This window comes from Chroicocephalus ridibundus, chromosome 3 (genome assembly GCF_963924245.1).
Source record: "Chroicocephalus ridibundus chromosome 3, bChrRid1.1, whole genome shotgun sequence".
In the NCBI taxonomy this organism is placed as follows: Eukaryota; Metazoa; Chordata; class Aves; order Charadriiformes; family Laridae; genus Chroicocephalus; species Chroicocephalus ridibundus.
In genome coordinates, this window is record NC_086286.1 from 70,807,972 (window position 1) to 70,878,803 (window position 70,832).

Here is a 70,832-nt window from a genome sequence, read left to right on the forward strand (position 1 = left end):
TCCAGCCACTGCAGGTATTGGTCTTTTTCAGCATCTGCACTGGGCACCTCTCCCGTTTCTAGCCAGGAATGCAAGGACCACAGGTGGGTCTGTGCTCCCTTGGCTGGGCATCGTGACCCACGGTGGGGGACTGAGAGCCTCACTGGGCCCTCAGCTGCCTGGGCAGCACTGCTCCCCTTGGCATGGAGCGACGTGGAGGGAGATGTGCTGTGCACACAGCCATCCCAGGCAAACCTGACCTTCAGAACGCTGTACTTCATTTTTTGTCAGTTGTAAACTTCTAGTGTCAGGCACAGCATCTTCCCTTGTCCATGGAAAGTGGCTTTACCCATTCTGTATGTTGCCACAATGTAATAATTAAAAATACACTGTGTTATTACACAGTTAGTGTGACCACAAAAGTCCATTTATAAAGCTCCATTTATTTATACTGGAGCTGTGTTTCCTTAGCTTAGAGATATACAAATACCGGTAGGCCATGATTAATATTACCCTAGCATTTTATTATTTTTTAATGAACCACTGTCATCACCTCCTCCAGTATTTTTTTTTCTTGTTCCTGTATTCATAGACAGTTGACCTAAATGGGTATAATGGGATAATTTCCACTGCAGCAATGGTTTGGCGCTTGCGTTGAACAGTGCCTGGTAGCTGGTGCATCCTTGAGACACAGAGTCTGCTGAAGTTTATGGTGAGACCCACACCGGAGTGATGCCACACTCTCCGTTTTCACCTCCAAAACCAGTGCATTTTTTTTGCTGGCATGGAGTGGGAGCAACTACATAGAAACATTTCTGAAGGGTTTCTGGTCTAACATTAGATAGGGAGGTTTAGCCAGCAAATTTCCTCCAAAGCAGCACCTAGCGTCCTGCTTTCTTGGCCAGAGGTCCTTCAGACCATGGGAATGTCATGTCGACATCTCTGTCGGAAAAACATCCAGCGAGAGGAGCATCAGCAGAGCTTGCCCTCATCGTATAAACCCAGCGCTGCATACGGACGCAAAGCTCTCAAAACAGAGCTGTGGATGAAAGGATCTCTCCCTGCTGGAAAGAGGAAAGCGGAATGAAGACCTGGGCTTGGCCAGAATCGCCGGGACGCCGGCAGAGCTTGGGCTAGTCCTAGCGGCAGCGGGAGGGGAGCGGGTCAGGGGGCACCACCCCGCCGCAGGGCAGCCCCCCTTGCCCGCCAGCGCTGGGAGCAGGGTCTGCCTGGCCTCTTTTTACAGGTGTGCAGGGAAATGGGGGAGCGACGGGCTGCCGGGGCTCTCCTCCCAAGCATGTGCGCTCCAGATGTGCCAGGAGTGAAAGCCAGCCAATAAGAAATATTATTTATAATAACAATAATAACAATATTAATAACATAAGAACATCTGGTAGCGTTTTTTTTCCATCTACCATTTGGCTGGAGGCAGAGCATCCGGGTGACATGACAATTGGTATTTCTGTTTCCAATTTAGCCCGAGCTCAGCTGCTGCGTAGACTCAGACACAGGCGCTTCCAGGGATGCGTCCCCAGCTCCTGGGCTCGGCCGGCCCCACAGGTGTCACTCCTGCCACCACCCATGGCAGAAGCACCTAAAAACTTCTGGGTTTGGGTTTCCTTTATCGGCTGTTTCATAGGAGATTGCAAGGGGGATTCTACAACTCCATGGCTGCTTTCCATCCCGCCCTGTGAGAAAGTTACCCAACTACAACGGTGTGCGGTTTCAAACAGAAAACAAAAGCAAGCTGTTTTGAAATCAAAACAGAAGTGGCTCGATTACACATTTCATGCTATTGAAAGTATATTTGACTGAATACATATTTAAACCATTTTGGTATTGTTTTGAATTCTAAGGCTTTCAAATGTGTCCAGTAAATATATCACTTCCACCTACTGAGATTTCAGTTTTGACATGCAACTAACATCCAGCCCAAAAAAATTAATGCTGTGTTTAAGAAACAGTCCTCTAGCTTTTCTTTCCTCTGCATACTGACAGAAAGCTAAAAGCAAAATCACCATGGCAGCTGCAGCTGCTGCTCCTAACGTCTGCACAGACAGCGGCAGCAGAAATCCTTTTACCCATCCCGCTCATCATTAGTTTCTCCCGGCAAGGTGTAGGCTGGGGAGTTGGTTTCTTCGGGACCTGGTGCACGGAGGATGGATTCCTCAGTCATGGAACAGGCTTTCGCTTCAGAGCAGATAATGCATTGCGCACAGACTCTCATCTGCTATAAATTTATACAGGTTGATGACAAACTTAAAATGTGCACTATTAAAACGTCACGTTCAAGAATAATGTTCATTTAAGTATTCGAACATTCTCCCTCGAGTCATTAGAGACTGAGATTTATGAAGAGCAAATGAAGAGGCCCCCTTACGCCTTTGGAGGCATGTATCCTGTTCCTGTCCTTGGGGTCAGCCAGCTCTGCACGTACGCTCAAGGACAAACTAGGCCCCAACACTCATTATATTATCAAATTTGCATACGAAGCAGCAAATGTTGCTGATAAACAGAAAATCTAGGCCTTTGGCTCAGCGCTTGTCGAATTATTAAAATAAGTTGCTTTAGATTGCATCTTCAATAAATCCATTTCTCTTAATGCACTTTACTCTGTGAATAATAGGTTAGATTAAATCTAATTAGGCAGACAGACCTCCTACTTTATGCAGCTGAATTTATCGGGCAATGCAAGACTGCTCCCATCACCTTTGGCTCTAGCATAGTCATTCTTAAAATAACGTAAGTTGGAAATTTCAATAGCTTCAATACACTATTTGTTACTAGCAAAAGCCAGGAATTTGGGTTAATTCTACCCCCAGCCTTATTTTAATCCCTACGTAGGCTCCCTGCTGTCACAAATATTATTAGCATAGGAAATCTGCTGACTGCTAAAGTTTGGGGAATTCCAATAATGAAGGAATTTCCACAGCCTTAAATCTGACACATTTTCTGAAGCAGATGCTCAGCTAATGTATATTACAAAGCTCCCCTGGTTGTTTCAATGCGAACTTACAGTAGCCAAGAGCCTGGAGCTCTGTCACGTGAAAAACGGCGCCAGGCTCTCATCTCTTGGCCTGGAGAGACAGTGGCTCCCCTTCTCCTTGGGGATGCTCACGATGCCACCCAAGTGGGGACCCAACGCCCGCTTTCCTCCGGGATGCTGAGGCTGGCCCCGGGTGCAGTGATTATGGGTCAGCACACAAACGGACTAGAAATTTGGCAGCTGAGCAGCCAGAAGAGAGGGGGGATGAAGCGGACCTGGGAAAAAGAAACTGGAAAGGAACAAAGAGAGAGATGTAATCAGAAATAATCTGAAGCCATGCTGTTAATATGTTACGCGTAACAACATCCTTGATGACAGTCCAGGATGCTCAGCTTGGGCCAGGGAACTGTCAGCTAGGAAGGAGTAAGTCGTTACATAGGTTCATACTATTAATAGTGACAGTGCTCAGTAAATCTTACCTCGTGCACCGTAAACAAGTTTTTATTCCTACAGCTCAGGGCAAGTCCTTCCGAATCCAGAATTCATTTGTCTCTCAGCTACACAGACCAGAGGTCCAGCTTCGCAGGCAGAACTGAAACACTGCAATAATGAGCCCTGCACTGCTTGCATACATTTTTTTAGCGTTAATAGGTACAATTCACCTTCCTCTTACAAGACATTGAGCCTCTTAGTTCGATTTCTCCTCCCCTTCCCACATCCCACCTCTCCAAAACAGGGTCTTCCCTCCATTCTGCGGGGCATTTCCTCGCGTACAAGCCCTTTTGCTTTATGTGAACCAAAGAAGTATCTGTGACAGTCACCTGGAAGGGTAAGAAGTGGGATCCTGCCTCTGTTGAAAGACTTGGTACAGTGGGAGAGTGGGATTCAGATCTCCACGGTCTCCAGAGAGGTCTCGCAGCCTGGCGAGACAGCCTTGCCTCTGCTGGTGCTTCCTCTGAACACGATAATTAAATCCTTGAACACAAAGATGATGGCTTCAATGGGGAGACTGAGGTCCCTCACCACAAAGCTTTCTAATCCTTTTCTCCTAGAAAATGGGTTAAACAGCCCTGGTTTTCCTTGGCAAAGGAAGGGTTTCAAACTGGGTGTCCCACAGACTGGGTAAGCAGGTAGAGGGAGAAGTGCCTAAATCCCTTCTCAGTCCTTCGGGGTCTATCTCACTTTACCACCAGAGATAAGCAGCGAGCCAGCCTGTCTTTGAACACCACGTCTCTGTGCAGCGGAGGGCTGAACACCTTCAGGCAGAGATGCCCTGCCCCCCACTCCAGGGTTTCAATTAGTCTGTTACCAGAAAATCCTGAATATCGACGGTGATTTTCTAGTAAGATTTTCATTGTTTTTTAAAATGCAAGTGTAGAAGGCTGATGAAAAGTTTTCAGAGCAATGTGTGTTAAGGTGTCAACATCAGAAATCTAGAGAGGATATCAGCGATTCACTCACATTTCTGCAGGCGTGTCATCTGAAAGAAAAGCTTATTTCATGTTGAGTATCATACTATGATGGAAGGACAGAGAACTCAATCAATAGGAAAGGACACAAACACTTCTGGGCACAGTAAAAGGCATCCCTAGGAATAAACACTGCAATTTATTTTTGTTGCTTTATGCCTTCTTCCAAAGGTTGCCTTTGAGCATCACCCAGAGGCAAGACACCTTCCTCTCCTTCTGGGTGAAAATCCAAAAATCTCTCTCCCAAGAAGGGAGTAGACGCAGTCTACTTGGGAGTCTCCAAGTGTTTCAGGATCTTCCAAGCACAAATGCCCACAAATTTGCTTGAACATTCAGAATTGTTCTTCAGTGGAGAAAAAACGTTGACTAGATTTACCCTTGATTTCTAAAAATAATTTATGGGCTGCCTGAGCACCCACGCACACACTGGACTACTTGGCATTGTCACCTACGTACTTCTGAGTGTTTCGGCCACGGGTCCATGGATTAGTCTGTCTTCTCAAAGAGGACACTGCCAGCAGCAAAGCTCCCTCTTGACATTAGGTTAGTGTTGCTGTTAGTGAGTTGTGGGCTCGTGCTATGGGGGAAGGAAGAGAAAGTAATACTTGGATTCATAAAGAGCGGACCCTGGAGCAATCAGTAAATGGGAGAAGTGAAGATGACTAGTGTCGTACTGATTGCTGTCAGCAAGCAACTCAGAGCACAGTCCCTTCCAACCTCTTTATAAGGAAAGACAAAGGACTAGAGCTGGGGAAGAGGAGAAGCCATCCAGCCCGGTGAATCAGGACGGACAGTCCATCTCTGCAATGGGTAAATGAGCTGGTCCAGCTCCTACCACAAAAGAGCAGAAGCTGGAGGGCTAAGCCCACTTAACTTTAACCGACTTTTACTAATGTGGGACCTAAAACCACACATTTTGGGGATCAAGAAACGAGAGTGCTACTGGCTGCATTACAATGAACAAAATGAGCGGCAAAGTGACTGCATATGGGTAATAAAAATAATAGCCGATGGGAAACATGAGGAATCATTTAAATGATGCAAGAGAAAGGATATACATCTGAGTATATTTTTCATAGGCAAACAGATGAAAACTGGTCCTCCAGCAAAGCTGGGGTACAGCCAGGGACTTAGATGTTGCAATGTTTTAATTTGCAGATTTCCTGTTGCCTAGCAGACTCCTCAGCCAGGAATTAGACAGTCAAGATACGATTCCCGGGGAGAATTAGGTGCCTTAGAATAGCATTCCTAGAAACCAGCACACTGAGCATGAAGTTATTTACACTGGCCTGGAGAAACCACAGAAGAACAGAATAGGACCACAGTCAGAGACAGCAAAAATACCTCTCTCTGCTCAGTCTCGAACCTCCTCCTGTTAGGTAGGTAGGTGTTCAAGCCCAGTTAACCCTTTGTCGCAAAAAGACACTTTGCTCTTTTCTTCTCCTCCCATCGCACTCTGTATCTCGGTAGGTAGATCACTCTCCACAAAGGAAAACCTGCTTTAAACCTCCATGCTGCCTGATCTGCGGCAATGATTTGGTCCCGACTGTTGCACATCACAGGCAAGCACCCACGTCAAATCAGGTTCACCTGCTCCCTCTCCCAACCCCAGTGACTATGCAAAGTGAAATGGTGTCAACAGGAGAAACTGGGAAAGGCTCACCCTAAAACACCAGGAGAAGCAGTAAGCTGAATGCCAACAGTGGATATCAGAGCATGGCATTCAAATTTTTGTTCCAAATTCGCTAAAGTGTGCGACTTTGCAAAAATACCCCACTTCCCAGTTCAGCCTTCCTCTGTCTCCTGGGTAACATCTGGCCAATGCATCCTGAAAAGCCTAATTTATGGCTGCTTGCAAAACCAAGACCCAGCTTGAGGAGAAGTATGAAGGCTGACCTACAGCTGCGATGGGGGAAGACGTGCTTCATTTGAGAAGTTGCTCTGCAAGAGCGTGGAGGTAAGTGGGGCTCCGAAGAGACCGGCCACACCAAGACTGATGCTGCGGCAGGGGTGACAACAGAGTGAGGTTTAGGAGGACAGCACGGCCTTTCAACTGCACCTAGAAATCAGGATTCAGGTGCCCTGAGAAATCTACCCCTCTGATACTAATGCAACAATGCCATAGCTGCCTATATCACTCACAGTAACATGAAGACGCAGATGAACTTTGTAAAAGTTTAATGTGGAAGAGTTTCATAGCCAGCTCTTCGTCAGCGTTCTCTCACCCCTCTATTAGGCATGGAAAACTGATGGATGGACTCTTGTTATCTCCTCTTGTGCATGCTGCCTTGTGAAAGAAGGCTCTGCTCTCCCTGAGGAAACGAAGCACAGCTGCGTATTTCTTTCATATTGGATGCAATATCTGTTGAACCCTGCCAGAAATTTACCTCCTCCTTAGGCTTCCTTAGTAAGTGTGCAAGAGTAATATTTATGTGAAATCAGCTGAGAGCTACATCCAAAAAACAACTATCCCAGAGAATATTTATGTGATTTTTATCTGGCTAACAGTAAAATGCTTCTGCATAAGCAGAATCTACTTATGTAATATTATAACACGGACAGCTGTATGTTGCTTGCAGGCAACGTCTCCACTAATTTTGGCTGGTATGCAGACCTTAAGGCACTGAAGAAACCTGCTTTAAAATAATTAAAAGTATACTTCTCATTGTCAAATTTAGAGTAATCTTGAAAGTGTAACCTTAGAAAATAATTCTGAAATTGGAGTGAATTATACATGCTCTAGACTTGTGCTATGGATTTTTTGAAATTTAAGACAAATGTGCACCAAGTCATTTTCATAATGATGTTTGCAGTGCAGCATCACTCTCAGTCTCAGATTCAGAGGATTTCTGTCTCCGCAGCTGCCAGTGAAACTCTATTTCCTTCTGTAGGCAGGTCATTTTCAGTAGCGTCTTATTGAGCTCCTTAAGACAGGCTTCCCTACTAGATAAACCACTGCGATTTGAAACCACAGAAAGCAAACTGCAAACCGCCTTGCCCAGAATGATTGTAAACATACAAGCAAACATGCTCTCAATAAGCCAAAGAACCTTTGAGTTAATGAAAATGCATGCCAATAGCCATCTTGATTTCTGCGAAGAGAATATTCTAGACTGAAAGAACTGAAGTAAGCCGGGCTGCAAGAGTGCTGTTGATGTAGATATTTGATTTGACCAGTAAATGAAATGTGCTTCAGAAAACCGTACTGGATCTGATTTGAGTAAGAAGAGTCAAAAACCAGATAATTTTTCTGACCATATGAGACCATCTTCCACCTCTCAACAATACCCCAGACTACTCCCTTGTTATAATTAAGGTTATGTGGGGTATTACTGGTGGCAAAACTCTGTCGAATAAACAGAACCTATTTAGCAATCGGCTGCACAAAACAATAGCAAATAGACCATGAAAGCAATAATCCCGTGCTGGCAGAGATGGACACTGGATGATCTAATTGACCTCCTGCGTTTGAACCTTGTCATCTATCACTGGCTACGGGCTGCAGAAGAATGAAAAACGTGTAAGATGAAGGTTTAACAATAGAAAAAGAAAAAACAAATGCAAATGCAGAATGCAATACGATTGCTCAAGATGCAAATTATAACCAGACCCAGGGACAGATTAAGAAATGATGAGTATACTCAGAGTGCCAAACTCCAAATAGTAGGTTACTGTAATGCCTCCTTTTTAACCCCACTCAGTCACTTAGCCACCAGTAAACATCCTTTGCAGGACTTGTATCTCCTCATATTCAGGACGTAGGTAGAAAAGCACATTCAAAGCTCCAATTTTACTTCTAGGTCTACAGCGCGTTAGAGACAACAACCGAGACTTCATTTTACAACGGGAAGAGGCACGGGAAGTAGCTCATCTCCTCCAAGGCTGCTAAGGCTGGATAAAACCTTTGTCTGTGGAAGATGGTCTAATTGCCACCTCACCTCTGAATACAACTCTATAAACTCTGATTTCCTAGAGTTTGTACTTGAGGCTATGCCAACGGTAGTGCTGTAATTAGCTGAAAAAAACCACCTTGAATTTCTACTATAATCAGCCTGAAAATCTTTGGTTTGTAGAACAAGTTAATCTGCATTACTTCCATTTCTGCCTGATTTGTTGTCACTTTGTGCACGCGCCGCAGCCAGCCCCATTAGGCTGGCCACGGCCTAAGGACAACAGCCTGCTCTAAGTGCTTCTCCACATTCTCCCTCTCCTTCAAGATGTAACCACAGAAGGATTCTCCATCCTTTGCCCCAGTTTCCTGCTCTAGAACTGCTCTCCTTCCTTCCTTTGGGAAACACTGGATTCGCTTCCCAATTCCTGGTAAAGAAGCAACTCTAATGCATCCCCACTTTGTCCAGCTGAAGCTCAAAAGCAGGCATTTTGTAAGAGAAAGAAAAGAAGAAAAAGTGGTTGTGAGGGGCCACAGCTCTGCTCTCTCCCATCTCTGCTACTCAGACAGAGGTCCACAAGGCGCTGGGGTTTCTACGACATCAGGAGGGGGCTGGTAAAGTGACTACACCTTGCTTCAAACATACCCACAGCTTCCAAGGGGGTTTGCTGGGAAGCATCACTGCCTGCTGGAGAAAAGAGTGGGAGCCAGTCACCCAGCCATCAGTTTTTATGGGCTGGCAGGACCTACAGGCAGGCATAAAGACATTTTCATTAGCAACACTTATAATCAAATTGTTTGATTACAAGATTAAGCTAGGATTTTGCAAAGCGATTAGCTCAATTGCCAAAGATTTTCTCACTTATTATTGACCCTTTTATCCAACAAAGAGTGGGATACAGAAAGGTTCATAGACTTTTATAAGACTACATCATTCTTCCATTAAGAAAGGTTGAGAAATAGTACCTTTATTCAAAATATTCAAAGACATTACAGATCCCCCTGCTCTCTGCGATATGACTTTCAAAGCCAGATTCAGACGGGAAAAATATAACCTTAAAACAGACAGATCAACCTTTCCCAAACTCTTAGCTGCAATAGAAATGGAGCTGGAACTATACGAGTGATCCTTTAGTTTGCAGTTTTCCAATTTCTTCCCTTGCAAGTAGAATTAATAACAAGTTTAGGTTCATTTTATTCCTTGGACTCTTTAACAAAAGCAATTTCTGCCCTCCATCTCTAACAAAAGGTCCCCAATCTCAGCGCTACCCCAATGGTTCTAATAAACAGTTACAGGTCTCCACTGAACAATTTCTTTGCAAATCAGATTGACACAGAACAATTTCCTTGGCCAAGAAAACCAAGAATTCAGCCAAAAAAAGACAAAAAAAAACCCCTTTCCCCTCGATTTTCAGGCAAACACACAACTGTAATAATATTTGAGCATATTTTATCATCAAAATCAACTACTTCACTCTTAAACAACTTATACTCTTTAGCCAACCATCCAACTAAACTGCTGGTCTGTCCAAACAATTAGTCATATTTTAAACCAATGATAACAGGCAAAATCGTCGTTTCCATAATAAATAAAGTGATCATTTTTAGTAGAAACCATACTTTGTATCTGTTTCTCCAATATATATGTTACTGTATGTATATCAATGTAGTTAATGCTCAGATGACAACTGATGGAGAACAGAAAAGATGCCGAGGCTGGCGTAGATCCTACCTCATCCTGAGTTTCTGCTTCTGGGACAGGAGTCAGGAAAATGAAAGGTCTCTGTAAACTTCATTCAGTCACAAGAAATGAGTAGGAAAGAAGAAGGTGAACCCACAAAGAAACCAGAACAAGACGAGACCTTGGGATTTCAAATTCTCTTCCAATTCATATAAACAGAGGCTATTTCCTTTCGGTTTAATTCCCTACCCCGCCTTATTGCTCTATTGCACATTATAAGCAGAGGTCCCAACCGTTTGCCTGACTGAATTACCACAATATGTTCCCAGAAGAACTGCAGTCACCAGAAGAACTCCGGTTGTCAGTGGCCATCCCATGAGACTGGCTGCTCTACCACCTGCAGATCAGTGCGTGGCTTTACTGGTGTGAAGGCCATTTGGCCACATTTGGTCCTCAGAGCACAACGTCCTGCTTCAACAGAAAAGGTACTGACAGCACAAAATGGAGCAAATCAACACATCAATTCTGGCTTTCCACCATGGCGTGGAGAAGGGGAGAATGGGTGTCTCTTGACCTGTGATGCCCAGGCACAGATGCCATTCTTCTCTAACCTCCCGTCTAAGGCAGGTGCTAAGAGGAGACCCATCACCCCTTCCAAGCTGCTGTTGCGTCTCCTCGAGGTTGGCTGCAGCAGCATCCCCTTTTTCACAAGGATCAGCTGAACCAAAGACTTGGGACCTTCAGAACACGAACCCAGGCTTTGGCGGGTTTTTTTTGGGCTGGGTTTTTTGTTTATGCTTTTTTTCAGGCAGACATTTGTGTAACAGGGAGCACCTGAACTAACTGAAATCTAAGTAACGATGTGGGGAAGGGAGAGAGGGAGGAATGGGAAAAGGAGTGGAAAAGCTTGGTCGTCAGTAATTCCTTACCTATAATAATTTCTAAAGCTGGCTAAGCACCTAAGCATGTGCAGAACTGCATACACTCAAGTCTTCCTCTGGATCACCTCCAAGACATTAATTAGAGCTTTCAGAATTAAAAAATACACATATACAATTATAATTAATGAGATTATAGATTTCGTGTGATCCCATCATTTCCAGTTCAATGTAAGAACAATAATTTTGGAGGGGTCAGTTGCCCTTTCTTATCGAAAGGACTTGCGCCAATGTGAAATTACTAAGTGGGAGGAGAATTAAAGCATGTCGCTGGAAACTGGACAATTTAAGTCTCTGGAGATATACATCTGGTTTTATAGTTCATTCTTTGATATTTTTCTTTAAAAGCCAGAAAAAGTGCAAGCAATTGAATACCAATTAAACCATTACAGTGTCTGCAGGGCTTTTTTTCCATTACAGGTTCAATAACCTAAATGAGGCCTTTTAGTTACTTCTACAGAGTCCAGATTCACAAAAAAACCCCAACCTCACACACATACGCACAGAGAGGCCTTCAAACGCTGAAGACCCTGGTTTATAAAATCACATAGTGAGATTAGTTTTGAGGAAATTCAGAAGCAACCGTGCAGTTACGTATCTGATAGTAGAGCCAGTAGATAGTGATCATTTCGGAGAAAGGCACTCCTTTTGTCCCACTCAGAACAGCAATATTTTTGACAGTGAGTCAAAGTGAAGCACGTGCAGCCATTGTAGCTACAAAGGCATCCTACAGTCACGGCAGGGACTACTGCAAAATTACAGCACTTGTGCTTTGCGTCATAAATAAAGCAACCCGTGGGAAGGGGTGCTCAATGTTTGCGATGCAACAGATAGATATCCTTTACCCCCTTTTTCAGAACTCAGGTATTAATACAACAGATTTAGTTGGACACTATGAAAACAGCCCTATCCAACTTTCCAGATGCTCCAAATCTACAAAGCAAAAGGCAACTGGTACCAAAATAGAGTCTTTGGGCACCAAGCTTACAGACTGGCAAAACCTTAAGCCAAAAAGTGGTTAGATTTCCTGCTCTCTGCCCAGATTATAGAGAGGATGTAATATTTCATGGTAAAAGATTGCCATGGAATATATTTGCCTGGGCTTTTTTCAATAAAGTTTATTTGGCAGCTACAAGGGAATGGACCATTAGGTATTTTTCCATCTCTAGCATCTATTATTCTAATTTCACCTAGGAATAGCAGTCCGGTATCCATCTGTAGCAGCGAAGCTAGAAAGGTAGAGTTAAGCACAGACATAAAAACACAGGCTGCAGGAAGAGCCAACGCGATCAGTTGTCCATATCTGGTACCCAGTAATCTGATAGTCCAGCCTCTTACCTTTAAGACTGAAAATATCCGTCATCATAGAGTGGGAATTCATTTCTAGAAGAACAAACAGAAAACTTTGAAAATAATCTTCTAGGCATGTGCTGGAGGTACCTCACCACCCTGCCCTCTCTCTCTTCACGCTGATGTGTTGCATCCTGTGAAGAAGGCTAAGACAGACTCTCTGAAATGTTGTGATGTTTTTCTCTTCACCTTGTCACAGCTCTGCTGAGTGATGGAGGAGGATCTGAATGGTCTATTCTCTCTGGAGCGAGAGAATAGTGTCAACACCGCTCTAGATTTCAGATCTGGCAAAACGTGCCTGAAGGTGACATGGAAGAACAGCAAGTTTTAAATGACATCTCCGTTCTCATATGACTCTTGTGAAGCTCTGCCATTAATAAGATAAAGCTTTCTTAAAAATTAAATGTTATTCTTGTGTCTCTTGTACTGAGTACCTCAACACAACACTGAGTTAAACAAAGCAGGCACTTATTTTAGATGTGGAGTGATAAGCACCAGTAATTTACCGGTTTTAATGAAATTCTGTGAGTGTGTTTTAGTCCCAGTACCATTGGTGCTCACAGACTAGCAATGCTCCGTAGATAAATTAGTCTTTCTTGACATCAGCAACCACAAATATCCATTTTATTTTTTTTTTGGAAAACCTAACACAGTTGTGTCTTTTGTGGAAAAAGTCCTTCAGACAAGCTTTGACGATAACCACTACAATAAAGGATTAATTCTCTTAGTTTCCTGGGTCTTAATCTGTTTGCTGTAGTTCAGTTTAAAACAAAAGACTACCTTCCTTACAAATGACAATTCAGAGTGAATGAAACCAATTGTGCAGATTAAAAACTTTAAAGTTTTACTTGAAGATCATACTAACTGTCCAGCAAAATTTAACAATCATTGACAGATCTGCTTGCATTTTTGCTTATGGTACCAAGCAGTTTACATAACCTGTATTTTGTTCACGAGAACGTGCAGTATATTGTGAACAATTATTTTCTAGTTCACTGTGAATTTCCCCACTAATTTAAAAATCAGTCGGTCTTTCATGTATTTTCACTACACTCTTATGGATCATTGGTTCTTCCCAGTTAGAAAGAAAATGAAGGAACATGGTGCCCACAAGCATTAAAATAGTACATACTGCAACAGAACCCTACAAAATGACTGGCTTCACAGCTGGGTCCAGATTTTGATTTACAGATTTACATTTTGCTTCCCCAATCTCCTAGCACGTAAAAAAATCACAGTGGAGGTACTGCGCTGTGAGCTGGTTGTGGTCAACTCTAGAGGAAAAGATGGTGGAGTGGTTTGAGAGCTAGCCTGAGACTTGGAAGGTCTTCAATTCCTGCTCTACCATGGGCGTCATGTATGACCTTGGGCAAGTCATGTTTGTAAATGGGAATACCTATTTCATAAGGATCTGGTGAGGACAAATGCATTCAAGAATGCAAGACGCTCAAGTATTACGGTCATATGGTTTATATAACTACATAAACTAATTACGTAAGTTCCGTATCTGGAAGCTTTGGAGGGTAAGGAGTCCTGAGTTCCAATGTATTTGTACAAAGAATGGCCACAGCCCTAGATAAAAGGGGTCTTCACCCTGAATTCCCAAAGACAGATGTTTCACATGGGAAGATGTCCTCAGCCTCAGAGATGAACACCTGCTTGCATTTCACACACAGAAAACCCCTTCAGGCTTCAGGCAGGTTATAAAATCTGGGCTACCCACTGCAGTCACAACTGCTGCTCTGTCACTCTAGTACCACTTCATCATCTCAGCATGCGGGGTACAAATACCCCCATGAGCACACACATACCACCTCGTTCCAAACACCCCCCAAAACTCCTGTTTGCTGTTTGCTGGGTAGCTGCCTTAACCGCCCCCCTGTACTATTCAGGGTGGGATTAACTAGTCGGTGATTTCACGCGTTGAATCTGGTTTATGTTCTGCTACTCAGACGTTAACCACAGAGAGAAGGACTATCTCACCAAACCACACTCAGAGAGCAAAGAAACCCAGCCCATCCTCACACCAACTACCCAGGCATGCTCTTTGAAATGCCTGGGTCAAAAAAAAGTTGCAGCATCTAAATTAAAGGAATCCCAGGCCACCCCTCAGTTGACAGACTGAGAAAAAAGAACTGATTTCTCAGTAAAAAATCCGTAGCCACTGAGATGCAAATCCAAATAGGACAAAGATCAAATCAGAAACACATTCTGCTCCAAAAAGGGACAGTTTCACGGTGTTGGAAACTATTATGAGCGAAATCAGCTTGGAGAGAGAATTTTTGAAAGGAAATCAGAAGTAATAATTAGGAGGTATTGAAAAAGAGAGCACTGAATCACTAAAGACACACAGTCACACACACAAAAAAGAACTTTTTGCTGCTGTGACACATACAGTGGCTGGACTTTTCTACACCTTAAAATCCTCCAGAACCTGAAGAGAGGCTGTAAATGCCCCTGGACTGCAAATCTCTTCACACCCCTCTGAGGTGCCAAAAGCCCAGTTGCAGCTCCACTACCGATCCTCATGGTTCCTCTGGGCTACATGGTTCCTTTGGCACTCCCTCTCCCTGGATCACAAGAAAAGAAAGCTTTCAGCAGCAAAAACATAGCTCTTCATTTAAAAGAAAAACACAATAAAGCGTAAGTTACAAATGTGTAAATAACCCCCAAAGGCAAACCTTCTCACTTTAGTTTGTATTTCCTTTTCTCAAAGACAGGGTCAATTTGTGTTTAGAAAGGCAGCTAATGATTCTTCTTATAGAATCATAGAATCACAGAATGGTTCAGGTTGGAAGGGACCTTAAAGATCATCTAGTTCCAACCCCGCTGCCATGGGCAGGGACACCTCCCACTAGACCAGGCTGCTCAAAGCCCCATCCTGCCTGGCCTTGAACACTCCCAGGGATGGGGCATCCACAACTTCCCTGGGCAACCTGCTCCAGTGTCTCACCACCCTCACAGTAAAGAATTTCTTCCTAATATCCAATCTAAATCTACTCTCCTTCAGTTTGAAACTGTTACCCCTCATCCTATTGCTGCACTCCCTGATAAAGAGTCCCTCCCCATCTTTCCTGTAGGCCCCCTTTAGGTACTGGAAGGCTGCTATAAGGTCTCCCCGGAGCCTTCTCTTCTCCAGGCTGAGCAACCCCAACTCTCTCAGCCTGTCCTCATAGCACAGGCGCTCCAGCCCGCTGATCATCTTCAACCTTCCACATTTTTACGTTTAACAAAGCCCACTGTGACACCAAAGAACATCAGCGGCTTTCCTTCTGCCAGGAGGCTCTTGGGTGATCCAGCGAGGAGCTGCACAGTCTCCACAGACAGCCTGAGGTCTAGGAGTAATGTGACAGAGACCACAGTTTCAGGACCACAGCGAGCTGATCCAACAGCTCACCTCCAATGGGAGAAAAGGCACTCCCTCGCAGTAATCTTTTTCAGCAAAAAGCAACAGTTTTCTGCTGGCTTAGTAAGTGGAACTGGCACAGGAAAGGCTCCAGTAAGAACCAGAGTCAGTGCAAGAGTGGGCAATTCCGCTGAGCACAGCGGGAGAAAAGCCAGGACCAAGGAATGGGGAAAAGGCAGCAAACCCCCCTCCTTTCAGCAGCACTGCACTGTCACATTAGCTTCCCTGCTTGTGAAACCGCAGGCTGGGGACTTGCTGCGGAGCAATAACTCATCTGCAGAACCTTTCATGAAATGTAATCCGCTACTCCCAGGCAGGATTCGTATCTCACCCATCAGCTCCCCAAAGCATCATACATATGAAGTAACGATGTAGTGAAAGGGGAAGTAAAGTTAGCCGTACAAATATTTAGATAACTCACGCAAAAAGGAGAAGTAGGCAGCAACTCCTAGAAATCATAAGCCAGAAAACTGATAAGGCAGCCAAAAGGACAAAGGGAAATAAATTCTGTGACTGCTAAGACACTAAGAAAGGAGAGATTTTTATTTTTTTGATGTAGGACAAGAGGAAATGGCCTCAAGTTGTGCCAGGGGAGGTTTAGATTAGACAATAGGAAAAATTTTTACGCGGAAAGGGTTATCAAACATTGGAACAGGCTGCCCAGGGAAGTGGTAGAATCGTCATCCCTGGAGGTACTTAAAAGACGGGCAGACGTGGTGCTGAGGGACATGGTTTAGTAATGCAATGATCTGAAAGGTCCCTTACAACCTAGACAATTCTGATGCTATTCTGTGTTTAGGTGTTTGCTCTCCTGTGTGTTTCTTGAATTCTTGTTTTTTGCTGGATATCAAAAACAAATTGGTCCATCTTGGGATGGACGAAGTAGATGAAAATGAAGAGGCAGAACTATTTCATAAATATTCTTATCCAGCATCACAGAAGCAGCAGCTGACATGCATATATAAAATGAAGGTGAATTAACCAGCCTCACTGCGCCCATTTGGTATGGAAATATGCAAGAAGATGGCTGAAAATATGCCCCAGTGCTGCCTCTCCTGACTGAAAGCCGGGCTGGACTTCAGCTGGGACATTTCACTTTCCCCTTCCTGCCTCCTCGAGACTACATTCATCCCTATCTCAAGGCGTCCTGAGAAGGAAAGAAGAGCTCGGTCACTGTGCCTTTCCCCTGCTCCTCCATGGCAGGTGGGACACAGCTCACGGAGCCTGTCAAGCAGCAGCTCACACTTGCTCAACAGCCAATGGAGAAAACCAGCAGCTAATGGTGACAAGGAGCGCACCTTTTAAAAACGAAGCCCTCAGCCAAGTGGAAATGAGTGGAAGGGGTAGTTCTTCCGCAAGAGATCAGAGGGACTGCACGGCTTTCAGCGCCAGCAGGCACCGCCTGGAGACGGGAGATGCTGCTGCCTACACCGTCCCCCATAAATCTTTAGCAGAGGCCACGTCCTTCATGATCTTCAGATTCACCAAACATTTTAAATGGTCCATCTGGGAAAGCTGCTGTTGCTGTTGTTCATAATAATTAACAGAATATGCCATAAATATAAGTAGTAGTACTCCTTCTCCATGCAGGTCAGCAAGGTGCTCAGACCACCTGCCGTGAGGAGCTCCTGCCATCCCCTCTGGCGAGCGCTGGCATCTGAGCTAACGTACTCACAGGTAGCTTTCCGACGTCCTTGTGAGCTGCAGCCTCACACATGGAGCGGGCAAGGCCACGGGAAGAGGCTGTCGGCATCCCAGGGCACTGCCCATGTTCGGAGCACTGCCTTTTCTCTGTCCCAGCATGGTCACCAGGAGAGGAACACGCTGAGCAAGATCATAGTAAGCTTACAAGCTTCCAGAAGACTCTCCTGGCGAGAGGGAGGAGGGAAAGGAACGTGGGCCGCTTGCCAGAGATCGATCTGTCCAATTTAAAGAAATTAATTTAATTGTTTGTGGCAGTAGGAGAGCTTGCAGCTGTTGGCTGCAGGAAGCCTGGAGAGTAAGAAAACACGGCGCCAACACTGCTAGAACTAAGCAAGCGAGGTGAGCACCCAGCAGCCAGAACTTAGGATGCTGGGTGGCTTCACGTCCCCGAGATGGCAAGACTGCACACCCGCCTTTGCCGTGTTGAACAGCCCCTTCCCAGCGTGGCGACTCTCCCTAAAACGCAGGCTGGCTGTGAACACGCAGAGCAGCTGGTATGAGACAGGGCTTACAAAAACTCCAACACCCTGCAATCAAAAGCTCGCCCTGCAAGAAAGCCAGAGGTCCGTCCCGCAAAGGGGAGCCCAGGGAGGCTGCTCGGGCGGGCGAGAGGCGATGGCCGTGTGCGTGGTCCATGCCCTGATGCCCTGCCCGGGCTGCGTGGTCCATGCCCTGCACGCAGACACCCGCTGCCCCTGCCCGGGTCGCGGAAAGGCAGGGAGAACGCTAACAACTGTGTAATTACAAAATTATGTTTGCTTATTTTCATTCTTTTTTATTTTTTTTTGTGACTCAGAAGATAAGAACAGTTGGAGAAGTATACGCTGTGGGGCCTCAGCAAATTGACTGCCAGGGTTTGCTGTTTGAGGCTTTTTCATCCATCCAGTTTTAATCCAAATTAGTAGGAGCTTCAGAAAGGGACTCTGGCAAAGTCACAGCTGGAAAGATTTTCATCATTAATTCTGCCAAGCATATAAAAAATACAATTAAAAAAAAAGGGGGGGGGGTTGGATGTAACAGTTCTTGGCGCAAACATGTTTTGACTTCCTTTTAGAGTAAAAAGAAAAACCAAAGGAAAATCTATATTTAATAAAGAAATAGTCCGTATCTTTGTCTTCCTTGACATCTTTACATAAGGCTACAAACGCTGTTTGATGATGATTACAAAATTCGTTTCTTACTGAAGGAGAATTTTTCTTTGCTTTATGCAGAGGCGAGGCGGCCGGGGGTGAGAGGGGAGGTCCCGCTTCCCTGGCCCCAGCGGCACGGGGCCCGTGCGGCTTTTTGGCAGGTCATTCCCGGTCGCAAAGAGCAGTAGTTTGTGGAGTTCGGCCCTGCAGCTCCTCATGTCGCTCCCAGGAGGGAACACCAGAACAGGGAGGCAGAACAAACGCAGGGGGTGCCTGGGCGCTTTGTGGTGAATATTGGGCAAATATTCACCACTGCCCGTATCGGCTGCTTTGCAATTCGCGGATGGAGCAGAGGCACCGCGCTACTGAAGAAGCTGCTTTCCAGCAGCCACTATCAAAGCACCCACCCATGGGTGCACACACACACCTGTGACAGCTCCTGTTGCAAGCCACGGAGACTAAAACACGACATTTTGCAAATGCCAACTTTGACAAATACATACCCATTAAGCAAAATCAGCCCCTTTTCTCACATAACTTCACTACTTTTTTTCCAGGGAGCAAAGGGGTGAGGTTCAAGCACGGCATCCAAGGGAGTACCCCTGCCACATACACATTTTGAAGAGAGTGTGGGAACTTCCCAAGACTTCCCTAAATTGCTAGGGCTTTGTTTTTTAGCGAGACAAAAGGTTCTCCCCACAACAGGAGCGTTGAGTCAGTTTTGGGCCCCTCACTACAAGAAGGACATTGAGGTGTTGGAGCGTGTCCAGAGAAGGGCTACAAAGCTGGTGAGAGGTCTGGAGGACAAACCTTACGAGGACTGGCTGAGGGAGCTGGGGTTGTTTAGCCTGGAGAAGAGGAGGCTGAGGGGAGACTTTATCACCCTCTACAGCTACCTGAAAGGAGGTTGTAGAGAGATGGGGGCTGACCTTTTCTCCCTGGTGACAAGTGACAGGACGAGAGGAAACGGGTTCAAGTTATGTCAGGGGAGGTTTAGATTGGATATTAGGAAACATTTTTTCACTGAAAGGGTTATTAAACATTGGAATAGGCTGCCCAGGGAGGTGGTGGATCCACCATCCCTGGAGGTGTTTAAAAAAAGGGTAGATGTGGTACTTAGGGACATGGTTTAGAAGTGGTTTTTGTCAGGGTAGGTTAACGGTTGGACTTGATGATCTTAAAGGTCCCTTCCAACCTCAGCAATTCTATGATTCTATGATTCTATGAGTCCTGCTCATGATTCGGGTTATCCTAGTCTCTGCCACAACTGCTACCGCAATAAACACATTGCAGTCTGCCTGGCGCTTCTAATTGCAGGATCCCACAGCTTTATGCAAACAGCCTCAAAAGAAACCTGTGGAGCAGAACAATTTATAAAGGCATGAAGTGTGGCCAGAGAAGCATCATTCCACCCATCGCACACGCTCACATGAAGAACAGTACCACAACTCGGTGGAGAAGACTGCCTGTAAGGACCTATCCTTCCAACTGAACACATCCAACCACTCACAGTCCACATAAACAAAAGCTACATTTCATTTCCATCCAAAAGGCACAGTATTTTTGAACCTTGACTATTACTTATTAAAAACTTTTATATCTAAATTTATCCTGTACTGAAATTACCTGCTTGCGTTTCTCCCAGTGCTGCATTCGACAGAAAAAAAAGACAGATGAAGGATTAGTCTTGTTCCAAAATGCAATCATTGGCATAATTCCTCATCTTCAGCGGAAATCTCTCCTAACAGTCTCAGGATAAAGCAAAGGCACCCTGGGCTGTCCGGTCGTGGCACTAAACATCCATCCTTGGTCATCACTCAGAGACATCCCATCTTTCGGGACAGACTCTTGTAGACGGAAGTATGACAATTAATTGCTACATGTCTATCGTGCCAATATTATCTCCTTATGGAGATGAGATTGTTTAGCTACGAGTTATGTATTTGATTAGAATTAATTACTTATCCCATCACATACAGTAACATGACCTGCTATTTTGCACTTTATTAGTGCAAAATTTATTAGAATGAATCCATGAAGAACAAGTTTTAGATCAGAATTTTAGACAGCAAGAGGCACTTTCATTGAAAAAAAAATTGAAAAGTATTTCTTAAATAAGATTAATAACATTTCGTTTGGGAGACAATTAAAACAGTGATAACACTATACTGTTTTGACGTCTTTAGAAGGTAAGATTTTTTTTAATTTAACCAACAGAAATTTTGGATTAGAATCTCAGATGGTCATTGGCAATCATCGTATCTTCGTACCACATAGTCTCTTTCCATCACCTGAAAACTGAATTTAAAAAAAATAACTTTGGGGGAATTTTAAATGAAGGAAAATGTCCTGTTCCTACCCAGTTGTACTCAAAATACTCCTTGTGAAACCTGACATGCAGCGTCTGCTCTGGGCTGTCAGCAATCTGCAACGTATCACCCCAGGAACCTCACTGAGCGCACAGATACCAAAGATCACAACAGTGGCAGTAAGACATTAAGATCTCCCCTCTTAATCAATGGATTTTACCTTTCAGCTACCCAGCTCGTTTTAAGCAACATACAAGAATTTGAAAAGATCTTACTTGGCAAACCTGCCTGGAGGTCCGATACCCTTAAGTGTAGCCAGAGAGATTGTCCTTTCTCTGCGATCTTGGGTTTGATGGGCCTTTTAGCTGAAAGAGAGCTGACATCTCTTTTGAGAGGTGTCCTCCACATCCACAGGCTCAGCAAAGCTGTAACTGATTAGAGGCACTGTACAAAATAACAGCCACAGTGATAGACAACTATAATGAAAACAGTTGTGAGAATACGTACATCAACAGATTTTTACAGTCCAATAAGCCAATAAGAGAACATCAAAGAAACATATTAAAAAGGGTAGCACGGAGGCAGGTAAGTTATATTTCACTGTTTTAAATGAGTGATCACCAAAATCGATGACATAAGAGAATAAGGTTTAAAATTTTTTTTTTTTTTTTCCAAATAGCAAACAGAAGAGAAAGGCAGAGGGATACCGGCCTCTTTGTTCTCCCGGGTACCCACAACTCTGTTCTTTTTAGGAGCAGGGAAGAAGTTTCCAGACTGAAAAGAGAGCCTTGTTCAACTCTGGGCCTCAGTTCAGACTGGAGACCAAGCTAAACAGCAAAGAAAGAACGCATTAATTTTTTCTTAGAGAGTCAGAAAAGAGAAACATGGTGGTGACGGGAGCTGAGCCAGCAGAGAACAACCTTTGTCTTCTGGAGACTTCATCGGCCTCCTGTCAGCTAACCCCAGAGCTGCTTGCTGTCCGACAGGGAAACTGGTAACCACTGCGTATCATCGGCTCCAGACTTGCCCTCTCCCACGGGACATGTTTGTCTCTGGAAAACCTGTGGCCAGAGGACAGTGCAAAGTCACAGGGTCACCTTCTCTGTGACACCCTTCCTGGATGGCGGCCCTAAGGCCGTGGAGCTGTCCTGGAGAGAGTTGAAATAATCATTAAGAAGAAATCTTAAAAAGCAGTGAGAGAAAGAAAGAGAAGATTCAGAATTATTAAGGTGCTTCCTCCCTGTAACATCTCTACAGTTCACTGTAATATCGAAACAGTGAGAGAAAGCCCATACTTTATCTTCTTAGCAGTGTTTTTCAGTATTTTTGGACAGATGACCCTTCACTGAGAACTCACAAAAATTTCACTGCCTACTGCCAACTTCCATATGTACCAATGGCCCTCTTACAAGTCACAACTCTGAACTAACATACTACTTTAATGGACAAAGAAGAGGTGGCAAACAGTTAAGGACTTCCACCACAGTCTTCCAGCACCACTGAACAGGTAGAGAGGAAGGAAAGATCCACCAAAACCAAACTTCAAGAGCTGCTGTTGAAGTGCCCACATCCAGCGAGTGGAAGTTGCTTTAGTGCATGGTACCAGCACAAAGCCCAGCACGGCTGGTATGGAAACAAAAATCCCGCTCTACTAGAGGAGATCCAGAGTCAGATGTTGTCCCAATAACAGACAACAGTTTCTTAGGTTGGTTTAAAGGGAGGACTGCATTCTCCTTGAGATGTTCAGCAAGCTGACACATCTGCTTAACTCCTCTCATTGGAGTGATGAGGAGAAACCACCGAGTCTAAGTTTTTGTGAGCTGGTCTCACAGCTTCAGTAGAAGTGGAAAGTTCAGCCAAGACCTTTACGTTCCTTCTAAAAAAGCTCTTCGTATGCTTTCATTTGGGTCTTTTTGTTTTAAAGAGAAGATCAAGAAGCAACAGGACCAGCACTGGTCGTAGCAGTGGCAACAAAAATCATGGTTAGAGTTTTTGTCCCCAGGTCTTGTTTCCATGTGGGTTCTCTGATAATTAGAGTTGAACTCGTATTACAACCTTTTCCCTGGAGGAGATTACCTGGGTCTTTTTCTTCAACACCTCTGCCTATTTCAAGAAAAGTTGCAGCTCCCTGTTATCTGTAGAACTTCATCAAACCTTGACCTTCTGTCAAACTGGCTTATCTGTAAAACTTCATCAAACCCTGACTTTCTATCAAACTTGTTCCAACTCGCCACTAATTAAAAAAAATATTAGAGATAAGCAGATAGGGCACATAATTAATGCAGAGAAAATCTATTTCTGCTACTTTTCCACTTCCTCTTCCTATAGATTCGTGGGAAGCTTGGCAGCCAGGAACACCACCACCAGGCAAAGGTGTTCTGTGAAAAGAGGGGGCTCCTTCCCTTTGTTGCCTCCACAAATCGCTCCCTGCAGCAGGAGACAGCCTCTGCCCATATGACCTCGCAGCCGTTTTCAGCTCCTCCCTCTATCCAATTTGCTGCAGCGCAACAAAGCGCTCCAAAAATAACGTTTATTTTTCAAAACTGGAAAATGGCACAAACCACCCCAAAGGAGAGAATGACAACGGCATGAGTTCAGCGCGGGCTCGTGAAATGACCCTCCCTGCCAGGGACAGGAAACTGGAACCTCACGGAAAGAGACTGAATGGAACCAGATCGAACAAAAGCGCCAGAAACCGCGGCCATCGATGGCCAAATCCTGCCGAAAGGATAACTCAGTCCTTCGCTAGAGCGAGCGCAAGGACTGTGACACGGCTCTGCAGCTATAAACACCTCCGCTTTGCGAGTCTGGGTGTACGAAAGCTGGAGGACGCACTTTAAGCGAGGAGAAAGTTAGAGATCAGGAATATTTCCAAATGATAGCTTTAAAGTTGGGGACCAAGCAGAGCTTGAACATCTGATCCCAATTCTAAACTATTCCTTATTAGCAGATGTTGAGGTAGTACCCCAAATACACTTAAGAGTTTCTGTTCAAAATGGTATTCTTCAGTAATGATAGAGCTGTTATGTATGAACTGCTAAACAGAGGCCACACCACCGCTGCTGAATGGACGAAAAGTTGGACCAGGCAGAGGAGAAATAAACTAAATCATTCTCTTTGAATAGACTGAGCCAGATTTGCCACTACCTTACATCTTGTATAACCATTTAGATCATGTCTATGTAAGGTAACTTTTATGAAAATGAAGTTATAAATACATAATAAATCCATCTAGAAAAATTCCTTGCCTATGAAGAACAGAAAGTAATTTTAATTTGTAAAGTAATAAAAGCTGAATGCCAAATTGCAATGCTAAAATTGAAGTCAGAAGTTACACGAAGACAGTTTTTCAGAAGCAGTAATTTTTTTGATGTAGTATTTGAAAGTGATCAATTCAAATTCTGCTTTTGAAAAAATTTTCAGAGCTTTGATCTCGCTCCAAGTTTAGCCCAGAACAACTATTATATGGCTGACATTAAAAGTCTCAAAACAAAGTGATTTATAATGGAAACACAGAAAATAAATCACTATTTCAGAACCTCCTAATACACCATAGATTAGATCCAGAAGGTCAGACAAAGTTGTCATTGAGTATGTGAGCTCTCCCTGTTGCAGCTGAGGACTACAACACACAGAAGAGCAAATTTAGTTAATGAACTTGATCAGATACCCACAAGACTCGTGCCTTCCTAGGCATCATTTGTTTTTTGGAGAGGCACTTAAAGATTATAATCTACAAAGACTGTAGCACAACCACAGCCAGTAACTCGCAGCAAGTTGAGAAGCAAGGCTTTCTCTGGCTGGAGCGAGTAGATACATTCACCAACGCCCTGCTGAAGAACATTTGACCATATTTGACCACCAAAATGAGAAGAGCCATTAACATCTTGAATTAATGGGCTTAGTGGTTTTCAAATGAGGTATTTTCATGATGGACATGGTGGGGATTCAGCAAAGTTCGCCCTTCAACAAATACAGCTTCAATTTCAAAGATTTGATTAGGCTTAATACCATTAGGGAACCATTACTGATTTTATGCTCTTGTTGTTACTGCTTTAACTATCAGTTTCTGAACCAAAAATTGCAGACAGTTGGCTTGACCAAGAGTCAAGGTTTAGGAATGCAAAAGCAAATCCAAGGTACAGATGAGCTTCAGATGTGGACAGGCTTCACAGGATTTAACAAGCTCTCCAGAGTTTCTCAGGTCACAGAGGCTTCTTCTTCTTGGGGAGGTGTGTGTGCGCGCACGAGTGCATTTGTTTCTTTGTGTTTTTTGTTTGTTTCAAACACTGGTTGCCTGAGCCAGAGCAAACAGAATTCATACAAGCAATTATTGCATGCAACAATTGAAAAAAAAAAAAAAACTCACATCAATCTTTTCTGTTTTATTGTATACCATTTACAAAAAAACAAAACAAATGAAAATGATCTTCTTAACAAGCAACCCTTTATCACCACCACGTGTTTCTAAAACAGCCAGATGTTCACAGTTTAAGAAGCCAAATAATACTACTACTCTTTTGTAAACGTTAATGGTGAAAGAGCAATAATAATGGTTTTAGTCAATCATCATTAGTACTTGAAAGTACAAATATAAATTAAATAAGACTCAAAAAACTTGTACAATAAAATTCGCTATAAACAAAGCTAATTAAAAAGAACTGCTCTCAACCTGTGTTGTGGGTTTCATCTTGTTTTAAAATTAAAAGCAGTATTTATTTTTCTGAAGCATCCAAATGAATGTTCACATCCAGATGTCCTTACAAAGAAACACGATCTTCATTCTTTCCTCATTTTTTAATCTGTTTATATTACATTTTACTTATGATTGTCCTTTTCTTCCTTGGCAATCCTCTTTGTCACACCACTGAAATACTTCTCACGGAATGAATTGTGTCCCCTGTATGGCGTATATTGACCGTCCAATAAGTAAGAATTCTGATCTTGATCCTGCATGGTATCAAAATGCAAGCATTAGGGTCAAAATGCAAGCATTAGGGTTTATGGTAGTATGTTGAGCGTGTCTTGCCATTGGTTTTCCTCCAGATTTTTTCAGACAATTACAAGCAAGAGTAAAGCTGGTTGATCGGTGGTTGTTTTGTTGTTTTTTGGTTGTTTTTTTTTTTCCTCCCAATTCAATGGCAAACATTTAAGTCATTAGATTGATTAAAGAATTCCAGAAATAGAATGCTAAGGTTTCCATAAGGATTAACAAGAACACATACATCCTACTGCAAAGTCTTAATATTTAACAGAACTGAAAATCCACATGCAATGGATTCTCATTTGAAATTGATCAAATACAAGCTGTAAGCAGACAAGGAGTTTTTGTTGGGTTTTTTTTGTTTTGTTTTGTTTTTTACCTACTCATTCAAATTTTCATTATTTTACTCTGTACATTTTGCAATGATGCAAGTTGTCAGTACCAGACACTTGAAGTTTTAGCAGTGCTGCATCACTGGAAACATCTCAGCTAACATCACCAGAATCCAACCTTTGCATGAAAAAATGAGAGCATACGTACTATGCCACACAGCCTTTTATAAAGGAAAATACAAAGATTGAATTCTCCAGACAGTCTTTTTTCAGGAAACTAATCACTTATAGGTTTGTGGAAGGCAGATACAAACCGGAGACCGCCACAAATAACTAAAATGAGTTCCTGCTCATTTTAGGCTATCGGAGGATTTTTTTCTTGTGCAGTATTCAGGTACTTCTGAAAGTTAAAAGTTGACACAGTAAATCCCTACACATAATACCTAGCTGACATCAGCCAGGAACATAGTCTAGAAAATTGGCCCATTATATACACAAAGGTTTAGTTCACCGTGTACTGCAGCTTTATACAATTAAGATACCTGTCAACTAAAGTTATCAATACTCTCAGATAAACAATACATCAAACTTGCATCTGAGCGCTAAAGAAAACTGATGGCAACTTTTAAAAACCATTTCACGCTTATGGTTGATGTCAGTTTATTATGCTCAATAGCAGGATGGAACTGAGATAAACAGCCCCACACAGAACAACTGAACTGTACAAAGAGAAAATAAAAACAAGCATACGACAGAACTAAACCTCTATCCCACTAAATGCTTCTTCTCAATGCATCCTCATTACTATATTTTTTTCATCAATGCAGCAACATACAGATTGGTTCATTAGCTAAGTTTCAGTTCAGGGTTATTTGTTTGTAATTGAAAATGAGGTTACTGTTGAATGCTTTAGCGTAAGTAATAGGGACATGGAAGTAGACTTAAGTCAGTATTTCTATCCATTACAAAAGTATTACAATGTAAGAATCAGCTGAATTGTAGTGGACAGTCCCGCCCGCTTTCAGCTATTTTGTAGCCTGTTCAGGCTTTCACCTAGCAAGATCAACACCTCATCTTGCTTTGGATACCCTAATATGCATTCTGAAGGAGTGAAACAAAAGGTTTTTCAACATAGCAAGAGGTTAGTGTGCATGTACAAGTGCCCTCTTCTGGACACAAGAAGATAATCCAATGATGTAGTTCTCATCTGCTAACCTAGCAGATAGCAGCAGGATGCCACTGGCTCAAATTAACTTGCTAAGTGTTAAGTGCCATGTAGATATCAAACATGTAAAGCATGTACACCGGTAGCAGCCAATTAGTTCTATTTAAATACTGCAATACTGGAAAACAGCAGCAGAAAATGACCTCAGTAAAGCCACTGTAGACACAGTACTATCTATTGCCTTTTGGTCACCTATGAGACTGCCATCTCTAAAACCATTCTCAGGCTGACGATCAACAGGCTTTTAACATGTCCGTGGGGAAAAAAAAAAAAGTTACTATTGGCAGTTAGGAAACAAGGAGGACTTAAGATAACTCTCCTCCCACAGCCAGCCTTTACCCGCTTCTCCAGGTCTCTTATACAGGGCCACTGTGAGGAAGAGAGCGCTTATTCTTCCCCTGAATTTGCAGGTCAGTAATCCTTCTTTGACCTAAACATATAATATATTTTGAAACCTTTTGGGTGTGCTTTAAATGTAATTCTACATAATTTGCTTGTTTTGAGAACTGAATGGGATATTTGACCCTCAAAGATAATGATACCTGGGTCAACATTATTTTAACATAAAAATTAATCCCCACAACCTCTAAGAGGTCACACATCTGTACACCATTCATCTTGATTCCTTAAGTAACAAAATGCTGATTCAGGGTGAAGGGAGGAAGGAAGAAAGGAACTACCCCTTCAACCCCCCAAGCTGGTTAGGGCAAAGAGAGGATATGATATGTAAGAGAACAAACTTCAAGTTAAACAGAGCTGTAAGAGGAGCATCTGCATTCATCAAATGGAAACAGGCTTGGTGCATCACTCCACAGCAGAATCCATTTTGCAAATCCAGGCCTCATCAAAAGATATGCAAATCATTGCTCACTAGATAAGAGGAGATCTGCAGTCAGGCACGCATTTCTTGGAAGAGATGACAAAGGAAGCTCCTGGCCCCCATCACAGTAATTCCAGCTTCAGAGCTTCCACTCCTTACCTCTCCCCTGTACAGACGTGACTGCCCAATACAGATGGTAATTGCTTTAAAGAAAAAGAATAGATTGAGAATTGCTTCTTAAAAAAGGGAAAAGAAAATAAGATAGCCTGAACGACCCGGAGATGCCATTCACTGTTGACATTTACTAGTCAAAACAGTTTTATAGGCAACACAAGAACTGATCAAAGTAAAAGGAATTGTTGGATTGCAGAGAATAACGATTTCCAAACAAATTCTAACTTAGGGCATTTTATATCTACACTGGGAGATGAATGGGTGCAATCTGAACACCAGGGACATGCTGCATTCAATGCTACAGAGATAAGAAGTTGTCAAAAGTCATCTGTTAAACAATTTGTTGTGACTATTTGCACTAGAATTTGCCTGGGCATGAGGCACCAGCTTGTTTCAGTAAGGAAGCCAGTCAAACATCCTCAGTTAAGCTCTATCTTGAGTAGCATAAATTGGTAGAATATGAACTTTAAATATTTGGCAGGAATGTTTTGCAGTAAGAGAAGATATGTCTCTTATGGAGGGTGTCAGAGACAACTCTCCCTCTAGTGTATTAACTGCCCAGTGCAGTCAATATGGATGGGTTTTTTTTTGTTTCTCTTGCTTTTTCTTAAAAAAGGTTTAAATTCAGGGAACAGAGTTGAACCACAGTGTTTTAAGGGAGATAGTCTCTTTCCTCCTCTGGAAGAGGAATAAGGAGTACTGCTCATGAGTAGTAATGCTCAGTACAGCTGCATCTACGGGCAAGTAGCTTTTTTCACTTATTTCCTGTGAAACAACTGTACATATTTTTCAAGGCATAAAGTTTGTAATTGGTTATTCAACACAAAACAGTGAGACCTCCCAAGAAATAATTTCCAACACTGATCAGCAGTGATCAGTCAACTTGGCACCAAGCCAGCTCTTTTCCCAGTCTGCCACCACTACCAAGATGACAAAGACTTTTTCCTTTATTTGTAAAAGTCAGAACTGAAGATGTTCGTTAATCCCTGGTCATTCTTTATTATCATCCCTGGTTCTCACTTTGAATAATTTAAATTCTAGAAACAGCAGAAACTTCTAGGTATCTCTCTGAGCCCTTGTCAATTACAGAGCTCCCCCACAATATTTTTTTTTAGAAGTCCTGATTAGAAACTTCAGAACTAGGTAGCATTTACCAGCCAAATAGATAACGTATTTCTGTAAAACAGCCAGCAGAGAAATTAAACAAATTATTCAGCTACAGCTGAATTATAATTCAGCATAGGGAAATCAACAAGCATCAGAAAACAGAAAGGTAGACATACTGTTGTAAAGAAAGGGAACAACAAACAACGCTAGAGTTAAACGCTGTTCATAAGTCCACCCCTTCCGAAAACCGTTGGTTGATCACCAAATACAGATTACCAAGAACCGCTGTAGTAATACTGGTGTAAGTTTTTGTACTCCTATTTACCTACTGATTAACCACTTACCAGTTATTTGACATTTAAATAAAAAATAATGATGACAATTCAGATATAGGTGGCAGTCTTACATAACTGTATTTTTTAAGGCTTTTGAAAAATAAACTGGCCAAAGTGAAAATGTACCTTCCATTGATTTGGGCTGGAAGAACTGGTTCAAACCTCCTATGACCTAAAGCAGAAGACTGGACTCCTAGTGGATCACAGTTGACAGATATTATAACGTGAATCTGTTCGGCCAAGGGATTCTCATTTTTCCACTGCCACTGTATTTCAGTTCTTACACACGAATGCCTACAGTCTTTGGAGAGCTGAACTTGTGTTTTTACTGTCCTGTCCACTACGATTATCAATTCAAAGTTTTATTTCAGGTTTAAAGAGAGATTGGGGAGATCCCTATCCATTTAATACCAGAAGGGACAGTAATGTCCATAGAAAAAAAGCAATACATCAGACTAGTAAGCTCTCACCTCCTATCGCTTCTGTTTTGTTCCTCTCCCATTCCACACTCCTGTGCTTCGCTTCTCTAATTCTTCTGCCTTCAGAGTTTTAGAAGGCTAGAAGTTGCCAGGTGGCTACTGCTAGCTGCCCTCTACAACAACTGCCTTCATTTACTTTTATTATTATCACTATAATTGAAGATTGGGGAGGAGGGGAGTTACTAATGACTACCGTAGCTGTGCAAAAATGCCCTAAATATTAAAAAACAAACATCTCTTCTGCTCATATTGTGCACGTGCTGGAAAAGTCTATTCATACCAACACTGTGTTCGGTAAGAAATCTTTTCCAGTTGGCACGATTTCATCGTAAACTTAAATAGAACAGAGTGGATGCCTACAAGACAGTGAGTTATATACAACCTTCTGTGATGTTTTGAATCCAATATTTATGATCTTCATGCTTCTGATTAATTATGATAGATCAATACTACAACTAGACACATTCACTTTTTACTTTGTGTCTCTTTTATATTACAAGCACAATCAAATTGCACCACCGATTTCATGTTCAGTAACTGACTGAATTCATTTCCAGTTAAGAGATGAGACTGTTAATAGTGAAAGTGAGTTTCCTGTGAAATCTGCAATTCGTTATTGGTGGCAAACACTGGGGAAACTGAAGGACTGCATAATGACACTACATGATTTGTAAAACTTCTTAGCCACTTGTGAGTACTACACTAAGCTGAATTAAAAGGTATTTGTGACTGACTGTTACAAATCAGTTTAGTAAAGCAGACAAGAACTGTCTGGAAACAAACGCATGTATACTCATAAAAATTCACTCTTTCATTTGGGAAGAACTGCAACTATTGAACTTTATGATCATACTTTGTGTGTCAGAAGTATAAAATAAATAGGTCGTTCAAGATATTAAAACGGGAAAAAACACGTCCCAAGTAAGGGATGCTGGGGTGGGGAAATCTTAGATAGTTAGACAACAAGACCCTAAACCAAGCAGGCACTAGCTAAGGAGTCAATATGTATTTTGTTATTTGGACAAGTTTTACATCATCAGAAACAGCACATGGGTTCTGGTATCTTTAAATTATCTAGAAGACATCTGGAGTCCTGAGTGTAAGCACCTGTGCAGTTTTATCTAAGCAGTAAGCCTGCCAGCTAGACTCAGGTGCTCAGAGCTAAGCGTTTCCAGACATCAACCTGTCAAAGCATGTACTGAAGAACAGGTGATGCACAAAACAAGAATAACAAATGATGAAAGTCTATTCGCAGAAGGGTGAATAGATTTTTAAAATTAGAACATGTTATCCTATAGCACTGTCAATAATAGAACTCGTGCAGAAAACTTCCATGAACACCCTTAGACATACATGTCAAAAACTTTCAAAATTTACCCTCTGGGTTTGCTACTGGTGAAGTTGGCATCTCTGGCTCTGAACTCCACGTACAGTGTTTTAAAAAAAATAAAATAAAAATCAGGTGTTGCTTGAGAATCTCTGTCATCATTAGCATTATGAATGCAGTACTGAAACCCTGCTGCGTTATTAGTGCAAGCACCATGCAGACACAGCAGTCCAACTGTATCTCCTGTCATTTAAAATACCTCTTCCAACTGCCAAGGAATGCACTAAAAACACCTGCTCACCGTTTGCATGTGTTTTCATTAAGAATATTGATTCCCCTTTGTTTAGCATCTCTTTTAACAGTATTAGGTGAGAGAATCAGCAAAAATGGAAAGGAGACCCGAATGCAATATTCCCTGGTCTCGATGCCCCAGGAGAGGCACTTAACATATTCCAAAACAAACAAACAAAAAAATAAATGCCAGTGTGCTTCACCGTACTTATGTCACAGCTACAATATTATTTCAAAAGCTTGAAGAGTACCACTCTAAAAATGAAGTAACAGAATTGAATATGGTTTACCTATACTGCAAGACCCACAAAGGCATTTAGTATTTACTTGGCCACCAAATTACATTTTGGAATCAACGGGAACTTAGGCATCTCTGTGGATGGGATTCACAGAGTTCAGTTTTCCAAGAAAAGCACATGCAACTTTCACAAGTAACCATAAGTTCAAAGACCTCTTTCACACTATTAAGTAGCTTGCTCAGGATGAAAAGTTTATCAAAAACTCAGGAGAAAAAAAAAAAGACCAAAACCAAAACCAGAACAGTCCCTTAAAACACTACCCAATTTATTTTAAAGAAACGTGTGGCAATTTTACAAAAGCTCTAACTCTTATTATAAAAAAAAAGCCTCAAGTGTGATAGAAATAAGGATCAAATGTTGAAAAACAGAAACTTTTCATGAATGCAATAGCTACTATTTCACACAATATAATCAAGAATTCAAGCTTACCTTGAATTCTTTCACTTTTTCCATGGTTATCAGGCGCCTTGATGTGTGGCTGGAAAGCATCTGCTCACAGTTGCTAATAAGTTTCAGGCACGGGTGGCGGGGAACGATCTCTTCTGTATATCTGGAAGAAATAAACATTCACAGAGCTGTAAGCTCATGAACTGGAAGACTTGCATCTGAAACAAAATTCATACGGATTCTTCACAAAATGGCTTACATTTAGGAAGTTGCAATGCATTTTAATCTAATGAAAGAAATTCACGTATTGGTGCTCGAGTTTTTACAGCATATATTCCAATCATTTTGTGACATAAGATGTGTAGAATTAAAACCTCACAGTAAAGAGCACCCCCCACATTTTTTACATGTATTTACATGACGCTAATGTATGCACACAGGCCTACCTGTATAATTTCAAGTAGAAAATATCTCAGCCAATCAGGAGTAATAACTTATCCAATCAGAACTGTGATTTTAAAAATGTATTTCACAGTCAACATACATAAAATTGCAGGAACAAGAGACTTAACTCTGGCTCCCCAAAAGGGGACCATTACACTTCAATTCCAAATCGATTTAACCCAGCTCTTATTAAACAGTGACATTCCTGGACATCAGAATTCGGTGTTATAAATGTATCGCATTGAAATTACTTTTTCTAAACGGAAGAAATAAGAACACATTATTTTTTAACATAAGATGGTAGCAATGCTGGCTTGCAATTAAATCCTGTCTATAGAAGCAAGCATTTACAGTGTTTTAAATGCCCCTATCTCATAAGCATACTATTTTCTATAGAAACAGCTTTCTCTAGATTGCTTTCAATCCTTCTATTTCTCCAAATGCTGAAAGAGGAATTTAGGGATTTAAGACTTTTGCATGGGAGTATAGGAGCAAGAAGTATTGACTTAGCTAATAAGATAAACATGAGATCAGACATCCTTCCTATATAATTGATCAGCCATTTAGTCTTAGTTTTTGTAATTTGCTTTCCTGTAATAGCTACTACAACATCATACAAAAAACAGCATATGGTATTGTCAGTGACTATGATTTCATACGAAATGCTTGCTTTCATGATTCCCCAATGCTTGGGGGTCAACAGAAGTCAGACATTAAGAAGCAGAACTAAACAACTTTCACACCTATCACTTGAACTTAAAAGATAAAGAGGATGAGCTTCATATTTTTTCTGTATAAAAATGGATTTTCTGAACGCACTTTACAAAGTAAATGGGAGTTCTGGGAGAAAGAGAAGTCAAATGCAACACAACTCAAAATAGAATCCCATCTAGGTGCTGATGGAAATCTTGACATTTCTCAAAGATAACAGTGAGCTGTTAAACAACTAAGACAATACCAAATACAGACTTGTAAATAGGAAAAAAACCAGAACAGTACTGCCTCTTTGCATTGTTCCAAGACTTCCAGATTGCAAAACAACCTTTCAGTCACTTCTCATGTGTGGAATCAAGTCAATACTTCTGCTAGGTGAACGTTCTGCATGTTTTTGACAAAGGACAGTCAAATTAATTCTCAACTGTTTTGGTTTTTTTTTTTTTTTTTTTTATTACACAGGACTTTTGATGCCCCTAGTACCAAACTGCCTTTCTCTCTTACAAAGGTAGGCACTCTGCCACAACATCTTAGAAGTTTCTCTTCATAACCCTCTAAAAGCCTGACTGCAAAGGAATTAAAAGAATTCAGACTCAACAATGATTTCAATGTCAGATTGAAAGAGTAAACTTTGGAGTGAGATGCTATCTTGCAGAGGGAGAGATCATTATCACTTTGTTTAAAAGCCTTGTCTGTTAGCATTAATGCATATATTTCTACATTCTTTCAGGTAGAACTCGGAACATTATCAAATAAGAAATATAGTAGCAGTGGTTTAAACAGACACCCATTTTAATCCAGTTTTGTTTTTAATTTAAGGTAATACACTAGAATCTCAAATAACACATGAACCTGATGGCAGGTGTTGCCAAGGGATATTTGATAACACAACAGGTAAGTAGACAGTATCTTATCTTCCCCCCACACACTTGCTTTAATGTTTGTTCCTGTGTTCATCATTACAGCTGAAAATGAAGTGACTGTACTAACATTCTGTGCTAATATAGTGGCTTCAGTATTTCAACCTTCATTGAATAAAGTCAATTCATAGTAGTATGTACAAATTTACTTTTTAAGAGGTAACCCAACTAAAGCTTGAGAGCACTGACGTCCCCAAAACAGCAACTCAAGTAAAACGAGAATGTGCAGTTCATAGTTATCTAAAGTTAAGCACTTTATACTGCTGTACTGAGGACGCATGCTCTTACCAATGCTCAATGAGCAGACAAAAAGCTCTGGTATCTTAACAGATAGAATAAATTCAGTAATTTCAAACAGAGTTTATTGACATGGAAATCTAAGAATTCACAGCTACAGATGGCCTGTCAGGGTTAAGCATGTATAGACAGTCATTTTGAACAATTAGCTATAATACTGTTAATGGCACTCATTGCTTTGTTTATGAATAGTGTTACAAGAGAAGAAGCCTAAGATACCAATTCTACCAAAAAAACCACCCCAAGCCTCAAAATCTTAGATAAGAGATGCTCAAGTAAGGTAGGCAAACAGATGTCTTTCCTTTTAAACCCAGTTCTAATCCTAGGCTGCACTACTGAGCAGACAGCATCCCGCAGTCTCTGCTGGCCTCTCTCGTCCCTAACAGGGCTGCTCCCCTACTCTTCCTGCCTCTCACTGCCATCTCTTGGTCACTTGACTTTCTGATGTCAGAAGAAAGCTAAAGTAGAAGTGCCAAACGCCAAAGAGACAGGAATGTTCTCTTACAGGACTTTGTCATGCACCTCTATCAAGTACTCTAATAGAAACATATATTAATAAGATCCTTGCTACTACTATCTTTGAAATCTATCTGCACCTTGAAAGTCTAATTTTCTAAGTTTTAACCTCAACCGATTGGACATGCATTTGTCAAGGACATGTGAAGGCTTTTTTCTTTTTGGTAATAGTCAGGAATTATCTCCATCCAAAACCCTTATTTCAAAATCTGCTTTCCCTCATATGAAATTTTAAAATATGAAGTCTGAACATTACTCTTAAGTGATGGTACTATGGAAGTTCCATCTGTACTATGCTCCAAAAGAAAGCACAGTTAGAACATAGCAACATCGGTTCTGACATACTACATACCAGAAATCAAGAATACATACTCAGGCCTGTATATCGGCAGCCAGTAAACTAATCTTCCTCCCATCACAAGATATTCTGCAGCAAACTTCAACAGGTCAAAAAAGATGTCACTTAGATGATAATTGGATGAAACGAAGATGTGATTTTCTGTGCTAAACAAAAAGTTTACAAGTGTAAACATAAAAGCACAGGTAAGACCTGCATTTTACATTAAAAAAAAAAAAAAAACCACAAAAAACTCCAAACCACAAAATAGCACTATCCAAGATTTGCAAAACTACCTAGGACAATCAAGGAGTACAGCTTCTACTATGAAGAATATGACTTCCCAAATTCCCCTACTGGCTCTTTAGTACTTGTGGAAGTCAAAGCATGACTATTCCCCAGAAGCATGCTGGAAATAGTTATTTTGCACAGCATCTTTCTTAAGGGCAATTTAGAGTAAAAGGCAAGGAAGGCCAGGCAGTGGAGAAGCAATGTGTTATCTCTAAAGAGAAAGGGAAATCCAAGAAAGAAGGTTAAGGTAAAATAGACATGTTCCATTTTAGACTGATTTTGCAGCATGCAGGGACTGAAGAGAACTTTATGAGAATAGGAAACAAGGTTAATGGTGGCTCACAGAGATGAGAAATAGGATTTGAAATCTGAACACGTGCAAATGATAAGCAGGGAGAACAAAACCAAGAGGATTTCAGGAAGAGACACACCGGTTTTGCAAACAGAACAAAAAGGGCTTTTCTTCTTTAATTATTATCATTATCATTTTTTTTTAGCTGCTGACAGCCAACCAAGAAATAATAAAGGTTCTAAAACTGTGACTGGGTTTCCATTAAGACATTCACATTCTACAACAGACAAGACAGCTTACCTACCTTCTTTCAGCTGTCTTAACTGCTTCCTTTTGTGAACCTGTTCTGCGAGTAGCTTCTCTGATACCATACGGTGCTATACAAAGCAAGTGCGTAATGCAGAGATGAGAACCTCACCCTTTGTCCAAATAACATACAACTGTATTATACACACACAGCAGTGCACAAACTGTGGCTTATACATAGTTAAAAAAAGGAAAAGCTTTTACAAAGTAAAAGTTGGTAAGGGTAATTTCTTGAAGATCTACTAAAAGCTTCTTGCTTCAAAAGGTCACTTTAAAACCATTTCAAAGAAAGTCCTTCAGCTGTTAAGAGGTTTCCAGCAGCCTAGACATTTGCTACACCACAAAGGACAATGCTTTTCTGTTTTGTTCATTAAGAGATATTCCTTACATTTCCAACATGTGACAAACAATCCCACGCTCTTTTGTTTGACAGACACAAACACCTCCCCTATAGCGCTTAGCTAACCTTTTTCAAAATGAAATTTTATGTATTGGAATGTCTTGCCAAAACATCACACAAATGGTAATTCTCAGACAGACAGATAAGAATAGACAGAAATGGCTTTTTCGCATACATTTTTGCACACTTCTAATAGCATAAAATATTTATTTCACGTTCACCCCACAAGTTGTGACACAATTTGCAAACTCCATTTTAAGTCACATTAATATTCTATACTGTCTTATTGCCAAACAAGGCAAAAAAATTAGTAGGCAACCCACAAAGAAAAGTCACACTCCCTATTCCTAATTAATATGAATGTGTCATGGTAAGAGCCAGCACCAGCGATTAGAAATTGCTGTATCGAGGTCTTCTATTTATTCCCTTAGCCTCTACTCCTCTCAGGCATGACAAATGGTGTTAACTATATAGGTTTCCAAAAGAGCAGAGGATCCTTTCAAACTGCTAGTACTTCTAGTAGGTAAGTGTATCAGAAATGCATTAAAATTTCTCTTGGAGGCATTCCAATAATCGCTTCATATAAGTCTCTGGAAGTCCATCAGAGCTGCTTGGCAGACTCAAGTGTGCTGCAGATCAAGTACTTACAGCAACATGGACCATTATGATAAGAAGTCTCTGTGCATCAATAAAGTTATGCCTTTACTGAATGAGACTTCTTCAAAGGATGATTTTCAGCCATGTTGATTTCTATTGGCACACATAATATTCTCTCCACGGAAGAAAGTATTACTTCCAGTTTTGTTACACATTTATAACTATCCCTAAAGCAAATGCAGGGATGTCAAATGCAGATCCAGTCTCCACAGTGCTGCCCTCAACATTCATCTTTTGTAATACGGAAACTGCAGACCTGAGCACTCAGAGACATTAAATCAATGTACATAGACACAGGCAATAATCTTTTAGTCATTGTTATTAGGCAACAAAAAGCATTAACAAACTTACGATCTGTAATGATTGCATCAAACAGCATCCCTTTTCGCCATATTGGTCTTGAAGAATCAGAAACTAGCGCATCAAGGTAGTATTTCTCTAAACCATACTGTCGGAGATTAGCTCTGATGTTTTCATCTGGCCCTCTCCATTTCTGGTTCTTTCTGCTTGCCTTGCCTGGGTCGGGTAGAATGGGAAAAAAAGCACACTCAAACTATTTTATAGGAAAAGCTTTCACATACTCTATCATTTATTTTAGAGGAAAAGAATTAAATGTCGCATACAAAACCAGAGTTTATCTCCTGCCTTAGGAGATAAACTCATTGTGACAAATATTTGCGATAAACCTCACAAGTAGCAAGGAATAATAAAAATAGATGAGAAAAGTTCTGCTGTATCATCTACATAGGGTCTCACAGAACACATTTATAAAAATGTTGTTTTGTAAGATGTTCTCACTATTCGTCAGTCATAATCCTGTCCAATCGGTCAGGTAAAGTTTTCACTGGGATTAGACTTCCTGGGGTTAGGTTACAAGAAGCTTCCTACATCACATGCTAAGAAAGCAATATTTATTGTAATTATTATTCAGAACTCTGTTTTGGCTTTTGTTATTCCTTTTAGTATTTCCTGCTTAAAAATTAAGAGAATAGTTTTCTATTCTAAATGTAAATTGCTCAATAAAAATAAGCATGACAAAATAAATCCTGTGAAGATTAATGTTGCTTTAAAATCCACTAAGTATCATCTGCCTATTATGAGCATTCTTAAATTCCAGAGTAAGACTTCAGTGGCTTAGAAACATGTAACATACCTAATCCGTGGATTGTGTTGTAATCTATATCAGTACCACACACATATGCTCCAAAGTGTGCTGAGGAGATAAGAAGGCCACCTATAAAGGGGAGAAAAGGGGAAAAGTATAAACTGCTGTCATAAGTGTTATCTGTGTTAGGATTTTTTGGTCAGGAACTTCAGGAGTTTACACCAGTAGCACACTAGACCTAAAGCTAGACCTAAGGAAAAAAAAAAAAAAAGAATTAAAACTACCAACCAGTTAGAAAAGCTACACAAATACAATCAGGGACAATAACACTAAGTCCCCTGTCTGCTATACTTGATCTTCCTTATCTTGCTATGCCCTATGTCACTCCTTACCTCTAGAGACTGTTCTTAGGAGTTTGTTTATGGTTTTCTGTATTTCAAGGCAATAAGATCCTTTAATCATTACATGAACCAAAACTTTTAATTCTAGTTTGCAAGCAGCAGAATTGTTGGGAAACAATCTGAAAAATCATCACCAAACAAACGGCAATTCTACCATGTGTGTTCTCAAAATCAGTCTCCTTAACTGTGTCTAAAATCAAACTTGTTGTATAATGTGGCCATTCCTTGAGTAAGAAGCAATGGTCAAGAACCTTGCAAATGCTAATATCTCCAACGTAAACAGCAATATCAAAAGAGTTTCGTAATTGTTTTGCAGTGTGAAATGTATATACAGATGCATCTTTTTCTGTATGACACGTATGTTGTCAGTACATTTATTAGCATACTCATCCTGCAATAAAACTAATTTTTTTAATCACTACTATTGTGATCTGATTTCTTAATTAAAAAAAAAACCCACACAAAAAAACCCAACTACCAAAAAAGCACATGTGATTTCCCCTTGAAACTGGGCAATGGCTGAATAGCCAAAGAAAAAAGCAAGTGACATTCTCTCTTTAACATTTTCCAAATTAAAAAAGGACAGACAACAGAAGATTACCTAAGAGCTGTGTTGTCAAGTTGTTAATAAGGAGGTATGTAGTTAACAGTGACAGAGAACAAGGCTGTGAACCCCACACTACTGGTGTCAACTGCTTATGGATACAAACAGTCCTGCTAAAATAAAGGGGACGATTGCTGCAGGATGAAGAGTTGACCAGCGCAGGGACCAACGCACAAGCTGGCTGTGTGGGTGACAAGCTTTCCCATTCACCAGCAGTGTGGAGAAGAGCATCTCAGGTGGCTGCATTGCCCCACGCCACCCATTCAGCACCAAGAAATCCCTAACAAACACACACTGTGTGCGCAGGCTAAACATCCCACCTCAGGGCAGCAGAAAACTCCTACATCATATGCCAGTGAACTCTACCAAAACTGAAGGTGAGGGCGAAATTAAAAAAAAAAAAAATCCTCTGCTTTTTCTTGTGAAATGGATCAGGGAAAAGCAAGGTTACTCACCCCAGAGGAGTCACCCATTTCCCTTCTCGGCTGCATTCCCTCAGAACAGATGGGCAGTACCTCCAGAGGGTCAAGACAAATTTAGCTAGCCCTGACCCCAAGTATGGCATACCACCCAGTCCTATAAAAAAAGTAAGAAGAAAGTACTTTGCCCATCTACGAATGTTTTTGATTACAGGGAAAAAAAAAGTTAGAAAAACATGAACTTACAGCTTTTAATAAGTCTCAGCTGGTACTAGTTCAATTGTGTTCACAAAGAAAGTGCATGAATACTTAAATACTCTAATATGGCCAACCCTTTCACTTCCTGTATCAAACAGATGTATACAAAGGGTTAATCAGAGAATCACTCTGTTGCCTGATGACTACTAACAGAATGATGATGGCACAAAACTTCACGCCTTCCTATTGTACGCTTTTTCCCCCGTCTCTTCAGTGCACACGTGTGTCTGGTCACACCACTATCCTCCAGGACGTCAAAGAAAAAACTCCCACCACTTGCAATTACACAGCATCACAAATTGGCAAAGGGAAAGGGACAAACATCTTCCAAAGGTACAAACAATAAGCTTACTGAGATAACCAGAACAGATTGTCTAGGAAGAATTATAAAGTATTCACGTAAAAGACTTGATTTATTCTTCCAGAAACCTTCAGGCTTCCTTCTGCCCAACATTGAGAAAAGAATATTTAACCAGTTTATGGAAGTTACGTTTTACAACTCAAAACCAATCCTGGACATTACAATTCTGCTTTACAAAAAAAGGGGAATCAAACCTCCTAAGCCAAGATGGTCAAAAGCACTTTTTATTAAGACAAATTCCAACTGTCCACTCCTACGCTAATGCTGAAGACTTGTGATTTGGCTCATCCAGCAAAAACAGTTTCCTTCCAACAAGAAAGCACCATTTTGCATGGCCATCCTAATTTGGTACTATTTACCTTTTCAGCATAAAAAACAGGAAGAAACCAAGCCAGGTATTAAAATTGCATCAATAAAGAAATATGAACTGCAGTTTCTTCAAAATTTCCTCAAATCCCAAATACATGCTCTTTCCCAACCCATCAGCTCAAACTCACTGCATCACTCTCAACTCTGAGCTATCTCCCAAAATTACAGTGGCAGGACACTGTTGCCCCGATAATCTTGAAAATCCTCTAAAGGACCTCAAGAGACTATTGAAATTCCTGGAGTTTACTCACCAAAAGTAGGTGCAAAAGCCACTGTTCAGTTGTTTAGTCATAAATACACTTGACTGACAAATGGTGCGCCCCCCAGTAGCTCCAGTGTCCCTATGTACTGTTTATCTCAAGCCTGTCTATTACAAATGAGTAGTGCAATAAAACCACAAAAAACGCAATTCAAATCATTAGTCAATTTGGGGAGAATTTTGTGTATTTTATGTTTTGAACTGAAACATGACTTAATATTTATCTTGAATTTCTATAGCTTCACTACTTCTATGTGATTTTTTGTCCTCTAAATTTACTCTTTTTTTTTTTTCTTCAGTTTTCACTCCGAAGAGAATGAATGCTTTCAAAGAATTTTTTGTGATTTAGGTTGAGCAGATTTTTGTAAAGAAACACAAAACCATAGACACTGAAATGAAACAAACTGCTTAGAGATGAAGCAGAGGAATTTCCTCAACCTTTCAAAGAGTACTACCCATCTGCAAGGAACACAGGCACAAGGAGGAGGAAATTCCATAAGACATTATCATTCATGTAAAAAATCAGGTCGTATACAAACAAAACTTCAGACAAAAACATATAGTTCACTGAAGCCTTGTGTTTCTGAAAATATTATATCCCTGGTCTGTTTTCAATGGCACCGAGAAGCCACATGCTAATAAGAATTTGTCCTACTAGTGACCCTGTAGCATTATCTTCTCTCTCCCTAACTTCTCTGCAGTGAATTTTCTTCATCCTTCCATTAATGTATGTATTTTTAAATTGTATGCGTCTCACACGTGGTCCTCTTGGTCAAAGTTTAGCAAAATCCAGGTCAGAAACACAGACTTTGTTATGCTTTTGAAAAAACTACTATAGGTAGCTTAACACAATACACTCTTGTGTGATTAAATGGCACAACCTGACACAATAGATCTTCTATTTCACTTACAGCTGATTTTCCCTTTGGTAAAAAGTACTTCTATACCACACACAGTAATATATGGAATAAAAGCTCCCCCTCCTGGCTTAACTAAGAAAAGTTCTGCTGGGGCCGAATACGCGGGGTGATCAATATTATCCTGAAGTCGAGACGTGATGGTACAAGCAACTCATCACTATTGAATGCTACGACCTAACTATTTCTATGTTGTGTTATATGCCCAGAAGTGCCCTTAGCACTCCTCTAAATAGCCACCTCCAAAACTGCTGCTCCTTGTAACATTCTGAAAGTGGCTGCAGGGAGTGCTCTAGCCAAATTTCAGTTCTTAGTCACTTGGGACCTTAAGCAGCCCATGACACACATGAACTGGTGTTTAAGCCATGTTACATAAAATAATACAGTGAAGACAGACTTGTCAGAAGTGTAAAATAAACTGTTTACATCTTCTGAAGTTGGTCTCCCTCCCCCGAAATCCCTTTCAAGTTAACGAAACATTCATTTTGTAATCACCATTTTGCTTTTGCTTCAAGTATCACTGGAGCACCAGAAGCCACTGTGCCAGGTAAATATGTGGTGCGAGCAGTAACACGATCTCCCAGGTTTTCCCGACAGTAGAAAAAAAAAAAATATACCTGTTCCAACAAATGGATCATATACAACATCATTGGGCTTTACTCTCCCATGGTTTGCCATAATGAAAGAGAGGCAGGCATCCATGCTCGTATTTCCAATAAAATGTCTCTTTTTTACACTGTAGGACTCAATTAGTTCTCTTTGGCCATCTGCAATCTGTCGAAACATTTAAAAAAATCACTGTCAGGTCTCAGATACAAGATATAAGCAGAGAGGATAACTGACTTGCTTAAGTGACAGCACCCCAAACAAACAGGTAACTCTTGATTCTATAACACATCACCTTGCTTTCTGCCATCTGAAAATATGACAGACTTCTTTCCAAGCAATAGATATCTTGGTTCATCAACTAAATAAATTTTTAAAGACAGAGGCCAAAAATGTACAAACAATTTAGAGGGAAAATTCTTCTGAAGAAGTAACAATTAGAGCAACTTTGCAATTATTCTGGGCATCAGAAAAACAATTCCTGGCAATTCAGAGTTAAAAGAATTTCAAAATTATGAGGAGCAGAAATGCATGTTAACACACACGTGCACATAGACATGCACATGCTTAAGGTCACACAGAATTCCATCTTTACTGGCTTTTCTGTCCACACTCAAAATCTAAATTTAGGTTAGTGTTGACAGATCAAAATTTACTGGAAAAACAAAGACCTAATGCTAACATTTTTACATCAGACTTCCAAAATATGTTGAAGAGGACCAAAGCAGTCTGGAAGAAAACATGTTCAAAAGCCCTTCCAACACTATTCCCCAGCTCCAGTCAACATCAGTCTTACCGGGTAAACAAAATACACTTGCCAATTTTTTTTCAGGTTGGTTTACTCTTTTTTAAACACTTCAGGAATCCAGCACATACGGGACAACAGCTGCAATGTTTTGCAGTATTGCCACAACCCAGGGTGCTTTCACATGAATCACAGGCATGGAGAATATTCACAGGTGCTGACAGATCACTTGGATCTCTAACTTCTCTGTACACAGCCCCTGACGATAGCTGTGCAACTTTAGCAGTGGTTCTCCCGCCTTCCAGCTGCCCTTGACCCAGGACATTGCAAGTACGCTCCCATCAGTGGCTGGTGTCATTCTGGAAGATGTCCTTTGAAGACCCACTTTTTCCTCACAAGACATAGTAGACCAGATCAGATTTCCTCAGGATATCCTAATAATGCAGCAGATTTGGAATGCATACACCCAACAGGCAAGAACATTTTTAGTAAGGACCTCAAATGACAAGCTCCAGACAGTTTTTGAACACGGTTCCTACTGTACAGCACTGCACTGTCAGTGTCCCCTTCGGTGGGCTTCACTTGCGGGCTGGACCTGCTGATGGCCAAAGCCTCGGGGATCAGTCTGTGCCTTTCTGTTGAAGAGCCTGCCAGGACCACTTGAAGCACAGAACGCTCCAGCATGGCTGATGCAACTCAGTGGGGCCACAAGCCATCTCCAGTTCCTGTAAATCTTACTTCACGTTTGAAACAAGCTGCTGGTGCTTTCAGCTGGGTCTGGGCCCACAATAACCTGACACACCACTGTAGCTGTGCAGAGACTCAACTGCTGTGTTGAGTTCCCTCTGTGGAGGGCAAGATAACGCATGTTCCCAGATAGAAATTCAATTTTTTCCACCTCTAAACTGCCCAATTAACCTTTTTTTTTCCCCTAGTCATAATAAAGACTTGCACGACTTACACCAGTGTATTATGCAGTGACAGATTCAGCCATGATTACATTGTCTGCTTTCCATATTTAAATTGAAGAACACTTTCCTGAAAATACAAGCTCATAAAAACTGAAGCAAGTGTACTCACGCACCCATCTACCAAAATACAGATGAAAGGGCTCTTCTGGAACATTATTAGGGTCCATTCCGTAATCTTCCAAAATCCAGAAGATGTGTTCTGGATTCTTTAAATTTACTTTTCCTTTGAATGGCAGAAATTCAAGGGCCTACACAATAAAGAAAAACAGAGTCCAAAAAACACAGTCGATTTTTTTTAAATACGCCCCCACACACACAAAAAAAAAAATAATTAAAAAACCAAACCAGAAATCAAAACACAATTCCACTTGTGAGAAATGATAGATTAGTAGTAAAAGTACATCCTCAATTTTCTTTGGATTTCTGAAATGCCTTTCTTGCGAATAAAGATAGATCAAACGATTAAGGATTAGAAATCAGGAACTGTAACATTTTTTTATTAACTGAACAGAACCCAACTTTAGAGGAAATAAACTGTGTGTATTAATTATGCAATTTTCAAATTATAAAAAACAACACTGATGATGAACAATGGGATTTAAAATTTCAGTGATATGCAGCTGCACCAATTGACATACTCAGCATTATTTCACGTACACAAAAACTGAACAAACAGGAAACTGTAGCTACTATTAATACAGATAATTTCAGTCTCTGTAAATGAAGTAAATAGGATAAACAGCTGCTAAAATAAGATTGTGGAAGAGCAAAAATTAGCAGTAATTTAGAAAAATTTCCTAATTAAAATGCTAATGCAGTTAGGAGGAGAGCACAAGTGCTAACAAGAGCATAAGGACAGAACAAGAAATCAGTGCACAATCCACAGCTTGCAACTGAAGTCACTTGTCCCACGTTCTACAACAATAAATGCCTAATATGGAGATCAAGTAACAGATTTTACAAAAATCTAGCACCTAACTCTAGCCATTTGAATCTTATAGTTTTGGGCAATAAACTTCAGTTTCCCCAGCACACTGAGCTGAAATCAGCAGTGATATTTGTTTCTCTTTGTATATGCCTTACATGGTCTGTTTATTACAAAGTCATGAATTTTGAGGGGATGTTAATTCAGACACAAAGATCTCATTTAGAGCTGATAAGACGTAAGCTTTAAACTTCTTTAAGATCACCAGGAAATCCAATCTTAAATACACTGATAGCACGGAACAACATGAATAGATTAAATCAAATGTCAAAGACTTCTTAAACATCTACTTACATCTATCTTTTTTATTTTCTGTGCTTGGGTCAGTGTTTTATTAAATGTATGAATATGCACTTTGTAAGTGGAGTCTGACTGTAGATATGGAAGCTGAAAAAAAGCAAAGATACTTTCATTAGTGCTATTCAGTGTGATTAAGGAACCGTATTATCCAGATTCTTTATATGCATACCATCTTGTCCATTGGATAGTTCTTCAAAGATGCATAGAGCTCCCCTGCAGATCTTCCATGACCCCACAGTTCAAATATAGACCTGAAATAACAAAGATTTTTTTAGACTGCAGTCATGGGGGGGAGGGGAAAATGCCTTAAAAACACTTACTTTTTTTGACCTTCTTGGCCACTGTATTTAGCCTTTGCTTCATGGATTATTGAAGCGCATTATTTAACTCTTAGCACATGCTTAAGTTTTGTTCTTAACAGGGACACACTTACTTTTAATCCTAAACTGGTATTTCAGTTACACCTTTTTGATTGGTAACATACACTGAAAGGTAAATTTCAGTCTTAATACCCTTGGATATCACCAGACCTTTTTCTAGCACACAGCGATACTATCAAATGAGACAAAATTAATTTGTACCTACCAATTCGATGAGGTAAGCAAAGGCTCAAAAAAGGTCAAAAACAGACTTTGCAAGTGTTATGCTACCCTGGAGTAAAACAAATCCTGAAACTGTAACATCCTATGGATAACGACATCATCAGAGGTTCTATCCCATTTTAAGATGTGGTTATGATGTTTGACATTTTAAGATGTTCATACACTATGCTGACTTCTTACACGTTTTTTCCCCCCCCTGTTTGTTTCCATATTGTCAGCTTTAAGAAGAACATTGCCCTGGAAGATGAGAGAGCTGATGCTACTGTAATGAAGGCACAAGACCACATCATGGACCTTTTCCCCAGCATTCAAGTATCCCAACCGAGTGGTCTTTCCGTGTCAAAGAAAAAAATCCTTTTAGTACAGGAATCCTAGTCTCACTGCATATATTGCTAAACACTAATGCGTGCATTTGCAACACACCATAACCACAGTGTTTAAGGATGAGCAGTGTCACGTAGTACCTTTTCAAAGATGACTCCTGAAGGAAAGTCTTCAAAACGTTCAAAGGTTTAGCTTACTCAAACAAAAATAAGATTGCCTAAGTGCCAATAGCAGATACCAAGGTCCAGTGGTAAGCTATTTTGTTAAAGTATTCCTTTTCTGAATAAATTATTTAAGGCTACATTTCTAATCTGCATTTACCCTGAAAAAAGTACATTTTTTGCAGTGTCTAATTTTTCTTCTAAAACATCTGATTCATCTACTGTGATAATTTAAACTATATTTATAGATGGAGCAATGAAAATGCTGACAGTATAGGCTGTACTAGACAGAACCAAATATTCATCGTTGAATTTTATTCAACTGTTGGAGAAGCTCTTATAACACCTTCAGTCCCACATTTTACTTTTACACTGACATATGTATTGGAAAAAAAAAAAACACAAAATGCTGGGGAGATTTTATTTAGATAAATATATGCTTCAGAGCTTTTAATATTCATTAGCAGTGCAACAGAGATGTTCCACCAATCTTACTCTAAAACTAGCATATGTCCCCACAACCAGTAAGAGAAGAGTAAAAAACCAGGGGCCAGTTATGCTTTCTACATGAAATAATAATAGATTAGTTGAAAGAGCATGGTGTACAGAATATCTGCACGCTGTTTTGTCATGTTTTACTTCCTTAGTTGCTTACAGCTGCTGTTTGAAGAGCAGTACAGTTTATCCCCATTGGAAACACACTGTCATAAGGACAATTTTGTATACGTGGGGTTTCTTTAGGTAAGAGCGGACAGCTCAAGTCATTGCAGGTAAAACTGAATACCTGACACAACAAGCACTCAACAGGGACCATGCAATGCTCTGCAGAAGCACCCAAACTAACCCTGAACAGGACAGCACACACTTCGTATTTGGTATGGTCAGAGAGCCATAGCACAGCTCTGCTGCTTCTCATCCTGAACCATACCGCTGAGGTATCTCTCAAGCCTCACTGGAAAGCACATTATTTAGGCACCTCTAAAAAGGACGAAAAGCAGCTGGAACAATCACTCTGGCCTATTCCTGTGCTCTTGAATTTTCTGGAAGGACCTCTGCTGCAGTGGCCTGGCCTGAGGGCTCAGATACCAGCACTATGAGGGTGACACAAGGAATCGTTACTTTTCTCTTCCAAACTTGATTTTCAGTTTTCACGTATCATTGTTTTTATCTTTTAATTCCTTACACATTTTAGAACAAGCCACTAACTAAACATTATTCAAGTTGACTAAAATGTCAGTGACACTACAAGACAAGTACTGGCTCTTCAGTGAAGAACATCATTTCAAGATCCTGAGTTGACCGTACACTATGTACGGAGGACAGGTGTGCTACAAAATCAGTTCTACAGGCTCCAGCAACACCTCCTCAATTCGAGAGGTAACCAGAGACTGTCTATTTTAAGACTCCATACAAAATTAATATTTGCCGCAATATAGCGGAACAATTTTCCACAGCCCACATTATCACTTCTAAGATTTTTCACCTCTTACTTTGCACATACTGTCCGTTTCATTAGTCCCCTTGCCATCTCTTCTGAAGGAATACTGAGAATCCAAAATGGAGACTGAAATAAAGAGAAGATAAGTGATGCAAATGCCAGCTGGAGGATGTCACATAAATTACACAATAATTCTGCTCTATTAAAAAAGAGAACATGCATGCGGAAAACAACAAAAAAAAATCCGTTAACTGTACAGAAAATATAAGGACAAAACATTAAATTTGAGGTAAAACTGTATACTCAGCTTGAATGTCTGAGAAATTTTACTAGGTATTTCATTTTCCCAACATATCTTTGACTTGGTAGAATATTATTTGTTTATGCTCCTCTAGATTATTCACCCTCTAAAGAATCCTAGCACTTCATTACACACAACTAGAAACTAAAACTCAGTGACGTTCTCCGACCTAAGCGCTGAGACCAGAGTCACTCAGCTTCCTAGCTTCACTATTGCTGATACCTTGTCCCATTGATTTAGAGGCAAACACCAAATTCAAACTGCTGCTGAATGTTTTCATGGTTCAGCTATTCTGAAAAGAAAGGAGCGCCTCCCAGCAGATGGCACTGTTTCTTTTCACATTGTTAAACGAAGACATCCCGAGGTGTATTTTGTGCATCTTTTACTCAACTCTGAGTCCTTGCTGAAATTGAGAATTAGTCCATTTTGGAAGATACCTCATTTTCCTAAGAAACATTAAAATTTATTCAGCTACCTACATTTAATAGCAATACTATAAAGAACGTATTTGTATACCACACATGCACTCAAGTAAAATATTGGGTCCTCACTTACATTTACGCGGATTTCCTGCTCACTGCTGAATTGTCCACCACAAAGCGAGAGCAAAGATGTTATTTCCTAAAGTGAAAATATAAAGGCCAGGCTTTAGGAGCATTCACTAATGTTTTAAAGAAAGAAAAGTAAGGGGAAAAAAAAAAAAAAGCAGCATACCATAAATTCTACTGCAGATGGTGACCTCCATAAGGATTATGAACAAAATGTCAGAGATAGCAACAGAAGAAAGAAAGGTGTTTATTACTGACTTACTGTGGGAACCGACAGTGAAACAGTCTCAGAGTAGTTGTGTGGATAGGGCAGAGGTTCACAAATAAATTCAGCTTGTACACACAGTTCATGAACTGAAAAAAATTAAGACTCTCTTGCTATAAAAGCAGCTGACTACCGCTCTCAAGAGTTCGGTTGCAAAGGAACGAGTTATGGTTAGGTTATGAAAAGCTGTACATTATACAACACAATAAGATCAAGTTCAGCAAATTTCAGTAATCAAATACCACCGTTTTGCATTTTCTCTTTCATCAAAATCTTTACTGTTCAATCCTACACTCTCACAACAATATTCCTTTTACAATATTATTCTATCTACTCTTAAAGTATTTTTCTGACTAATTCACACAAAAGGAGCGTCTCACTAGTAACACTCTGGCCCAGGGCTGGGTCCAGCGCTGAGCATCAATCTCTTTTCTGTTACTTCTCTCTGCTTTACAGGTATCTCAACAGTTTTCTTCAGTAGGTGCCTTTTCCAGAGTAAACTAAATCAAAGATCATAAATTGAACATGCAAAACAGCAAATCTCCAAGAAACAACCTAGCAAGTAATAATTAAAAAAACCACCCACTAAAAAGGCTTTTGAACTGAAGTGAGAGGTAAACATTGGGGATGTTTCTCATGCAGCCCTTTTACTAGAAATGACACTTCAGCCTCTGAACCAAAGAGCACTGAAGCAAAATTTTATATTGGCTTAGATTTGAGCCAAGTGGGTAAATAACAAGATTACCATGAAGTATCCCAAAAAACGGAGAAAAAGAAAACTGTTGCATAACACTAGCACATGGCTTTAGTGGGACATTACCCCATTCATTTCCATCTTTCCATTTGTATAGAAAGGACATAAGAAACACTAGAAAAAAAACAGGGGGTTTGGTCCAGGAGAATAGAAGTTTATGCATAACCATTTAATTGTACAGTCCTGGGACAGCAAAAGCGCCTGAGATCTTACACATGAATCGGTGGCACCCTCACACATTCCCGGTAATATTATCCACAGGAAAGTGACAAGAATGAGAAATGAAGAAAACATGGCTTGTGAGAAAAGGCTTGGAGAGAAAAGCAACCTTGACCTCTACACATGCGAAAGGTTGCTGTGATAAAGGAAGGTAATAATCTATTTTCGATGTTTACTACAGAGGAGACGAGAGCACAGGGTTCAGACTGCAGCAGTGCTCTGGATGAGAGGTTGGGAAGATCCTTCCAAGAGCAAAGACAGTGAAGCACTTGAACAGATCTGATAAGAAAACATTTGCCATGCACCTATCTGTCCATTACAGACACCCTGTGCTGGAAAACAGGATCCGTGATGTTACCCCTCGGTATCTGAGCTAATCAAAGAGAGATCCCGGATTATGGAGCATGGTTTCTTACCAACTAAGAAATATGAAGCACAGAACTTTATTCTACAGTCATTTAACAACAAATGCAGACTTCACACAACACCTTCAGCTTCACTACCAGAAGAAAAGCAGTCCTCTCCTATCCCATATGCAGGTGTGGCAGAGATGGAAATCAGGCAGCTGATGTGGTTGAAAAATCTGTCCTTGCTCATTTCGTTAAGTTTTCAGATCAATCAGGTCCCTACTGTAGCTCATCACAAAGCCAAACGCACGTCTGAGCGGTGACCAGAGTATAAGAAAAGGGAAATGGAACTGCTTTCTCCAGCAGTTCATAGAATCATAGAATCATTTAGGTTGGAAAAGACCCTCGGGATCATCGAGTCCAACCATCAACCCCAGTTGTTACAACCAAGTTCAACTACAACCTTTGGGGGGCGGGGGGGCGGTGTGGAAACCAACAACCCCAAAAACTTTATCTTTTACATATATATCGTCTTTTTTTTTTTTTCCACTTAATCTGACGACCTTGCCTCAAGAAAAATTGGGTTGACCATAAATAAATTCATGTTTCAGTCCCACAAAGCAGATAGTAAAAAACAATGCACAAAAGAAAGCCTTAATGAAAGCAAGGAAAATAAATGATGCAACACACATTAAATATTTTAAAACACGTGTTAACGATGACCCACCAATTCTAACAAAATAATTCTGCATTTCAGCACTTTTTTTAAGCACTAACATTTTACCCTGGATATCATATTACTATCTCTTCAAGATGGTGCCTAAAAAAGCGCTTAAGGCACTAAAGTGTGTTACAGCGTATAGTAAATCTGCAAGTCACCATGGGAAACAAAATAATCACAAGTTAAATTTACAAACAAGAGGGTTTTCTTATAAACACAGAAATTGAGTGTATGCTAAACTAGACATTCACCAAGGACCCATAGAAACCACCAAGGTCTCAGAAAAAAATACCAGGGAATACTTCAGATAAGTTACAATTTATTTCTTTTTAAATGATTTCTGTGAATAGCACTTGATCAAATAAAAACAATTTAGTGTCAGGGAACAAACTGTGCACCCCAAATTTTGCACCCAACTGGCATAAAGGTGTGAATGACAAGCAGACGGTGGTTTTGGAGGCAGGACTCGCTGGCTCCCACACCCCACACCCTACCACCGAAGGGGGTCTCCTCTCCCTGATGCCACATGGGCCAGCGCAGCACAAACCCTTCCGACCACATGGAAACAAATGCTCAGAATTAAAAGCCAAAAGTGAGCAGCCCTCGGTGCCATACAGAGGAGGGAGGCTGGCGATGAGGACACCAGCCAAGGGCTTGGAGACCTCCACTGGATCCCAGCATACATGCAGGCCCTAGGACTTCAGAGAAGCTCCGTCCTCACTGATCCCTGCGTCTTTTTTCCAGAAAATGAAGGTATCTGCACCCTCGCACAGCTCCATGAATGCCTGGGACAGAGAGGACCTCACCTGTCGCCAGGGCAGTACCCACACCACGCCGGTGGGAGCATCTACATCGCTTAAACAAACTAAAAAGTCACCGAAACAGGACCTCAGAAATACTGTCATAAACCCACTTTTTTCCTCCGAGTTTCCACTTTCTACGTGGGAGCCCCAGGTACTTTCCTGGCAACCCCTCCTGGCTCCAAAGGCTCTTGAGAGTGGCAATGAAAACGTTGCCTCGGAGCCACCACCACGGGCCACCTCTCCGGCCAAGGGGCCGCCTCTCCACGGAGGCCGGGGGCAGGAGGAGGAAGCCTACGCCTGCTGCAGGGCTGAGGTAAAAGGCGCAGCAGCCCAAGCCAGGGGTTCGCTTGCCACAGGGCGCGGTGTGGGGCGAGTGAAGGGGCACCGGGCGCCCCCCGCTCCCCCCGAGCCGCGCGGGGCGGGCAGCGGGCGAGGCCCTGCGGGGGCCAGGCCACCCCTCAGGCACAGCCGGGGCCGCTCCAGAGGGCAGCGCCTCAGCGGGCCGACCCTACCGGGCCCCTAACCGTAACGCGGGCCCGTAACGCGGGCCCCTAACCCTAACCCCAGCCCCTAACCCCGGCCCCGGCGGGCGCTCACCGGCAGGCGGAACTCGAGGTGCTCCTGCGCCAGCAGCAGCAGATACCGCCGGAGCGCGGGAGCCGCCAGCGCCATGTCCGGCCATTCCCCCGCCTTCCCGGGCCGCATGCGCCGGCGGGCGGGCCCGGCGCCTCGGCGGGAGCGGGGAGCGGCGGGAGGAGCCCGCCTCGGCGGGCCCGGCACCCTCGGCGGCGGGCAGCGGTAAGGGGTGTGTGACCGAAGGGCCCACGCTACACCCCCTGCGCCGTCCCGCAGCGCTGGGGACGGGCCCTGACAGCGGATCTGTGGGCCGGGGGCGGAGCAGCGGCCGTCAGCGCCGCGGGGACGGAGTACCGCTGGCTAATTAGCGTTGATTTCATCTCCCTCTCATCCCTTTATGAGCTGTACCGGTGCGGGGCTGGCCGGGGGCACCCGGCGGGTTCCCGCCCCGGTCCTGGCAGCCGCCCCTCCATCCCCCGGCCATGACCTTCCCTCGCTGGCAGGTCATTAAATAACATTAACAATTAACAGAGGCCAAAGGAGTCGCCTTCGTTTTTCCATGGGAAGGAGGTCAGCGCCGAGGTGGGTGTAGGAGCCGATAGAGGCGAGAAACAGATTCCAGGAAAGGGGCCGAGATGTGGCTATCCAACAAGGGGCGGGGGGACACAAAGTTTTTTGTATTGCAGCTCGTATTTTGTTTTGTTTTAACATCTAGACCTGATAACCGTAATCCTGTACTCACTGATCTCCCTGTTATGTTGAGCTGAAAGGTTCGGCTTATCCCGATTTCAGTAAGCTTTTTATTAGGACCAGGCCAGCTCAGCACTGAACTCATGTTCTGGATTTTCTGTGCTGATTTTTGGACAGCTTTTTTTTTTTTTTCCCCGGATGGCTAAGATTTTGCTCGTGACCCGTGAGCACTGCACGGGCCGTGTTCTTGATGCGTCTCCGTAATGTCATCCTGCAGCTTCTCCAGTTACCTCTTCCTGCGATAATCAAAGCTGAGGTTTGCTGTGAAGCTTTGGCCCTGACGACTGACAGTGTTGAACCAGCATCTGAACGTCAGCTTTCCTAGAAGAGAAAGAAAAGACATAGAAGTGGGTCAGGTTTGCTCACCTCAGCAGCTGAGCGCTGAGACCTGGCAATAAACACATTGCTGAACTGCTGACGAACCCTGCAAGTCTGAGATTGCTTACAAAATCTTGCGATTGCTGAAAGAGATTTAGTGGAAGAAGTCTGCTTTTATTCTTCCAATCTGTCTCACTTTAAATTTCTTAGCCATATAGCTTCCATTTTAGAAACTCCTTAGGAAGGGTTATTGGTATTGTTGTTTAATTGAGACTGGCTTTCTCTTACTTTATCTGCAGAGCATTGCTATCTGTTCTCAGAAGGTGAATACCTCAATTTTCCAGTGATGCTGTTTTCAACAGAAGAATTTAACTAAAGCCCTTTTTTCCTGCTTTTGGCTGGAGGATCCATGCAAAATCACTGGCAGTCTCTATATGCTTCTCAGCATAGTTTGAAAATGTATGTATATTAATAAGTAAGACTTACGGAGTCTGATCCTGACATAAAAACAAAGTGCTTTTCAGATACTATGTTTGTAAACTTAACATGCATTCCTATACTGCCACTGAGAAGAATCAAGCAGTTTGTTAGCGTGGATTTGGGGAGTCATCTTACATCGACAACATTACATAACTATTTTAGGGAGGGAAAGGAAGAACAATTCTCCTTTTTAGCCTTCAGGGGAATTTTAAGTACACAAAATGTAATTACTAAAATTGAAATTTATCCAGGAAGCTAGAATTAACCACCCTTCTCTCACAAAAAATATAACAACAGGATCATACGACAATCATGAGTTCCAATTTAAAAGTGAAACTGTGAATGAAAAGCCATTCTTTAATATGTGCTGCTGTTTATCTTTCTCACTTCCCTTTTGCAGCTGTTGTGTTGCCATCTCCTGCTCATCCCGTGCACTCTTCTAGACCCAAACACAACACAAGCTTTTTTTGACCATGACTTGCACGTTCTGCTGGGACACTCAGGAAGCTCTGACACTGCTCATAGAGTTCACGTGCAACAGCATCAACACATTTATATAAGCAAATACCATGACACCTTACTTTAAAAGAAAAAAAAATAATGCTTTTAAAATATAGATGCACCTAATCTATAATTCAGTTATTAAATTGTTCAGAATTGGCATTTTTATCCATTTTCCCATAGAAAAGCTAGCACTAATCCTCTGTTTTATCTCCAAATGTCTGTAAGAAAAATATCAGCTCTGCTGATGTGCTACGTGGAAACTTTAGTTTGTGTATTCCAACAGGTGACAGATAGGATAGAGCAAAGACGTGGTTATAATGCAGTCAGACCTCTATAGGTATGTAAAAGTCTGTCCCTAATTCATTAAAATAATGACATACTGCACAGATAGTCCATAATCTAAGTATATGTAATTTTATATCGGTGGGGGGCAGCCTGTGTGCCCAGGGGAGCTGGGCAGTGAGTGCAAGCTCCCTCCTCTGAAGCCTGCCCATAGGTTTTAGTAGGCAGACATGACTCTGCAGCACAGCCTTTTAAGGGAGAACTATCTATTCTGGTTTTGTCTTCTTCACTAAATAGGGTGTTGCAGACGGTGCCGTGCTCGCTAACTGGATTTCCACTTCTCTTTTCAGTGCCTGATGAGGAAAATCCCCCTGCTACCAGCACGTATTGGCATTTCAGCTCCAGATAATGTTTTCTGTGCATAAAAACTACCGCAGTCTGTGGGGACCTCCTCAGCACAGCCTGGGTTTGTCCACCTTTAATCAGCGTGCAGGCAGGAGAAAGGCTACCCACCCCTGTGTATGGGTTGGTTCTCTGGCCCCTGGAGAATGGTTTGCTCTCTCTCCTGTCAGTAAGCCTGTGCTGAACAGGTCAGCCGGCACTCCATCAGCTTGTCTGGGAAGTCTGCGGGGCTGCCAGCTATAAGGATAAAGTTCTTTAAAAGGATCATTGCATGAAGAGTAAGTACAGCATGGGGCTGCGGGGTATGTATGATAACTGCGGGACAGGTGGTACCCCCTGTAACTTGTCAGCATAGCTTACTGCCCTGTGTTACAAAGTGACTTCCGAATTTCAGCTGAATCACTTCTACTTTTCTCATTGGTATAGAGTTATGGGTGGACTTAAAAGAAATCTTCAGATATTTAACATCTTTTTCAGCAGCCTTGCCTCTCACTCGGGCAAAACTCTGCCAAAAATTATCAGGCTGATTTGTTGTTGTTTTTCCTTCACAGCTGACAGTGTGCCCAGGAACCACAGTTACAACCGGTTGTTGATTTGTTTCCTGCTCGAGTGCCATAAAACATTCTCAAGAAATGGAGGAAGATAAAGGGCAGAGTGCTAAAGCTACCAGTGCGGTGGGTGACTTGAGGAAAAGTTGGCAAACCTGGGCAGAGGATCACATTGAGTATCAGAGAAAGAACCCCTTCAGCAACGACGACAGGCTTGCATCTAAACCGGTGCATACTCACAGAGGAGACTCTACCTATGGGAGACCCCCCGAAGGGTCTCAGACAGAGCAGAGGGGAAAAGATGCTCACTCACACGTGGGTAAGGAGGTAGAAGAGCTGTGCTCTATCATTAGAAGAACTGGAGAGGTGGGAGAAGATGGACATGTGAGTGTGACATTCGGGCAGCTCTTTGAAACATACGTGACTATTTCCAATAAAGTAGTGGGAATCTTGTTAAGAGCCAGAAAGCACGGTCTGGTTCGTTTTGAAGGTGAAATGCTTTGGCAAGGAAAAGATGATGATGTGGTCATCACTTTATTAGAATAAGGTTTTGTCATCTAATGAATTCTGCTGCATGGTTCCATTTAGAAAAACATAGCTGGATACCATCTTGAAAGAGGTTTTCATTACAGAATTTCAACTCAGCTGCTTACTGGGACGTGAGCAGGAGAGAAAATGGGCGAGAAGGATAAAAAATGTTTTTGCAAAAATGGTAGAGATTTGGACAGAAATCACAAATAATGAACTAATCCATCATGCTGCTATTGGATTGTCCTTTCATTATTATCATCCACTACCACGTATACCGCAGTTCTTCAAATAACTCCACTGGCTTACTGCTTTAGGTTACTGAAAGTATAAATTGCTAACTTGCTACTATTCAACACTGATTCTTGCAGGTTGTGAAATACTCACTGTGTGGGGGGTCTTCATTTGTAAAACATGGAATTGAAAACTTTTATGGGAATTCATATACTACTTCAAAAAAAGAGCCTGAAATATGACAAAAGTTTAGGTTATTTTCACATGGTGAAACTGAATAAATGGAAGTTACTTTCTGAAGTATATGAAAAATCCCAAATTTACAGAAATATCACAGCAAGGATATTTGAAGTTTCCTAAATTAGTTACATCTTGCATGTATTTCGGAGAGCTGCACTAGTCCTGGTATTTAATAGTCTGTTCTTATCATCATATCTTCTCCCAGATCTTCTGTGTCTCTTGTTGTTTTTCCTCTGTATCTCACCGTTTTTACCTGTTCTGTTCTTCTAATGCTGCGTCATACCCTAGAAGATCACAAAGCTCTGCAGCTGCCTTGGTGAATCCAGCTAACATCCTTTCATAGAAAGTAGGGTGCCACAATGTAAAGATGTGAAAGACTGATTGGGGCACTGTGCATTCACGAAAAGAAACAAAAAGGTTCTTTCAACAAAATGTAGCAATTTTGTTTACAACAGGAAGAGAGTAGGGATCCTGTAGTGCCAAATGCAAAAATAAAAGTATAGTGGTGCAGTCTCGTGCCTCATTTATCTGAGGCAAAGCTTTTCTTTCAGGGGACAGTTGTGGGTTCTCCAAACTAGGAGGAAAAAAAATGACCAGCTCGTGAAAATTGAGACTGAAAGATGACCAATAAGAATTTCCTTCGTGGTTATTCCAGGGGAACTTTTTCTATGTTTAAAAAAAGAAAAAAAAAGGATTGGTTATACACAATAGTTATAATAACGCTATTAAGAATAATCAGGAGCTGTATTTACAATAGTTCCCACCAAGAAAACTGTATAATTAGAAATATCAAATTCTATTTTTTACCAATGCAAATAAAAGCTTTTATGTGGTGTTAACTACAGTACTTGACAGGTCTTTAGTGTAAGATATTCTCTTGCCTCAAAAGGATATTGAAATTTAATATAATATAATATATTATATAAATTACAAACTTGATAAAAGTGATAGATTGTTTTATGCTATTTATATAAAAGAAACTTTTTGCAAAAAGCCTAAAAGAATGGTTTTTTTGGTTTGACATTTTCATCCAATGGGGATTTGCATTAAAATAAGCCTTTGGACTGAGCAAATACAAATACGGATTTCTTTATCCCTCTGCCTCCTTTTGTAGTGGAAAGACAATGAAAGTAGAAAAAGAGGGAAGAAAAGAATGTGCTAAAATAAGTGTATTTGGGGGAGAGGGGAGCCAGATGCAGATAGAGCATGGAAGGGAAAACAAAGGGTGGGTTTTAGTCACCATGTAATTTTACCGTGTTGGAAAGTGGCGAATACGTGCTGCAGCAGGTACTACTGGTGTGTGGTCCCTTAGCTCTCAAAACTGCTCCTTCTTCCTGGACAAATCCATGTCTTGCAGCCAAAAACAAGACATATAATTTGTGATCTTAACACATTTAAAATGCTTAGGGTTTTGGACAAAATGACACAAGCACACCACAGTGGATTTCAGCTCCCATTAGATAAAGCCTGGATATGCATTTTGATTTCAAAACGAATTGAGCTCCTTAAAATACAGCTACAGAATGTGGTTTGTTTAATTCTATCAATTTTCAAATGCAGTCCTTGCTGCTGTAGCACTTGCAGGAAGCAGTGTCAGGCGGTTCAGGTGTTGACAGCTGACTAACAGGATGGCAATATCAGGAAAAATAACACATTAAAAGACACACAGTTGAGGCAGTGTGTAGCCTGAGCACCCCAAGATGCAAGTCCAGCTCATGCAAACTTACTAGTCCTTCAGTAAGTCTGGCTCAAGTAGTTAAATGACAGGAATCTAGGCTTCCACTGCTATGTAAGTAGGTAGGGTTAGGTGCTTACATGGCCTCTGCTGCGCTCCTTCCTGCTGCTCGTTGGTTTAAATATCACTTGAGGACACCTACAAGAGTTTTAAGCACATCTCTGATCAAAACAGATAGGAAATGGCTTACCAATTTTATACGCGACTACAAAAAGCTTGCCCTATCATGATACTTGGAATAAAACCAAGGATTATTAGCAAAAAAGATTATTTATAGAGGGATGGATTTGTTTAAACAGAGACAAATTTCCTACCTGCCAGCTTCAGATGAGTATTCTCTAAAGAGTGACTGAAATCTTCCTACGTGCCTGTGCAATGGTTATAAACACCAAAAAGCTGCCAAACTGGGTCAGCAAGCAGGCTGACAAATCCAGTCTCCTGCTTCCAGCAACAGCCAGTATTTCAAAAGAGGCCTAAAAGATAGATCATACAATTGGTGAGTTTGTCACTCTAGAATACATCAGTTTGTACACTCCAGAATAAAAAAAATTACTCCTGAGGCCTGTATAGTCAGGAATGTGTCATATCTAATAAACATGACTCAACTGAGCTACTAGTTTACAAGTTTCACAAAATTCTGCTTCCTCACCTGCGATGTAGAGATCAGGTTAGCATCTACAGGTGAAACAGGAATTTAAACTTTTCAACAGGCAACTTTTTTTGCAACAGGCTCCCATTAGCCTAAATGGAGCGGAATTTATTAAATTATTTTCAGAAAAATTGTAGCATGTGAGGTTTTCTAGTATTACAGATTATTTAGAGTAGTAAGTAAAATCTGACCTTCTAAAAGGTGTTCTTGCCCTACTAAGTAACTTTCAGCTCTTCAAATCTCTCCTAAACCTCACTTCCCTGTGGCCTTTCCTCTTCTTCCGCTTGGAGCCTGTGAATTCTGCATCTCTTTTGGACTGTGCCTTGCATAGGGATTATCTGTATCCCGTCTTGTCAAACACTGAAAGCACTTTCAGCACTTCAATAAATATTACACATCAGTTTGAAATGACAGTATGTGAGTTTTTATGCAGCATTTTGTTGTTTCCAACTTTGGCAAATTTCAAATACGATTTTCGCAGGTTTGCTCCCATTTTTATGCTTTTATTTACAACTCGCACTTAAGATGACCTCAGAATAGCCGGAGGAGCTATTACCAATTTAATCACATTGAAAATGCTGTCCTTAGTCAAAACACAAACTTTTTTTTACTCTACATTTAACAGCGTTTCATGTGTATCTGTTTCGTCCTTTCAGAGGGGACAGTTAGCACTTCAGCATAAAAGCAGTATTCCTTGGGTTCACATTAGGTTGGGAGTTTATGTAAAACAATTGAGCAAAAGAGCACAAATAAAGCTTTGTCATTCCTAAACTTGTAGTCAAAAAAGCAGCTTTTCTCGGGGCTGCTAATACTGGATCAAAGAACAACAGAGCCAGGGGCAGTGGCTAAGCAACTTTCCTTGGCTTCTCTGGGCTCTTGGAGAGTAGCTGCTGAGTAAGTTACTCTCCAGGAGTATTTAATTGATCTTTGCTCACTGGAAAGCTCTACAGATGATTTTGGAAGTTTTAAAGTGATGCTGCGATGCTGCTGTAGAAGAGGGTGACGTAGTTAATGGGGTCTGCTCACCGCCTCTTCCAGGGCCCAACCAGGAATTCTGAAACATATTCAAAGCATTAGGGCAGGCCTTTCAGAAAATATTTCTTAGCCTAATTAAAAAAATTATCTCCCGAGTCCAAGAATGCTTGTCAATACAGAAGGAAAATGGAACACGGTTCTATGCTGAAAAACACTAATGAGATACTGAGCATTCATCTCAGTAATTAAGATGGCTCTGTTTAACACTGTGTTTGAGCCAGTTTGAGGCCCGTCTGCTTGTGTCAGAGACAAGGTGAATTCCCCATCTTGCTCATCAGCAAAAGTTTGGAAGCTAGGTTATATCCCGATTTTTACCTTTCCAGTCTTACTGTCACTAGTGGGATCCTTCCCAAATGTAAGATGCAAAAAGTTGACCTTCGTGCTTCCGCGTACATTTGACAACGTACTGGCTCTGGCTGGGATGGAGATGATTTTCTCCAGAGCAGTCCATAAGGTGCCGCATTCTGTGACTAAAACAGCGCTGATAACACACCGGTGGCATGGCGATTGCTGAGCGGCAAGGCCTGCTCTTTTTACTGCTCCACCCCTCCGGCAGGCAAAAAAGCTGTGAGGGGACACAGACTGCACATTCCATACCAGACGGTGTCAGGCTCAGCAACAAGCGCTGAGAGAGGTTTGGGGGGAATGCGGGGCGAGAGGGCACCTGCTTGTGGGAAGTCATGAGTGATTGCCTTCACATCACGTGCCTTGGGGTTTTTTTCTTCCTCTTTCCTTCACTTATTAAACTGTCTTTATATTGACCCGTGAGCTTTCTCACTTTTGCTCTTCCTACTCCTTCCCCAATCCCACCAGGTCAGGGGTGAGGAGCGAGCAAAGTGCTGTTGGGGGTCAAACCCCACAGTTAACTGTTCCATTGCATTGGAAAATCATTCCAAGATTAGCATTTATTCTGTAATTCTGTTTATTAATCCTTTTTGACAACAGTTCATGTTGGTACTTTAAATATTACATGTCACGGTTAAGTACAGTTACATAAATTAATTACAAATCAGAACACATACACAGTATTAACTCTTGAAAGATCTTAATGTTCAGATGTTTCACAAAGCTAGGAGCCAGCTCAAACCTCTGAATCTATTGCACAGAAGTAGTCAAAGTTCATTGGCTTTAACTCACACTCTTCCTACCTAATGTTATAAATTACAACCCCAAAGGACTGCAAATGACACGTGAGCGCCCATTAATAAGAATAACAAGACATTGCGCACAAGGTAATAGAGAAAAGAGAGGTGTTTCTGGGTAGAAAATGTTCTTCAGAAGGGTGTGAACTTTCTGAAGTACTACGTACAGTTTACTGTAAGAATATTACAATTCATTGTACCACTAAGGCAACAGTTGCTGGATCAGTGGAAAATGCTGAGAAGATTACGTTCAGGGAAGCTTGCAGGTGCAACAGACCATCATCACCTCATCTAAATGCCATCAGCCAAGGACACTTGATTAGTTAGGCACCAAGAATGTGAATGAAGAAAATCCACTCCATGTTTTCTGGACTCTTAACTTTCCAAACAGTCTGCCTAAATATGGTATTGAAAAACAAGAGCGCCAGCATTACTGATTAAGTCATACAGCAAAGGCAAATGTTCATCAGGTTCCTTAAACAACCCGACATGTTCCAGTTTTGGGCTGAGTCCCTGCTACCCAAATTCAACTCAGATTGCTATTACGCAAGCCTGCCACATACTGCCTGTTTCTATTAAGACTTCATTTAGAAATCAAATTTAGCCAAGGCACTAGCAATCTCCAAGGGACTTCCAGTGAGAACAGTATCAGAACCATCTAAAAATTTGGGTGTTTTTTTCTATCATCATGCAGAAGGGCGATATATTAAATCAGTTCCTCTGAACTCTTCACATTTTTTGTAAGCATACAGCAATTTAAAACATTGTGTACGTAAGACAGAAACAATCTTTAAGTCCAACACACAACCACTTACACATACATTTAAACTATATTCTATGTTATATAGCATTATCACATCTTGGGCACGTATTGCATTAACATTTACTATGTCACTGTCATGCAAGTAAGACAGGTAATATATTAAAGTGGTTTAGATCCAGAAAGTTAGGAGTGTATTTTCAGCAACGTACCTACTAATAACTAGGCATAAGTAACATATCATACAAATACAGATGGAAACCTAAATGTTTTAAACATTACTTGTAATCCCAGAACAATGCATGCTTAAAATAAAAGCTTGATTCTGCAACAAATATTCCCTTTGGTATCACATACACGATGTTAGTAGTAACTTGTTGCCTTAGATGCCACACGTCCTGCTGCTATATCCTGCCTTTTGATAGGAAAAGTTCTCTGCATGTGAGCATATATATTATGTATGTATATATATACAAATATAACATTATAATTAAAATAAATTGCCTTATTGTGAGAGAAATATATAGACTGAGGTATCCAAATGGAAGAATTAGGTTGGCAGCTACAAATTCTGTGTGTATTTCCTCATAAGGAACTAAAGCTTTTTTTATCATGGTATATTATTGGCAACATGAAACTGTGCAACCTTAAATGAGAGTTCAAAGACAAAGAACGAACCGGCTAGCGACACAAGGCTAAGAGTGCTTTCAACTGCCAGCCTTTTCAGTTTGCAGTCGCTCAATCAGTTGTTCTGCCTATGAAAGAGAGAAAGCAATGTATTAACTACACTGTGGACCTTCAGTTTACTGAAAATTCCATTTTAAAGAGAGTGACACCGACAGAGCATTTACGTTTCATTTTTACATGAAAAAGCATACAACAGAAGCAGAATACAATGATTGTGTTGAACAGCAGGCTCCTTTTCACAGTTTACAACTCCCGTTAGGTGATCAGAAAAGGAAACAGAACCTATGAAAGTCAGAGGATGTTTGAGCAGATAAATAGCCGATAAAGCAGTGTGGTTCTAAAGACCTCAGAAGACAGCAGTGCTCAGAACAACCAAGTTTTGAGACCTGGAATTCTTTGGGAGGTGCTCCAGATGGTGTGTTGTGGCCTCTCATCACCCAACAAGCTGCACAGCAGACACATACATTGCTGAGGGATGGAGTGCATTCACCTATGTGGTTCATGTCATGAGATATACATCCATTTGGTTATGTCACTGTGCTCACACATACTTTTCTCATCATATGACTATTTATGCATCTAGCGCATAACTGCGGGAGCTGTATTTTGTATATGTAATGACATCAGCCCACAGAGCCCTCAGAAAGGCTCAGGGCAGCAGGAAATCTGCCAACATTGTTCTAGCAGGCCAAATTGGGCACACAGAGACTAACATGGGCACTTCTGAAATAAATCAATTTACTGTCAGCCTTTTTTTGCCAGTCCTATGAATTAATCTTTTATTTTGAACTAGTGCTTGAGGTTTTATTAAGATCTCTAAAGCAACCATGTTAATCTGTGAAAAGTTTAAGTTTGGCATGTTTTAAATACAGTAAAAATGTACTCGGCTACTTAAGGTAGGAACAACTTAACAGGAGCTAAACAGCTCTTGCAGTTTATTTGCAAATAAAGCTAGGTAAAGCATGAAGCAACTGAAAATGAAGCTATCTGAACCTTGGTTTTGCATTCTTAAACAAGTATCACATTTCAAGCCATTCCAATTTAAAAAAAAAAAAAACATCCAAAACTAATTCAAGAACATTTCCCAACTTCACAACAGGGTAAAGTATCTTTTGAAGTACATCCATATTGTATAGCCAAACTTGGTACAGATCTCCCTGAGCTAATCCAAGATAGCAGGCAGTAAAACCACACAACTTATTTGAGGGCCAAGTATCTATGTGATGCTCTACAATTCAGCAGAGGCACATCTGCTTTGATCGAGCTGGGTGAGATCACCAGCGAGGTACCACTGCAAAGAAGTTGAGTTTTTTCTCTTTAAGTAAGAGACTGTCTGTATCCTTTAGAAGAGACAGACCTTTTTCAGTATCTTTGTTTTGGGGCTGTGCAGGACACCAGGATGCTGTAGCTACACTGCAAGGACAGGTTCTTTGCTGCATCAAAGCAGTGAGAGTAAGCTTTAGTCCTTGAGGGAGAGATTTTCAAATAGCTATTTAGGCAGTGCCAGTTCAGTCTCACTGCTTGTCTCTACTGACATAAATCAGTACAAACAATGTTTTTTGTAAAGCAGACACTTGTTTCAGTCTAAAGATGACAAAATGAGAAAAAACATGTGAAATGATAAAAGCAAGCATTAGATGGCTGTGTTTTTCACCTAAATTGAATGAACCAGGGTACGTACAACACTTGAATACATCCTTTCACATTAAAGAACAAATACTTACCAAGCACATCACATTAACCTAAGCCACATGTTAAGACATCCAGAACTACTGTGAATGTTATTGTCACTCCATTTCCCTTAGTAAGCATACACATTAACTTCTGATTATTTGAGAAAACATAAATATTATGTATTATATTTTCTCAAATACTTAATGCAAAATATAAATAATTAATAGTAATGACAAAAATAATTGCTCAAAGAACTTTTGGACATAATTAAATGTTAGAAAGATGTCACATTTTCAGCTTGCAACTGAAAACCTATTGAAAAAGCTCATCTGCATTACACTTACCGTGATAAACCAGTAGGAATTGATTCTGTACATGAGTCTGGATAAGAATCCTAGCTGACTGGCTGGCGCCAGGACATGAAGATGCAAGTGGGATATTGAGCAGAACGGAGGCCAGTGAAAACCCATTCTTCAGAAAAGGAAAACAAGTAAAAAATACCAGTGATGTTAATTCAGGAAGAATTGGAACACCACAACTTAGTTAACATGATCCCCTGAATTAAGAAATCAACTCATCACATTTTCCTTGCACATCAAGACAAGAACAAAAATATGCCCTTTAATTTCATTATACTCTCAGGAAACATTTTCAGAAGACCATTAGCCTCCTCCTTCACATCTCCGTATTTAAGATATATTTTGTTAAAAAGGAGGGTTTAAAAAATAAAATATATCTTAAATGTATCATATCTAATTTTCAGCTGGAAAGCCAACTGTCACTAGATCAATGTAGTTTCTACCTATTTTAATCATGAAGGCTCAGCTTCCTATACTCTACACTGTTTAAATTATGGTACAATTCACTTTGGCTACCAAGGGCACTGGCTTAAACTAAAGGGTGCAGCACTGAAATCAAATGAACGCAGGCATGACTCAAACACAATGCTTGAATAGGACAAAGTTTACCTTACCTGTGGAACCCAGGAACCCAGCATATTTTCAGCACGTAATTAAAGAGCAGCCTTTTAGATAAGTTGTTTGAATTGCCCTCCCTATCCCAAGATGTTGTCAAGAAAAAAATCTCAGAGTTGGAACGCAATCTGCACTGGCAATTCATCAGAAAAAAGGGTTTATATTCAATGTCAGCATATTCTACTTAAGAAGTCATGCAATAAGTGAATGCAGACCCGATTTCTTAATAAATCATGCTGCAGTTGTTGCCACCATCTCTAAAATGGCATTCTGAAAAGTAAAAAACATACTCAATAAACACAGAAGGTTTCCACTACATACCTTATATCATTCAAGTCACTAAAATTATTTTTCTGGAGGACAGCTTTTCCAACTTCCATCATTCTCTTCACTATTAAACACAAATAAATTTAATTTAACATTTAAGTAATATTTTACATATATGTCATCAAGTAATTTAACTTCAACAAACTGATTACACTAGGATCACAAATGTGTGTTTTTCAAAATATAAATACTGTCACTACTCATAATCAAAGATTGTCAGGATAGTGTTGTACAATGATTGACATGAAAATTGCAACTGTTACCAACTTCCACACTAACAACACTTCAAAGTGTGGTATTATTCTAATAACTTTGGCCAAAGGTATGGTATCACCACACCTGTGTAAGAAAACCCACAACAAATAATGACTGGTCAGAATGACGATGTTTACACTAATTCCAGTGTTATACCTCTACACAGCTACAGGACTTTGATCTCAGGCTGGTATAAGTTTGGAAGTTTCAGAGATGATACACAAATTTAAATTAAAATAAAATAAAACTCTCAATCCTACTTACTACTAGGACAAAGTTTCATTATGTATCACTGAGAAAAAAGCAACCCTAATACAAAAACTCAAGGCAAAAATCTAAGGAATTGTCTTGAAGACAAACACAAATAGAAATTGTTTCTAAAGAAAACTACCCTACATTTAAGAGAGACATCAGTGATGCAAGATTTGCAACGTGCAACTATAACTCTTTTCTTGCATCACCTGTAAATTGCCCTAAGGTGGAATCTCTTCATGCATGTACAGCTGTAGTTTCTTCTGTTACTCAACACACTTAGTTAGGCATTTCCTGTGAAACAAATTCAAGGACAATGTTTTCTTTAGAAAAAAAAAAAGCCTAAGAATAATAAATCATGGCTTCAATATTTTAGAATCTTATCTTTTCCAAAACTACTGAAATTTACTAGAACACCATTTCCCTTTTTCTTCTCTCACTTTTTTCCTGAAAAAGTGTAGCACGTATTTTAAAATATATATTTTATAAAATTCTTCTATAACTTTTCATATAATTTAAAATTGCATAAATATCTAAGAAAAAGCAATGAAGCAACACATAAACACTTGAAAAATAAAGCTGCAGTTCCAGCAAAGCGCAGCATCATCTATACACCATGCAAACAAAAAAGATTTCATGCACTAGTATGATGTTTTTATAGAATTGCACAAAAAAAAGTGCTATTCTAGCATAGCACATGGAAGTTCTCAGGAAGGGTAAATCCCTACTTACACACACTCACACTATCTATTTCCATGTTTACATCCTCAACCAAATGGTGCTCAAAGGTGTAATTTACTTGACAGCACACTACTTACGACTGTGCAAAATTATTATCCTTTAGGTTAAACACATACTTACAGACTTACCTAAAGGTATGTGTTCTCCCTTCAGTGTTTTGCAGTTTCCCATGTGCTCCACCGGCACCACCAGATAGTGGTGGGGGGCACTAGGTCTGATATCTCTAAAGCAAACAAGGTCTTCATACTGAAAAAGCATGCAAACATATTAAATTGATTAGGACGAGGATATTAGCAAAGATTTGGTGATAAAGTTCATCTTCACCCCATCAATGTGATACTTAATGTCGTGTTTGAAGTAACTAGCAAAAATCTTTAAGATTTTCTGAGCCAGCCTACAGAAAGGCTTGTAAGCATGATTTGTGCCTTCAGCTGACCGTCCGCAATCGGGATCCCTTGGCGTCTGCTTTACGGTTTCTAGCTATTGTGCCAACATTTAAGGAAAACAAGATATTTCCTCTCTGATCGCTCTTATCTCCACAAAGGAGCCGAGGACCCGTAAGACCACCCCAGACCCGCCGAGCCCTTCAAAGGGACACCCTGGCCGAGCCGGCCGCCCGGACACCGCCTCCCCCGGGGGAGGACTGCCGCCAGGCGACCGAGACGCTCACGGCTTCAGGGTCTGATCTTCCGTTCTCAAACTAACCCCCTCGGCCCTTCCCCGCTCTCCTGGAGCCCTGCCCGGCCCGCAGGCCCCGGTGCCGAGCGGCTGGGCCGCCGGGATGCGCAGGAGAGCCCTCACACGAGCGCGGCGACAGCCGCAATCCGGCTCTTCATTAAAAACCGGCAACGAACAACAACAAACAAGCAGCCGCCCAGGCCCACGACGGCCCCTCCGCTGCCAGCGGGGAGCTGGCACCCGCACCAGTGTCCGAGGACAAGGGGCGGCGGCGAAGGGCGGCAGCTCGGCCGGCGGGACACCGGCAGAGGCCGCCGCCGCTGCCCGGGCGCCCCTCACCCACCTGGCAGGGTAGCAGCGCCGTGCCCGGCTCCTCCCGGCGGGCGATCCTGCAGAACACGCACTTGCCGTCGTAGCTGCCGCCGCTGTTCCCGGCTCCTCTCCCCTCAGCAGCGGCCGCGGCCTCCTCCCCCGCCATGGCCCCGGCCTCGCTCGCTCTCCGCCGGCACCGCGCGCGCCCCCTGCCGGCGCGGGGCGGCGCCCTCACGCGCTCGCCGCGAGCACCAATGGCGGGGCGGCGGGGCGGGGAACTGGCAGCGGCGCCGCCTCCGCCGGCAGGGGTAGCGGGGAGACTGCGGCCATGGCGCGGGCTGCGGCCGGAGCTATGGAACGTGGGGTGGAAGGGGCGTTTCAGATCATCGAGTCTAACCCTCACCCTAACACTGACAAAAACACCACTGAAGCACCGCACCTACTCGTCTATTAAACACCTCCAGGGATGGTGAACTCAGCCTCTTCCCTGGGCAGCCTGTTCCAGTGCTCGACAACCCTTTCACTGTAGAAATTTTTCCTAATATCCAGCCTAAACCTCCCGTGGCACAACTTGAAGCCGTTTCCTCGTGTCTTATTGCCTGTTACTCTGGAGAAGAGACCGACCCCCCCCCAGCTACAACCTCCTTTCAGGTAGCTGTAAGAGCGTGTGGCTGCAGAGAGACCGCGGGCCATGGCGGAGCCCTCCGGGCCATGGCCCCGCTCTGGCTCCTCTGCTCCAAATGAACTCCAACATAAACCCCAATTATTTTATTTGACACAGCTCGAGCAGGACTGTATGCATTCTCAGATTCACCCCTCAGATGGGCAGGTTCCTCCAGGCAGGTAAACACTGAATTCCCTTGACGTTTCAAAGCAAAGCTCTAGCCACACATTGAATTACAGCCCTGAAGCATCAATAAAAAATACGTGAAGTCTGCTCACCTGAAGTTTTCACTAAAAAAAGGTATAACTGGGAATAAAATGAACACATTCTGAGCTTATTTGAATAAACTGCTTCCAAAGCTAATAGAGGGTATTTCTAAGTGGTGCCTAACCTTCGATTTCTAAAAATGCTTTCTTAATAATTTGTATTTTAAATTGCTTGCCCAGTTCATTAAGACCAGAGGTGCAGAAAGCTGCAGAATCCCTGACCACAGAATTTCAATGTTTTTGTTCTTCGTGCAGCCCAAATGGCACAAAGTATTTGTCCCACAGACGACAGGCCATAGTGTTTACAGAGGTAACAAGCCGCAAAATTCAGAATGAGATTTTCCAAAAATGCATTTCTTTGAGACCAAGTAAGCTGTGCTTGCAGAAACAGGACATGGAAGATTTGCCAGCGATCTCTGACCTGCAGAGCGTGATGCGATCCCTTTGCAACGAGCTAACCTGCTCCTTTGCTCCGCTACAAACAGGCAAGCGAAACCTTGAAAGTTTTGCACACGAGGATTATTCTGAAAGTAACTGGGTTTTACTTTGCTCTAAAGCCAGTTTTGCACAAAACATCTGGTGCAAAAACTGCACTGAAACCAGCACCAAACTGAACATCTGCACTTACCTGGGGACCTAAAGCCTTATTGTGAATCAGCACAACACTGTCCGGAATCAAAAATCTTTATCCGAGTACCGCAAAAGTACATATGCTTCATGTTGCAAGAACAAGCTTTTGATCTCCGAGAGAAAAATTACTAGTGACTGTAATTTTCCTATTGCTTGACATTAGTTAAGAAAATTCTTAGCGCTGTTTCACCCAAAGCAAAGTTCACAAATAGCATATTTGCTCCTTTTTGTGCGTAATAGTTTGTTTTTTCTTAATACCACCTCTGGATACCATAAAACCAATAAAAGCCAAGAACAAAGTACTTTTAAAACACTGTGTCTTGCTTGTACAGAAAGAAAAATACATGAACGCTTTAGCAATATAAAAAGGGTGCATACAAAAAGGACATACATGGACTTTCGACTTCTGGGAACAGGTTGGTCAAAAAAGAGTGAATACCTGTCATTCACTACAGCTGAAAGAAGCAAGGAAAACTACTAGGTCAACTGTTTTAACTGTTTACTGGTATTTTTTAGCCCTTTGTCACAGTCTTGTCTTTGAGACAACACAGAACACAGCTCTCTCTTAGGAGATGCAATACCACACAAAAAAGAATGCACCCTCAGCAAGTTTGCTGATGACACAAAGCTG

General features: G+C 41.4%; 2 protein-coding genes and 1 long non-coding RNA gene across 9 annotated transcripts; 1 reads left to right on the plus strand and 2 right to left on the minus strand.

Moving 5' to 3' along the window:
- Positions 1 to 25,211: 25,211 nt before the first annotated feature.
- Positions 25,212 to 53,433, minus strand: TRMT11 (tRNA methyltransferase 11 homolog). Of its 5 annotated transcripts, none has more exons than XM_063329669.1 (13): positions 53,156 to 53,427; positions 49,457 to 49,522; positions 48,653 to 48,726; positions 46,245 to 46,326; positions 46,070 to 46,162; positions 44,904 to 45,038; positions 43,086 to 43,242; positions 38,929 to 39,009; positions 38,127 to 38,291; positions 36,717 to 36,789; positions 35,865 to 35,996; positions 32,644 to 32,764; positions 25,212 to 25,791 (listed from the first exon to the last, which is right to left on the minus strand). In XM_063329669.1, the coding sequence occupies exons 1-13, from the start codon at positions 53,261 to 53,263 to the stop codon at positions 25,660 to 25,662; spliced, it is 1,419 nt and encodes a 472-aa protein (XP_063185739.1). In that variant the 5' UTR covers positions 53,264 to 53,427; the 3' UTR covers positions 25,212 to 25,659. The 5 variants fall into 5 exon arrangements, 3 of the variants coding, with proteins under 3 accessions (XP_063185739.1, XP_063185741.1, XP_063185740.1); XR_010070347.1 differs by having other exon boundaries at positions 25,653 to 25,791; positions 35,845 to 35,996; positions 53,156 to 53,428; XR_010070348.1 differs by having other exon boundaries at positions 25,674 to 28,405; positions 35,845 to 35,996; positions 53,156 to 53,433.
- A 335-nt stretch (positions 53,434 to 53,768) lies between these two features.
- LOC134513251 (uncharacterized) lies at positions 53,769 to 58,326 on the plus strand. 2 transcript variants are annotated; one of them, XR_010070350.1, is made up of 3 exons: positions 53,769 to 54,231; positions 55,819 to 56,148; positions 56,422 to 58,326. It is a non-coding gene; the product is annotated as an uncharacterized LOC134513251 (long non-coding RNA). The 2 variants fall into 2 exon arrangements; XR_010070349.1 differs by having other exon boundaries at positions 53,771 to 54,661.
- A 3,398-nt stretch (positions 58,327 to 61,724) lies between these two features.
- HINT3 (histidine triad nucleotide binding protein 3) lies at positions 61,725 to 68,862 on the minus strand. 2 transcript variants are annotated; one of them, XM_063329673.1, is made up of 6 exons: positions 68,673 to 68,862; positions 67,780 to 67,897; positions 66,398 to 66,467; positions 65,447 to 65,573; positions 63,420 to 63,496; positions 61,726 to 62,377 (listed from the first exon to the last, which is right to left on the minus strand). In XM_063329673.1, the coding sequence occupies exons 1-5, from the start codon at positions 68,805 to 68,807 to the stop codon at positions 63,449 to 63,451; spliced, it is 498 nt and encodes a 165-aa protein (XP_063185743.1). In that variant the 5' UTR covers positions 68,808 to 68,862; the 3' UTR covers positions 61,726 to 62,377; positions 63,420 to 63,448. The 2 variants fall into 2 exon arrangements, with proteins under 2 accessions (XP_063185742.1, XP_063185743.1); XM_063329672.1 differs by having other exon boundaries at positions 61,725 to 63,496.
- Between the last annotated feature and the right edge of the window lie 1,970 nt (positions 68,863 to 70,832).

Bases quoted from the DNA above. Each gene is read 5' to 3' on its own strand.
- TRMT11 (XM_063329669.1), bottom strand. From the start codon at position 53,263: ATGCGGCCCGGGAAGGCGGGGGAATGGCCGGACATGGCGCTGGCGGCT. The intron at 43,243-44,903 runs GTGCGTGAGTAC...ATGTTTCGACAG, and splicing joins ATCTGTATTTTGGTAGATGG to ATTGCAGATGGCCAAAGAGA. The intron at 35,997-36,716 runs GTAGGTAAGCTG...CTTTTTGTTTAG, and splicing joins GTTAAGACAGCTGAAAGAAG to CACAGAAAATCACATCTTCG.
- HINT3 (XM_063329672.1), bottom strand. From the start codon at position 68,807: ATGGCGGGGGAGGAGGCCGCGGCCGCTGCTGAGGGGAGAGGAGCCGGG. The intron at 67,898-68,672 runs GTGGGTGAGGGG...ATGCTTTTTCAG, and splicing joins CGGCGCTGCTACCCTGCCAG to TATGAAGACCTTGTTTGCTT. The intron at 65,574-66,397 runs GTATGTAGTGGA...CCTTTTCTGAAG, and splicing joins AGTGACTTGAATGATATAAG to AATGGGTTTTCACTGGCCTC.